The following is a 72,089-nucleotide window of genomic DNA, read 5'->3' on the forward strand; positions in this document are numbered from 1 at the left end:
TTTGGGGAGTGTTTTTTGGAAGGGCCATCCTGCGTGACACTGCAGTGCCACTCCTAGATGGGCCAGGTGTTTGTGTCGGCCACTAGGGTCGCTTAGCTTACTCACACAGCTACCTCATTGCGCCTCTTTTTTTCTTCTTTGCGTCATGTGCTGTTTGGGGAGTGTTTTTTGGAAGGGCCATCCTGCGTGACACTGCAGTGCTACTCCTAGATGGGCCAGGTGTTTGTGTCGGCCACTAGGGTCGCTTAGCTTACTCACACAGCTACCTCATTGCGCCTCTTTTTTTCTTCTTTGCGTCATGTGCTGTTTGGGGAGTGTTTTTTGGAAGGGCCATCCTGCGTGACACTGCAGTGCCACTCCTAGATGGGCCAGGTGTTTGTGTCGGCCACTAGGGTCGCTTAGCTTACTCACACAGCTACCTCATTGCGCCTCTTTTTTTCTTCTTTGCGTCATGTGCTGTTTGGGGAGTGTTTTTTGGAAGGGCCATCCTGCGTGACACTGCAGTGCCACTCCTAGATGGGCCAGGTGTTTGTGTCGGCCACTAGGGTCGCTTAGCTTAGTCATCCAGCGACCTCGGTGCAAATTTTAGGACTAAAAATAATATTGTGAGGTGTGAGGTATTCAGAATAGACTGAAAATGAGTGAAAATTATGGTTTTTGAGGTTAATAATACTTTGGGATCAAAATGACCCCCAAATTCTATGATTTAAGCTGTTTTTTAGTGTTTTTTTAAAAAAACACCCGAATCCAAAACACACCCGAATCCGACAAAAAAAATTCGGTGAGGTTTTGCCAAAACGCGGTCGAACCCAAAACACGGCCGCGGAACCGAACCCAAAACCAAAACACAAAACCCGAAAAATTTCAAGTGCACATCTCTAATTTCCAGTCTATTCTGAACACCTCACACCTCACAATATTATTTTTAGTCCTACAATTTGCACCGAGGTCGCTGGATGGCTAAGCTAAGCGTCACAAGTGGCCGACACAAACACCTGGCCCATCTAGGAGTGGCACTGCAGTGTCAGGCAGGATGGCACTTCCAAAAAATTGTCCACAAACAGCACATGATGCAAAGAAAAAAAGAGGCGCACCAAGGTCGCTGTGTGACTAAGCTAAGCGACACAAGTGGCCGACACAAATACCTGGCCCATCTAGGAGTGGCACTGCAGTGTCAGGCAGGATGGCACTTCAAAAAAACTGTCCCCAAACAGCACATGATGCAAAGAAAAAAGAAGCGCACCAAGGTCGCTGGATGGCTAAGCTAAGTGACACAAGTGGCCGACACAAACACCTGGCCCATCTAGGAGTGGCACTGCAGTGTCAGGCAGGATGGCACTTCAAAAAAATTGTCCCCAAACAGCACATGATGCAAAGAAAAATGAAAGAAAAAAGAGGTGTAAGATGGAATTGTCCTTGGGCCCTCCCACCCACCCTTATGTTGTATAAACAGGACATGCACACTTTAACGAACCCATCATTTCAGCGACAGGGTCTGCCACACGACTGTGACTGAAATGACTGGTTGGTTTGGGCCCCCACCAAAAAAAGAAGCAATCAATCTCTCCTTGCACAAACTGGCTCTACAGAGACAAGATGTCCACCTCATCATCATCCTTCGATTCCTCACCCCTTTCACTGTGTACATCCCCCTCCTCACAGATTATTAATTCGTCCCCACTGGAATCCACCATCTCAGGTCCCCGTGTACTTTGTGGAGGCAATTGCTGCTGGTGAATGTCTCCACGGAGGAATTGATTATAATTCATTTTGATGAACATCATCTTCTCCACATTTTCTGGAAGTAACCTCGTACGCCGATTGCTGACCAGGTGAGCGGCTGCACTAAACACTCTTTCGGAGTACACACTGGAGGGAGGGCAACTTAGGTAGAATAAAGCCAGTTTGTGCAAGGGCCTCCAAATTGCCTCTTTTTCCTGCCAGTATACGTACGGACTGTCTGACGTGCCTACTTGGATGCGGTCACTCATATAATCATCCACCATTCTTTCCATGGTGAGAGAATCATATGCAGTGACAGTAGACGACATGTCAGTAATCATTGGCAGGTCCTTCAGTCCGGACCAGATGTCAGCACTCGCTCCAGACTGCCCTGCATCACCGCCAGCGGGTGGGCTCGGAATTCTTAGCCTTTTCCTCGCACCCCCAGTTGCGGGAGAATGTGAAGGAGGAGATGTTGACGGGTCACGTTCCGCTTGACTTGACAATTTTCTCACCAGCAGGTCTTTGAACCTCTGCAGACTTGTGTCTGCCGGAAAGAGAGATACAACGTAGGTTTTAAATCTAGGATCGAGCACGGTGGCCAAAATGTAGTGCTCTGATTTCAACAGATTGACCACCCGTGAATCCTGGTTAAGCGAATTAAGGGCTCCATCCACAAGTCCCACATGCCTAGCGGAATCGCTCTGTTTTAGCTCCTCCTTCAATGTCTCCAGCTTCTTCTGCAAAAGCCTGATGAGGGGAATGACCTGACTCAGGCTGGCAGTGTCTGAACTGACTTCACGTGTGGCAAGTTCAAAGGGTTGCAGAACCTTGCACAACGTTGAAATCATTCTTCACTGCACTTGAGTCAGGTGCATTCCCCCTCCTTTGCCTATATCGTGGGCAGATGTATAGGCTTGAATGGCCTTTTGCTGCTCCTCCATCCTCTGAAGCATATAGAGGGTTGAATTCCACCTCGTTACCACCTCTTGCTTCAGATGATGGCAGGGCAGGTTCAGGAATGTTTGGTGGTGCTCCAGTCTTCTGTACGTGGTGCCTGAATGCCGAAAGTGGCCCGCAATTCTTCGGGCCACCGACAGCATCTCTTGCACGCCCCTGTCGTTTTTTAAATAATTCTGCACCACCAAATTCAATGTATGTACAAAACATGGGACGTGCTGGAATTTGTCCAGATGTAATGCACGCACAATATTGCTGGCGTTGTCCGATGTCACAAATCCCCAGGAGAGTCCAATTGGGGTAAGCCATTCTGCGATGATCTTCCTCAATTGCCGTAAGAGGTTGTCAGCTGTGTGCCTATTCTGGAAAACGGTGATACAAAGCGTAGCCTGCCTAGGAACGAGTTGGCGTTTGCGAGATGCTGCTACTGGTGCTGCCGCTGCTGTTCTTGCTGCGGGAGGCAATACATCTACCCAGTGGTCTGTCACAGTCATATAGTCCTGAGTCTGCCCTGCTCCACTTGTCCACATGTCCGTGGTTAAGTGGACATTGGGTACAACTGCATTTTTTAGGACACTGGTGAGTCTTTTTCTGAGGTCTGTGTACATTTTCGGTATCGTCTGCCTAGAGAAATGGAACCTAGATGGTATTTGGTACCGGGGACACAGTACCTCAATCAAGTCTATAGTTGCCTCTGAATTAACGATGGATACCGGAACCACGTTTCTCACCGCCCAGGCTGCCAAGGCCTGAGTTATCTGCTTTGCAGCAGGATGACTGCTGTGATATTTCATCTTCCTCGCAAAGGACTGTTGGACAGTCAATTGCTTACTGGAAGTAGTACAAGTGGTCTTCCGACTTCCCCTCTGGGATGACGATCGACTCCCAGCAGCAACAACAGCAGCGCCAGCAGCAGTAGGCATTACACTCAAGGATGCATCGGAGGAATCCCAGGCAGGAGAGGACTCGTCAGACTTGACAGTGACATGGCCTGCAGGACTATTGGCTTTCCTGGGTAAGGAGGAAATTGACACTGAGGGAGTTGGTGGTGTGGTTTGCAGGAGCTTGGTTACAAGAGGAAGGGATTTAGTGGTCAGTGGACTGCTTCCGCTGTCACCCAAAGTTTTTGAACTTGTCACTGACTTATGATGAATGCGCTGCAGGTGACGTATAAGGGAGGATGTTCCGAGGTGGGTAACGTCCTTACCCCTACTTATTACAGCTTGACAAAGGCAACACACGGCTTGACACCTGTTGTCCGCATTTGTGTTGAAATAATTCCACACCGAAGAGCTGATTTTTTTTGTATTTTGACCAGGCATGTCAATGGCCATATTCGTCCCACGAACAACAGGTGTCTCCCCGGGTGCCTGACTTAAACAAACCACCTCACCATACAGAATCCTCCTTGTCAATTTTCTCCCCAGCGCCAGCAACACCCATATCCTCATCCTGGTGTACTTCAACAGTGACATCTTCAATTTGACTATCAGGAACTGGACTGCGGGTGCTCCTTCCAGCACTTGCAGGGGGCGTGCAAATGGTGGAAGGCGCAAGCTCTTCCTGTCCAGTGTTGGGAAGGTCAGGCATCGCAACCGACACAATTGGACTCTCCTTGGGGATTTGTGATTTAGAAGAACGCACAGTTCTTTGCTGTGCTTTCGCCACCTTAAGTCTTTTAATTTTTCTAGCGAGAGGATGAGTGCTTCCATCCTCATGTGAAGCTGAACCACTAGCCATGAACATAGGCCAGGGCCTCAGCCGTTCCTTGCCACTCCGTGTCGTAAATGGCATATTGGCAAGTTTATGCTTCTCCACAGACGATTTTAATTTAGATTTTTGGGTCATTTTACTGAACTTTTGTTTTTTGGATTTTACATGCTCTCTACTATGACATTGGGCATCGGCCTTGGCAGACGACGTTGATGGCATTTCATCGTCTCGACCATGACTAGTGGCAGCAGCTTCAGCATAAGGTGGAAGTGGATCTTGATCTTTCCCTATTTTAACCTCCACATTTTTGTTCTCCATTTTTTAATGTGTGGAATTATATGCCAGTATTAATAGCAATGGCCCACTACTATATTTACTGCGCACAACTGAAATGCACCACAGGTATGGATGGATAGTATACTTGACGACACAGAGGTAGGTACAGCAGTGGCCTACCGTACTGCTATATATAGTATACTGGTGGTCACTGTGTCAGCAAACTGCAAAACTAAAATGCACCACAGGTATAGAATGTAGATGGATAGTATACTTAATGGATGACGACACAGAGGTAGGTACAGCAGTGGCCTACCGTACTGCTATATATAGTATACTGGTGGTCACTGTGTCAGCAAACTGCAAAACTAAAATGCACCACAGGTATAGAATGTAGATGGATAGTATACTTAATGGATGACGACACAGAGGTAGGTACAGCAATGGCCTACCGTACTGCTATATATAGTATACTGGTGATCACTGTGTCAGCAAACTGCAAAACTAAAATGCACCACAGGTATAGAATGTAGATGGATAGTATACTTAATGGATGACGACACAGAGGTAGGTACAGCAGTGGCCTACCGTACTGCTATATATAGTATACTGGTGGTCACTGTGTCAGCAAACTGCAAAGCTAAAATGCACCACAGGTATAGAATGTAGATGGATAGTATACTTAATGGATGACGACACAGAGGTAGGTACAGCAGTGGCCTACCATACTGCTATATATAGTATACTGGTGGTCACTGTGTCAGCAAACTGCAAAACTAAAATGCACCACAGGTATAGAATGTAGATGGATAGTATACTTAATGGATGACGACACAGAGGTAGGTACAGCAGTGGCCTACCGTACTGCTATATATAGTATACTGGTGGTCACTGTGTCAGCAAACTGCAAAACTAAAATGCACCACAGGTATAGAATGTAGATGGATAGTATACTTAATGGATGACGACACAGAGGTAGGTACAGCAGTGGCCTACCGTACTGCTATATATAGTATACTGGTGGTCACTGTGTCAGCAAACTGCAAAACTAAAATGCATCACAGGTATAGATGACGACACAGAGGTAGGTACAGCAGTGCACTCTGCACTGTACTCCTCCTATATAATATTAATTATACTGGTGGTCCCCAGTCCCCACAATAAAGTAGCACACTGAGCACAGATATGGAGTGTTTTTCAGGCAGACAACGTATACTGGTGGTCACTGTCAGCAAAACTCTGCACTGTACTCCTGCTATATAAATAATACAGCTGCTCCCCAGTCCCCACAATTAAGCAGTGTGAGCACTCAGCACAGGTATGGTATGGAGCATTTTTTTCAGGCAGAGAACGGATAAAAACTGGTGGTCACTTATCAGCAAAACTCTGCACTGTACTCCTCCTAACAGCTGCTCCCCAGTCCTCCCCACAATTAAGCAAATAAAGCAATCAACTTCAACAATAAACGGAGAGGAAGCCATCCACGTCCTCTCCCTATCATCCAATGCATGTGTGAAAATGGCGGCGACGCGCGGCTGCTTATATAGAATCCGAATCTCGCGAGAATCCGACAGCGGGATGATGACGTTCGGGCGTGCTTGGGTTAGCCGAGCAAGGCGGGAAGGTTCGAACCTGCCTCGGACCCGTGTAAAAAGGGAGAAGTTCGGGGGGGTTCGGTTTCCGAGAAACCGAACCCGCTCATCACTAGTTATTATTATTATTATTATACAGCAGCAGTGGACATATAGCAGCAGCGTATATCGTCACTGGAATGACTGATGAGACAGGGCACAACCACTGGTCTGATACAGCACAACATAACAATACTGTAAGGGACTTGTGGTTTTTTTTTATTATTATTATACGGCAGCAGTGGACATATAGCAGCAGCGTATATCGTCACTGGAAAGACTGATGAGACAAGACACTACCACTGGCCTGATGCAGCACAACACAACAATACTGTAAGGGACTTGTGGTGGTTATTATTATTATACGGCAGCAGTGGACATATAGCAGCAGTGTATATCGTCACTGGAATAACTGAAGAGACAGGACACTACCACTGGTCTGAGGCAGCACAACACAGCAATACTGTAAGGTACTTGTGGTTTTTTATTATTATTATACAGCAGCGGGACAGTCCCGCTATTCGGACCCTGTCCCGCTGTCCCACCCGCGGGCAGCAGTGTCCCGCGGGTGAGGGGGCAGTTAGGGGAGGCTTTGATCACCCGCTGCTCTGCTCTGCAAAGCAGCCGGTGATCACTGAATACATGCTGTGCGCACGCGCACGGCATGTATTCAGAGCTAGGAGGGGAGCGGAGGCTGCCCAGCTGCTGTGAGAGCGCTGGGCACGCCCCCCCCCAAAAAAAACCCCCAGACCATTTGGCGAGGCCACGCCCACTCAAGCGAGGCCACGCCCACTACAGTCGAGACCACGCCCCCTTTTCAGATCGCCTTTCGCCGCGCAAGAGTCCCGCTATCGACAGGAGAAAAGTTGGGAGGTATGCAACACTGTGACTGGCTGGACTGATGCAGCACAATACACTGACTACACTGGACTGAACAGCACAACACAGCAGCACTTTATACAGCTACACTGGCAGGAGAGGACACCAACACTCTGACTGGCTGGACTAATGCAGCACAATACACTGACTACACTGGACTGGACTGAGCAGCACAACACAGCACAAGACTTGCCACCCCACTTTCCTGCTCCCACACAGACACTGGAGGAAGGAGACATGTCCTCTCACTACACTCTGCGAGACTGGAGTGAAAATGGCCGCAACGCGCGGCTCCTTATATGGAATCCAGATCCCGAGAGAATCCGACAGCAGAATAATGACATTTTGCCGCGTTCGGGTTTCCAAGTCAGGTGTGAAAACCCGAGCCGGGCTCAGAACCGAACTCGGCAGGCAAAGTTTGGTAGGGTATGGTTCTCTGAGAACCGAACCCACTCATCTCTACTCCTACAGTAATTTACATTTTTCAAACACAGACTGTGACATGGCAGTTAGGAACTGATTGGCTGGTACTTTATCACAGTGAAATTATCACTTTTAAAGGTTTTGTACGTCTCACCCACAGATTGAAGTAGAAGTGGAGGATGCAGGCCGAGAGACACAGAATAAAGGGTGGGGGTACAAGCTGAAAGACACAGTGTGAAGAGGAGTAGGGGCACAGGCTGAGAGACACAGAGTGAAGGAGGTGCAGACTGAGAGACACAGAGGGCGGGATGTATTAAAATACATTGCTGCCCCTTTCCGTCCTCTGCAGTGATGCTAATCGCATATGTACTAACATATGCGATTAGTATCGCAATGCGGTGACAGAGGCCCCCCACGATACCTGTCAGATGGTGTGCTGTGGGGTCCGTCTGCAGCCGGAAGCAGAAATGGCTGTGCTGCGGTGGAGAAGGAGCTGGGGGATCGGTGTCTGCTACCTGGACACAGCATTTTACAGCATTTTACCGCATTTTCCCTTTAGTACATCCCACCAACAGAGTGAAGTAGGGGGGCAGGGGCGTATTTACCCATTGGCCAGGATTGCACTCGCCAGGGGCGCCATCCGAGCAGGGGGCGCCGCTCGGCGTTGCCACCCTCGGCCAATAGGTTGAATACCTTAAGCCAGGGGTCTTTAACCGTTGAGCTGATCTCCGTGGCCCTCCACCCGCCCGCCAAGCACTGGTTTATATTTTTACTTTTTCTTTTTTAAAGATCCTCCGGAGCGCTCTGGAGCGCACCAGAACTCAACGCCGCGTTGCGTGACTCCCCGCGCTGCAGCAGCTGCACTGGCTGCTGGGAAGTAGGGTGAGTAGCTGCCAGTGCAGCTGCTGCAGGGCAGAGAGTCACGTGAAGCGGCGCTGAGCTCCGGGTAGCGTGCTCCTCTCAGGCTGAGCCTGATCGTGTGTGGTGAGAGGCTCCACTCATTTCTGCGGCTAGGTAGTATGTTTATATATGCCGGGGGAAGTCACCTTGTCCTACATGAGTGTGGGGACCTGGCGTGGCGGGCGGGCGCATGTGCTGTCTATGGGGGGGGGGGGGGGGGGGGGTTTGATTATAAGTCTGCCTGTGCTGTCTGTATGTAAGTGTGTGTCTGTGTGAGGGGGGGAGGGGGGGAATAATCATGGTGTCTGTGCTGCGTGTGTGTTTGTTACTCATGGTGCCTGTGCTGTCTGTACATATGGGGGGTGGGGGTAGGGGATTAATTATGGTGTCTGTGCTGTCTGTATATGTTTGTGTATGTGGGGGATTTATCATGGTGCCTGTGCGCTGTCTCTCAATGTGGGGGAGGGGGATTAATCATGATGCCTGTGCTGTCTATTTTTTTTTGGGGGGGACCATGGTGTCTGTTCTGTCTGTATATGTGTGTGGGGGGATTAATTATGCTGCCTGCGCTGTCTGTACGTGTGTGTGTGTGTGTGTGTGGGGGGGGGGGATTAGTCATGATGCCTGTGCTGTCTGTACATGTGGGGGGAGGATTAATTATGGTGCCTGTGCTGTCTGTATATGTGGGGGTGGGGATTAATTATGGTGCCCGTGCTGTCTGTATATGTGTGTGAGGGGGAGGGGGGATTAATTATGGTGCCTGTACTGTCTGTATATGTGTGTGAGGGGGAGTGGGGATTAATTTTGGTGCCTGTGCTGTCTGTATATGTGTGTGAGGGGGAGGGGGGATTCATTTTGGTGCCTGTGCTGTCTGTATATGATTGTGTGTGTGTGTGTGTGTGTGTGTGTGTGGTGTGTGTGTGTGTGTGTGTGTGTGTGTGTGTGTGTGTGTGTGGTGGGAATTTATCATGGTGCCTGTGCTGTCTCTCAATGTGGGGGAGGGGGATTAATCCTGATGCCTGTGCTGTCTGTCTATGTTGGGGGGATGATCATGGTGTTTGTGCTGTCTGTATATGTGAGGGGGATGATTATGGTGTCTGTGCTGTCTGCATATGTGGGGGGTGGGTGATTATGATGCCTGTGCTGTCTTTGTGGGGGAGAGGGGAATGATCATGGTGTCTGTATATGTAGGGGAGGCGATGATTATGGTGCCTGTGCTGTCTACTGAGGGCATATGTGCATCTGACACTTCACTACTGTGGGCATATGTGTATCTGGCATTATTGGGGGCATATGTGTATCTGGCACTATTGGGGGCGTATGTGTATCTGGCACTATTAGGGGCATATGTGCATCTGGCACCATTGGAGGCATAAGTGTATCTGGCACTATTGGGGGCATATGTGCATCTGGCACTGCACTACTGGAGGCATATGTGAATCTGGCACTATTGGAGGCATATGTGTATCTGGCACTATTGGTGTCATAGGTGTATCTGGCACTGCACTATTGGGGGTGTATGTGTATATGGCACTGCACTATTGGTGACATGTGTATCTGGGCCCCCCCATATGTGTATCACGCCCCCATTTTTATTGGCCACACCCTTTTTTTGGCGCACACACACACACAGTACCATTAACACATTTTTTTTCTACTTGCACCACTGTAAATATGTATATATAATATGTGGAAGGGCTAACTGCTGTGGAGGGACACAGGCAGCAAAATGCGTTTAGTGGTCCTCGGATTTCACTGAATTTTTTAATGTGGCCCACACTGTCTTAAAGGTTGAAGACCCCTGCCTTAAGCCATAGTGTCTGGCAATACCTGGTGTGCCGAGCTGCCTGTGCATTACCTGGGATGGAGGGCAGAGGCTCGCTTAGCAGGCAGGAGCTGGCACCGGTGTCCGGCACCACAATGCAGTACAGGGAAGAAACTGAAATTAAATTACAATTCCCAGCCAGGCCAGGCACTGCTGATGTCTCCACAGTGTGATAAGGATTACTTTGTAGGCATGATGAGTAAAGGGAACTGCTACTGTGTGGGCATGATGTGTATAAGGGGTACTACTATGTAGCGTAATTTGATTAGGGGGTACTATTGTATAGTAATGCTCCTTTCCCACAAAATCATAACCCTTTTTTGCACATACACCTTCCCTATTTCAAATATGGGGGGCGCCAGTACCATACTTTGCCAGGGGCACCTGGACCCCTAGATACACCCCGGTAGGGGGGCACAGGTTGAGCGACACAGAATTAAAAGGGGCAAGCTGAGAGACACCGATGTAAATGGGGGCAGGCTGAGAGATCCATGGTGTAGCTGAGAAACGCTTCGCTCGCCACGCTTCAGGCTTGGTGGTAAGCAAAGTGAGCCACCAGGTTGCTATTGCTAAAGGAAATAGATGGTGACGTGGATAGCGAAAATGCTCTTTACCCTGTGAGATGCTATTTCTCATGGTTTTTCACTTTCTCTGAAGTTGCCCATGCTATCCAATCAGCATTGAAGTAACATTAGTCATTTGCATACTATAAAATTATACAGAGGAGCTGATTTGTTGCAACAGGCAATTTCTCCACTGGCTCACTTCTCCACACTTTTCACTGCTTCATTTTATAGACCCCTTAGCCACTACCCATGTTTTACCAATGTGCACTGTGCAAATCCCGGAAGTGTGGAGAGCGGCCGGGCAGACACGTGAATCAACCTTGTTCGGTAAACAGGGTGAGCTGGGTTAGCAGAGATGGGGGTGGGACCATCCCATTGAAAAAATAATAATCACTGCCCCGGTGGGCCAATCTGCCCCTGTCTACTATACACAAACCATAAGAGATTAGAGGTATCCTATATGCTAGAAACCATGAATTGGACATTTTCTATACTCTAGTATGTGGTCTGCTGTGCAGTGTGCCATCAAATGTAAAGTTTGCTTTAAACTAGCTACCTCCCACAATTTCATTATGTATTGATGGCACGACTATCTCCTCTAGCCCCCAAGTGCGCTGTCTTGCAGTAATCCTTGACTCCTCCCTCTCCTCCAAACCACACATTCAGCACCTCTCACAAACCTGAATTTTTCCTCTTAAAAATATTTCCCGGATCAGATCCTTTCTCACACGGGATGCTACTAAGACCCTTATCCTCTCACTGGTCATCTTCAGACTAGACCAATGTAATCTCATCCTGACAGGCATCCCTGACAAATGCCTCTCTTAACTCCAATCTGTCCCCAATGCTGCAGCCCAGCTCATCTTCCTCACCAAATGCACTGTGCCCACAGCCCAAATCCTCTCTCCTACAAGCCCTTTACTGGCTTCCCTTCCCTTTCAGAATCCAATTCAAGCTTCTTACACTCGCCTACAAAGCCCTCACCCACTCCTCTCCCATTTACATATCTGACCTTATCTCCCTTTACACTCCCACCCATCCTCTTCGCTCTGCAAATGCTCGTCGCCTCTCCTGCCAACTGATTACTTCCTCCTACCGCCAAGATTTTTCACGTGCTGCTCCCTTTCTCTGGAATTCTCTGCCTCTCCCCCTCAAATTCTTCACCTCTCTACATAACTTCAAACAAGCTCTCAAGACCCACTTCTTCACCAAACCAGCCAAATCTCATCCTAACCCTTTGTGGCCCACGCTCTCTGTCTACCCCATCTGTGTCACCTCGTCTGTCTGTCTCTCCCCTTTAGAATGTAAGCTCTCACGAGCAGGGCCCTCTTCCCTCACGTGCTTATCCTTTTCTTACTTTTATAATCTTCAACAGACACCGTTACTTATTCCAGTGACATCTGCTGATGTAGCTATGTCTATTTACCCTGTACTTGCCCTATATTTTCTAAAACTGCAAGTCACTGTTTTCCTGTTTTAATCATTTGTTTATGTACTCTCTAATAGGGCACTGCGGAGACCTTATGGCGCCATATAAATAAAGGATAATAATAATAATAATAATAATAATAATAATAATAATACTATTATAGTTTCCATTTATGGTGTGATTTGGCTTCGGGTCCCATACTGCACGGTGAAGTCCAGACACTTTACACTGCAGCACAACATCAATTCTTTTCCAGGTTACCTAGGGCTTAGCAATGACTCTAAGAAGAAGAATGAACTCAAGTAACCTCACATCACCATGAGAATACAGATAGGGAGAATTACTCTTTGTAGTGACATCGTATGAGGTCATGGCATTCTATTTTAAAGGCTGCATAATTTAGCTAAGAGATGATAGAGGTATACTTCATTGTTCATCAGTTGCTGGGTTCACTATAGTTTGTGTGTGTGAGAAGACTGAATGAAGCCGTGAATTCCCACAGTTTAAACTGAACATGTTACAAATCTTGCCTGACCTCTTGGCTCGCATGACTTCCCCCATCCATCTTAGAAGGGAATCATTGTTCTTTACAGAATAGCAAGAAGCCAGTTCTACTAACAACAGTGAGGTTCATGATGGCAAAGATCCACAGTGGGAACACCAGACCTCCACAAACCATGCTTGATTTGCATAGAAACCTTATTCTTGCAAGAATTCCTGATTTCCGGGCTCACAGTATAATCCGTCATTCCTGAAGGATTTAAATGTGTGTGCCAATAATGAAATTAACTGAAATGTGACGTTTCTGTGTACAAACAAAGGTTGTTTGTGGAAACTGAACATGTATAAATACATACAGATAGATAGATAGACAGACAGACAGACAGACAGACAGACAGACAGACAGACAGACAGACAGACAGACAGATAGATAGATAGATAGATAGATAGATAGATAGATAGATAGATAGCAGGAAAATTATATAGTGGTGGAACTTGTGAATTATGGGTGGGCTCAGGTGCAAATATAATTTGGGTCCCTCTCCTCCACCGCAAAAAAAAAAAAAGTTTCATTTTTAATTCAGCAGCCTCGAAAAACTCTAAATTCATTCAAATATCCTTGGCAACTAAACAATTTTTTTTTTGTTGGGCTGTGTAATATATTTTTTTCTTAATTTTTGATAGTTTACACTGTCTTAAATCAAATGCATAAAATGTTCAGGAATAAAATGGTAGCTCAATAAGACATAACATTTTAAAACTAGACACTAATGAAGGAAATCCTAAATGTATTTAAACCAGGATGGTGGAGATTTGTACACTATAATCTGCAGTGTTACTGTCTGGGTATCAAATGAAAATAACTACTTATGAGACACATCATATGAAGAGACTGTTATTTTCAAATGAAGAATTCAATAGTTTCCTAGAACCAGGATGGGGGATGTCTTCCTCTCTTGTACTTATTTTAGCGTAAGGCGTTTTTGACAGGTGATCACATATAATCGCAAGAAAATAACTTCAATACAGCCATATCATTTGAAAGAGGGATTCTCTTTCTAATGAGGCACCCCTTAGTTTTTTGGTGACAGTACAGTGGCATAATGGGTGCATTCGAAAAATCCCAGGATCATGATGCCCACACTGTGTTCCCAGAGACCTGTGCATGACGGGTTGGTATCATACGACCGCCGGTCACCATACCGATGGCGGGATCTTGGCATTTAAATGCCCAGTGAGGCATGGGGGGGGGGGGGGGGGGAGCACAATGAAGCCCCTTGCGGGCTTGCTGTGCTCACCACGCTGCGGGCTCACCACAGGTTCTATTCTCACTCTATGGGTGTCGTGGAGTGGGAATAGTCCCTGTTAGTCGGCATGCCGACTGTGGGATTGTGTGGGGGCGGGATGTAGAAGTCCATATTGTGACCGGCGGTCACATAACTACATCCCGTGCATGAATATCGACTATGAAATAGATTCATGGTCTACTCACCTGCACCACAAGAGAGCAGAGTGGGCCTGCATAGAGACTGCACACAGGAGAGAGGGGGCAGTGTAAGAGTAATGGAGAGAGGGCAGTAAAGAGATATTGAGGTAGGGACAGTACGAGACATATAGATGGAGGGGATAGTGAATGAGCAAAGGAGGGAGTGCGCAGTGAGAAAGATATGGAGGGAGCCAGGGCCGGATTAAGCCTTCAGGGGCCCAGGGCACTAAAGACAGTGGGTCCTCCTGGTTATGCCCGCTGTGTGTGTACTCCTCCTCCTGCAACAACAATTCCATGTACCCACATACATAGCTTGATTTAAACCTCATTGGGGTCTTAAGCAAGAAATCTGTTTGGGAACCCCCTCCCTCAACTGCATGCAATTTCACACACACACACACACACACACACACACACACACCCGCACGCACGCACGCACGCACGCACACACACACACACACACACTGCCCCCATAGCTGCACACATAAACACACACTGCCTTACTGACAGACACCCCTTACTGACACAGACACTATCTTACTGACACAGACACACTGACATAGACACACTTACTGACGCACATTACTGACACAGACACCTCTTAATGACACAAACACTGACATACACCCCTTACTGACAGCACTTACTGACAGAAAGCCCTTATGGACACAGACAGCACATTGACAAATACATACTTGTTGACAGACATCCCTTACTGACACAAATAGCTGTTACTGACACACACAACACCAATACACTTACTGACAGATACTACTCACTGACACCACTTATTGGCACACTATCATACATATTTGCTGACAGACATCCCTTACTGACACAGACACAACTTACTTGCCTCCCCCTCGCCTTTCCCAGACTGTTGCAGTAGAATGTTCCAGGAAATACCGCACCCCCACTACTACAGGCTGAAACACACACTACTTCTGTGGTGGCTTGGTGGTCACTACTCCCAAATCCAGACTACCTTGCTTGCTTAACCTTTTGCACTTCTAATCAGCACTGCAATTAGAGGTCTGACTCTGTTCAGTCTCCTCTACCCTTCTAGTCCGACTCGACTCCGCACTGGGTGTCCGTCTCTCCTCAGTGATTGCTGAGAGGAGGCGTGTCCATGCAAACCAGAGAGCTACTGCTGTAGCTCTTAACCCTTCGTGCAGCTGCCAGCTGCTCAGTGCGCAACTGTGTGCAGTCATCAGGGGACAGCTGTGTCAGAGGCAGAGCAGCACAGCTGGGGGGCCCCTTGAGATAGGAGGGCCCGGGGTACTTAACCCCTGTGACCCCCCCTTAATCCGGCTCTGGAGGGAGCAGTAAGAGAGATTCAAAGGGAGGAGAGTAGGAGATGTGGAAGGAAAGGGCAATGAAAGATAATTGGAGGGAGATGGCAGTGAGACAGAAATGGTTGTAGAAGACAATGGGGGTCATTCAGACCTGATCGCGATATTTTTTTTTCTGTACAGGGTAAATACTGCCTGCTTTTGCATGTTGCCCACACGTGTTAGACAGCTTTATTTTTACACTGCAATTTAGATTTCAGGTTGAACACACCCTGCCCAAATCTAACTCACTTTGTACATGTACATCTGCCTTACCTGCAGTGCAACATGGTTTTGCCCATTGCTTGCTTTTTTACTTTACTTACAAACATGAATCAGACCCAAAGTTGCTTAAAGGGCCTAGGGGGTCATTCCGAGTTGACCTCTAGCTGCCATTGTTTGCAGCGTAGCGATCAGGCTAAAAATCGGCATTTCTGCGCATGCATATGGGCCGCCATGCGCACACGCGAAGTACTTTCACACAAAACTATGCAGTTTTACACAAGGTCGAGCGACTCATTTCAATCGCTCTGCTGATCGGTGAGAGATTGACAGGAAGTGGGTGTTTTCGAGAGTGTGCTAAAAAACGCAGGCGTGTCAGGTAAAAACGCAGGCATGCCTGGGGAAATGGGGGAGTGGCTGGCCGAACCTCAGGGTGTGTTAGTGACGTCAAAGCAGGAACTAAACAGACTGAAGTGATCGCAAGGAAGGAGTAGGTCTGCAGCTACTCAGAAATGGCATGAAATTTTTTTCGAGCAGGTCTGCTAACCTTTCGTTCGCACTTCTGCTAAGCTAAGATACACTCCCAGAGGGAGGCGGCTTAGCGTTTGCACTGCTGCTAAAAGCAGCTAGCGAGTGATCAACTCGGAATGAGGGCCCTTTTTCAGATTTGGTTGTTCTTGCTGCTGCTGTTGCTATTTTTTGCCGTAAGCAATTGCGATTATATGCTAATATGGGCAGAATCTAAACTGAGCATAGGGATGCCGACTGCTGTTGCATTAATTTCTTCCAACAGTGTATAATTGCTGATACATCATCGCAAATTGGAACATGTGGCAGAATCTGGGTGCCTCTCATGACACGCAGGCTAAGCTGCTCTCCCGGAACAAAGGGGGTAATTCCAAGTTGATTGCAGCAGGAATTTTGTTAGCAGTTGGGCAAAACCATGGGGGTAATTCCAAGTTGATCGCAGCAGGATTTTTGATAGCAATTGTGTAGCGGAAATATTGATTTTATTTGCTTTATACGTATTTATAAAGTAGTAAGTATTGTATGAATATATATATATATATATATATATATATTATAAGTAGTAAAGTATGTATATTTATTGTAATACAAACATATATATAAGAAAGCAAGGTATGATGTAATGTAATTAGATGAAATTCATGTGTATAGGGATAGGAATAATTGTTATATTTCTACATGTACATACTTGCATGATTTATAACAGAGATAGTATGGGGGGAGAGATTGCCGATCGCGCGCAGGGAGCCGTGTGTATAGACGGCTACCGCGCGCCGGTAAGAAGAGAAGGGAGCTGTGGGGAAGCTATGTGCCAGGGAGAAATTACCGATCACGCGCCGGGAGCCGTGTGCATAGTCGGCTACCGCGCGCCGGCAGACAGAGAGAGCCGGGTGCAAAAAGGGGACCCGCGAGGCTAGTATCAGGGAGCCGGGTGCAAAGGGGGGCCCTCGAGACCAGTACCAGGGAGTGTATATAAGGCGAGCTCAGCCGGCGATGAGCAGAATGCAGATCGCCCTTGTAGTGCTCGCACTTGGTATCTCTAGCGCTGTTGATGAGCTGTAACCGCTGTAAACATTACAGCAGCCGCCGGAGAGAGACCAAGTAGCGGAGCCATACAGGGAGAGCCGCTGGAGATCAGAGCAGGTTTTGAGTGACAGGAAAGGCTGATAAGGTTGCCTACCTGCTCTAAGATCCCCAGGCGGCAGGCTCTATAACGTGCATCGCTGAAATGCCACTGCCTCGCCGCTGCTGTAAACATCTTGGCGGGCAGTAAGAAAAGGCTGAAGGCGGTGACACGGATGAGAGCCCATGTGCCCCAGTAGAAGAAATGACAGGGAGGCGGCGCCTGCAGTGATAAGCCAGTGAGGAGAGCCGGGGGAGCGGTGACCGGCGCAAGCAGCGGCTATCGTCCGGCGCTGGGCTGAGTGAAGAGCCGGGGAAACAGAGACCTGTGCGACCAGCAACCCGCTGTCAGAGCTGTGCAGAGAGGAGAGCCGGGAGAGCGGTGAACGGCGCAAGCAACAGGTACCTGCTTCACATCAGTAGTCACCAAGTCAAGGGAGAAGCTGCACCCTGGAAATCCTCCAGTGCTGACGAAGATAATAGGCTCAGCCAGAAACTGCAGCGACGCTGAACCAAAGGTCAAGCACTCCTCTACTAAGTAAACTATAGCTGAATCCACTGCCCACCAATGAGAGGCTATTGGGGCGGGGCTATCTATCTGAGTGATAGTGAGTGTCAGGAGGCACTTACTGAAGACAACTAAGGTCTGTAAGGCTATTCCTACTGTGCACCTATTCACCATTTACACTACTATATGAACCCAGTACAGTTGTGGCAGCTATAGTGACTATTTATTAATTATTATTCACCTTTTGCGTACTGCCAAGTTCTAATTATTTTCCATTAGGAACTCTAACATACATGCTGTGGTAAATGATATCTCTCAGTACAATATGGAAATAAGCCTATTCAGCTCAAATCTATAACTGGCTAGCACTAGAGACATATAATACTGCTCGGGATGATTTAACTGCTGACAAGCACATGATTTATAATTCATCCAAGTGCATCCAGCTAGTCTAGTCAGAATGGATACAGTTACAATATATGTGGCAGTGTAAATTCAGTGTAGCATCGAATGGATACACATTACAGCAATAGAAACAAAGTATTTATTGTGAAGGAATCTTGTTCTGCTCACAGTTAACTACAGTTAATACATATTGACAAGCCATACAGCAGATAAAAGTCTTTATTATGCCGGATCTGAGGGAGTTTAATGGTTATTAACTAAAGACATCGAGGCAGCTAGTTCTAAGGAAGCCAAGAAAAGACATACATATAGGCTGCCTAGCATAATTATATCTAGTTATATAATATTTTCTGAATATCTTATATTTCTAACCTCCCACAACGCTACTGGACCACCCTGAGCTTATAAGTATTCAGAAAAGCTGCAGGAGAGAATAGAATATTTACTCCAGTAAAATAGAACGCTGCATACTTCGGAGATGGAGATAGTAATTGTATATATTTATATTCACACTGGTAAAGAGACTTCATCTACAGAAGAGCAATAATAAATATTTAAGTATACAATATCATACTTACCATCTGCTAGCTTCACAGTAGAGAGACTCTTCACTGAGGAACACAAAAAGGAAAGCAAGGATATTAGAGACATTGTATTCTAAAGAAAGAACTTATTAAAGTGAAAAGACTGGAAAGACCACTATAAATAACTAAATAACAAGTTTAGGCTTTAGGATACAAAGTAATGGTATTTCACTTTTCTTTACAATGCATTGTAACCATCTATGTAAAATCTAAGCTAGAAAGGAGGATTAATTCATCGACACTTATCCAAAAGGATAAAATACACTCATTGGGCCCCAACTGCGCATTACAAGACTGAGAGTACCCGGGTCACTCAAGTAGAGCATATAATATGTGTCATTGTGTATTACATGCATTGTTGTTTAGATAGAGGGAAATTGTCAATTAGTAATTGTATATGTATGTAATTAGAGTATACCTATATATATATCTTAATATAAAAATATACTTACCATAAAGATATTGTGGTGATTTCTCCGGATCCTAAGGAAAAAGAAAGAAGAACAGGTATTAAATACGCTATTATACTAAGGGGATTTGGGTATTAAATGTGTATAGGTTAATTAGTACACCCTTTTAATTAGCAAGGCTTTCCCAGGCAAGCCAAAATAACAATTAGCTTGGGTGGAGGCACTGGTGATTCATATCTAGAGATAAGATAGGGTTACATTTTGGAGGCACTTAGCCGAGACGAATATTCAGGACACTATAATGGAGAGGATTTCAGAAGGAGAGTTATACACTTGGTGTACACAGAGAGGAATAAGCTTAAAAAAATGTATGGGAGTAGGGGGAAATTTTTCTGAAATTCATGATGATGTGGTATTAGAGACTTTAGACAGATTGTATGGAGTAAGCAAACCTCGGATCATAGATAAATGGAGAGAGGATTCCGGGAGAATTGTTGCTATTTTGATAGAAACAGAAAAAGAGTTAGATGCTAGGTTGATACCCACAATGATTGTAGCTGGGGGAGAAATTGGAAGACTGTGGCGCATTATATGGCCTAAAAGTAGTGAGGAAGAAATAGTTAGTGCTCATATCTCAGCATCTGCTGACAACCCAGAGAGGGTTAATGAGAGCGGCAATACCCAGGGGGATGGTGCCAATATAAATGGAGGGCAGTTTGAGACCATGGTAGACAGAGTGGTCACACAGTTAGAAAGATGGCACTATGAGGGAAGCTACAGGAGATTAAGAATATTTTCAGGAATAGTGCCTGTGCCACTTGGGGAAGAAACATACGAAGCATGGAAAGAAGCTGCTGTTCAGCAAGCTGAGGAGTGGCAATGTCCTGACCAAATAAAAAGGCAAAGGGTAGTAGAGAGTTTGAGGGGACCAGCCATGGGGATTATTCAGGCAGCTAGAAGAAGCAATTCGCAAGCCACACTAGAAACTTATTTTGAAGCTTTGGATTACGCATATGGTACTTTAGAGGATGTGGGAGATTTGACATCGAGATTCCATCATACTTTCCAAGAACCTGGGGAGAAATTTAGTGCTTATTTGATTAGGATAGATAAGCTCTTGTATAAAATAGTTGATAAAGGAGGTATTACTAGAGAGGAAGTGGATGGAAGTAGGATGAAGCAGCTCCTTAAAGGAGCTTTAACTACTGACTTTGTGGCTCAAATGTTAAGATGTTCAGGGATAAGAGAGACCCCTCCCACTTTTAATGATCTGTTAAAAGAGGTAAAGCAAGAGGAAACATTAATTGAAATGAGAGAGAAAACTATAAAAAAAGTAAAAGTGATACAACCTATGGTGGAAGTGAATCCATTTGAAGAAAAAATACTGAAAATGATAGAGGAACAAAATAAAAAACTAGAACAGTTTATGGTTTTACAAACCAACAGTAATTCTAGTCTCTCCTCATCAAGGACAAACAATGATATATCTGTGAGGGGAAGGGGGAGTAATTATAATAATCGAGGCCGAGGATGTTTCAAATGTGGTAGGTCAGGGCATAGGGCCTATGAATGCACTGCTAATACTGGGTGTTTTTCACAAAGAGTTAGTGATAATAATATAGCATTGAATAGCCATAATCTTTCTGGGCAGGGAAACGGACGGGGGAGGACTGTGAGCCCCTCACAGTCCCCCTAGAAGTCAGCTACTGCGCTATGGGGAATTCCTGGTGGAATGGGAAAATTCCAGAAGGTCTGATGGGTCCTACACCAATAGTCTCTGCGTCCATTAATGGGAACAAATGTAAAGTATTACTAGACAGTGGGTCTCAGGTGTCAATTATTTTTGAATCCTGGTATAATGAACACATATCAGATGTGAAGAAACAACCCCTTAATGGATTAATAATTCGGGGTTTAAGTGTAAACAAATATCCTTATTTAGGATATGTACAAGTTACTCTGGAATTTGATAGAGAAATCCCTGGAAAACCATTGCAGGTCCCTTTTATTGCGCTAATTTGTCCTGAGATCCAAGGGGGCAGGAATGAACTTCCTGTAATTATAGGTACTAATACCAAATTGTACAATGAATTATCAAAATGGTGTCAAGATATGCATAAGAAGGAACAGATTACTGAAGCAGGACATGTTTGGGTAATTCAACCGGAAGATAAGCTTGAGGCGGAGAAGGGTCAATTTGAAGTTTGCTTTCAAAATAGCGATATTTTAAAAGAGGACAAAGATTCATTGATAAGGGAATTGGGTATTAGAAGGAAGGCTTTTTCATCTGATGAATGGGATTTAGGAGAGGCAAAAGGAGTAGAACATAGAATAGAACTCACAGATACAAGTCCTTTTCGTGAAAGATCTCGAAGGATAGCTCCTGCGGATTTTGAAGATGTTCGATTACATTTAAAGGGATTATTAGAGAATCAAATTATAATAGAATCCCGTAGTCCATATGCTTCTCCAATTGTAATTGCAAAAAAGAAGAATGGAAAAATTCGTATGTGCGTAGATTACAGGACCCTTAATGCAAGAACTGTCCCAGACCAGTACACAGTTCCTAAAATTGATGAAGCATTAGATTGCTTGCAAGGAAGTGTATGGTTTTCGGTATTAGACCTACGGAATGGATTCTACCAGATCCCCATGCGCCCTGAAGATAGAGATAAAACTGCATTTATTTGCCCATTAGGGTTTTTCGAATTCCTAAAAATGCCCCAGGGAATTAAGGGAGCCCCAGCGACATTCCAGAGGACAATGGATAAAGTAATTGGGGATATGAACTATAGAGAGGTCATTGTCTACTTAGATGACATCATTGTTTTTGGGAGTTCCCTTCAAGAGCATAATACCCGTCTTATTAAAGTTCTAGATAGATTAATTGAAGGGGGATTGAAGTTGCCTATTGACAAATGTCAGTTATGCCGATCCTCAGTGAAATACTTAGGACACATTGTAAATAGAGAGGGAATTGCCACTGACCCTGCGAAGGTTGAGGCTGTAGTAAATTGGCCTAATGCTAGCCATACATCAGACCAACTTTTCTCCAACACTCCAAACTTCCAACCATCCAACTTGTCTGTTCAACTAAAACAGTGCCCCACACATCTCACCAACTTTTTACCAGTGCTCCACACATCTAACCAACTTTTCATCAGACCAACCAACCTTCCAACTTCTGTCCAACTTGTGATGTCACCGAAGTAGGCGGACAGTGCCTGCCTACAGTTCTTCAGTTTTGTTTTGTTTTTTAATTTCAAAACATGCAGAAGTGTCTTTTTTTCAGTGAAACTGGGCTTTTCTTTCACCACCATACATTTATTAGATTTACTTATTTTTATACTGAACTATGGATACCAGCATGGTTGGGCTGCCAAGGCAAATATATATATATATATATATATATATATATATATATATATATATATAAGATGTAGATATTCGGCACTCCCAATGTAGTAAAATGTACAGCTTGCCTGGTGCCCTCTTTTTTGGAGGCACAAGTATTATTTATATGTTTTTAAAAAGATCATTATTATATATATATATATATATATATATATATATATATTTTTTTTTTTAAATGGAATGGGAAAAACCCGAAAAATTTTTGCGTGGGGTCCCCCCTCCAACGCATAACCAGCCTCGGGCTCTTCGAGCCGGTCCTGGTTCTAAAAATCCGGGGGGAAAATGGACAGGGGATCCCCCGTATTTTTAAAACCAGCACCGGGCTCTGCGCCTGGTGCTGGTGCAAAAAATACGGGGGACAAAAAGAGTAGGGGTCCCCCATATTTTTTACACCAGCATCAGGCTCCACTAGCTGGACAGATAATGCCACAGCCGGGGGTCACTTTTATACAGTGCCCTGCGGCCATGGCATTAAATATCCAACTAGTCACCCCTGGCCGGGGTACCCTGGGGGAGTGGGGACCACTTCAATCAAGGGGTCCCCCCCCCCAGCCACCCAAGGGCCAGGGGTGAAGCCCGAGGCTGTCCCCCCCATCCAAAGGCTGCGGATGGGGGGCTGATAGCCTTGAGAAAATTTAAAGAATATTGTTTTTTCCAGTAGTACTACAAGTCCCAGCAAGCCTCCCCCGCAAGCTGGTACTTGGAGAACCACAAGTACCAGCATGCGGGAGAAAAACGGGCCCGCTGGTACCTGCAGTTCTAATGGAAAAAAAATACCCAAAATAAAAACAGGAGACACACACCGTGACAGTAAAACTTTATTTCACACATGTCGACACACACATACTTACCTATGTTGACACGAAGCAGTTGGTCCTCTTCTCCAAGTAGAATCCACGGGTACCTGAAAATAAAAGATAATTATACTCATCTGATCCAGCGTCCTTATACGTAATGCCACCCCTGTAGTAGTAGCATCCTTATACGTAATGTTCCCCCAGTAGTAGTACCGCCCTTATACATAATGCCCCCCCAGTAGTAGTAGCATCCGTACATGTAATGCCCTCCCAGTAATAGTAGCACCGTCCTTATACATAATGCCCCCCAGTAGTAAGAGTCCTTATACATAATGCCCCCCAGTAGTAAGAGTCCTTATACATAATGCCCCCCCAGTAGTAGCGTCCTTATATGTAATGCCCCCCCAGTATTAGTAGCCTCCTTATACATAATGCCCCCCCAGTAGTAGTAGCATCGTTATATGTAATGCCCCCCTGTAGTAGTAGCGTTCTTATACATAATGCCCCCCCAGTAGTAGTAGCATCGTTATATGTAATGCCCTCCCAGTAGTAGTAGCATCGTTATATGTAATGCCCCCCTGTAGTAGTAGCGTTCTTATACATAATGCCCCCCCAGTAGTAGTAGCATCGTTATATGTAATGCCCCCCTGTAGTAGTAGCGTTCTTATACATAATGCCCCCCCAGTAGTAGTAGCATCGTTATATGTAATGCCCCCCTGTAGTAGTAGCGTTCTTATACATAATGCCCCCCCCAGTAGTAGTAGCCTCCTTATACATAATGCCCCCCCAGTAGTAGTAGCATCGTTATATGTAATGCCCCCCTGTAGTAGTAGCGTTCTTATACATAATGCGCCCCCAGTAGTAGTAGCATCCTTATACATAATGCCCCCCCCAGTAGTAGTAGCATCCTTATACATAATGCTCCCCCAGTAGTAGTAGCGTCCTTATACATAATGCCCCCCAGTAGTAGTAGCATCCTTATACATAATGCCCCCCAGTAGTAGTAGCAGTTATATGTAATGCCCCCCTGTAGTAGTAGCGTTCTTATACATAATGCCCCCCCAGTAGTAGTAGCATCGTTATATGTAATGCCCCCCCTGTAGTAGTAGCGTTCTTATACATAATGCCCCCCCAGTAGTAGTAGCATCGTTATATGTAATGCCCCCATGTAGTAGTAGCGTTCTTATACATAATGCCCCCCAGTAGTAGTAGCATTGTTATAGGTAATGCCCCCCCAGTAATAGTAGCGTCCTTATACATAATGCCCCCCCAGCAGTAGTATCGTTATATGTAATGCCCCCCCCCAGCAATAGTAGCGTCCTTATACGTAATGCCCCTCCTATAGTAGTAGCGTCCTTGCATGTAATGGCCCCCCTAGCAGTGGCGTCTATAAAGCGCGCACACACAGACATACCTCACACACACACACAATTCACACATATATACAGACACACACACCCCACCTTGCACACACACACATCTCCACCACACACACACACACACACACACACACACACACACACACACACACACACACACACACACACACACACACACACTTCACATATATACAAACACACACACACACACACACACACACACACACACACATATATACAAACACACACACACACACACACACACACACACACACACACACACACATATATACAAACACACACACACTCACTTCTCTCTCACCCTCCACTTACCAAGTCTGGCTGGCCGTCACTGCAAAGCTGTCTTGTCCCGTGTAGCTCCGCCCCTCTATTCCGTGTAGCTCCGCCCCCTCGTGTTGCCGTAGCTCCACCCCCTTTTCAGACCCCGCACTGCACAGCCCGCTGTCACAGGTGATTGGGGGGGGGAGGGGGGCTTTTCATGCTGCCGGCACAGTAGGCGGACACTAGCAGGCAGTGTCCGCCTACTTATCGTTCAGTTGGGGGGAAAGTTTCCCCTACACCTGAACGATTGGTTGGGAAAATCAAACAGGTTTGATTTTCCCAACTAGTTGGACAGACCGTTTCTGTCCGTTTTTCAGCGTGTGGGAGCAAACGGCTGATAATCATTTGCTCCCACACACTGCCACATTATCTTTCCAACCAGCCAACTAGTTGGCTGGTTGGAAAGATATTGTCCTGATGTATGGCCAGCTTAAGCCTAATAAGTTAAAAGAACTCAGATCTTTTTTAGGTTTTTGCGGGTACTATCGCAGATTCATTCCAAATTATTCTAAGATTTCAAAACCTCTTACGGATTTGACTAAAGGATATCCACCTACTAATAAGGGAAAAGAAACCAAAATAACCCCTAAGTGTTGGTTTAAACCTAATGAACCTTTTGGAAACCGGTGGACTCAGGAATGTGAAATGGCATTCCAGACTTTAAAAACAAAGCTAACTGGGGCTCCAGTTTTAGCTTATGCAAACCCTTCACTTCCATATGTACTTCATATAGATGCTTCACAAGAAGGTATTGGGGGAGTACTGTATCAAAAACATCAAGAAGAGTTGAAGCCTGTGTCTTTTACTAGTAGGGGGTTATCTGTTAGTGAGAGAAATTACGCCACACACAAATTGGAATTTTTAGCTTTAAAATGGTGTGTGGTGGAAAAATTTCATGAATACTTATATGGAGTAACATTTGAGATTCACACAGATAACAACCCTTTAACATACATCCTTACTACTGCAAAATTAGATGCAACAGGACACAGATGGCTTGCAGCTTTAGCTCTGTATAATTTTTCTTTAAGATATAGGCCCGGAGTCAATAATATCGATGCTGACTCATTATCCCGATACCTAATCAAAAGAATTGTGTTGCTATTGATGAATGGATTGAAGTACCTGCTGGTGAAGTGAGGGGGATGTGCCATCATATTCAAATTAAGGAAATGACCTCAGGAGAATCATTAAGTTCATTGGGTGCCACTGAAAAAGTTCTGCCTTTATCATACTGTTGGTTGAGTCATTTAGAATTAGAAGGGTTGCCAAAACTTAGGAAAACCCAGATACAGGCAGATCAGAGGAAAGATCCAGACATTGGACTTATCATATCTGAAATAACAAGAAATAAAAGTAATAAAAACTGGGACCCTGTAATATCTAATGCTTCTGAGGAAGTGCGGTTATTAGAGAGACAAAGGAAACATTTAATGATAATTAATGGATTGTTATATCGGGTAATTGAAAGGAGTAAAAAAAAAAATATATACCAAATAGTATTGCTAAAGATATATCGATCTATGGTAATGAAAGCATTACATGATGACCATGGCCATTTAGGAAATGATAAGACCTTAAGTTTAATATATGATAGGTTTTATTGGCCTGGCATGAGGAAAGAGGTAGAAGCCTATTGCCAAAATTGTGGGAATTGTATAGTACGGAAGACTGTAAGTAGCCAATCTGCCCCATTAGTAAATTTCAGGAGTAATGGTCCTATGGACCTAGTCTGTATGGATTTTTTAACATTAGAAGTAGAACCCGGAAAGAAATGCCACATATTAATAATTACAGATCACTTTACAAGATACGCCCAAGCATACGTTACACCAAATCAGAAAGCTCATACTGTAGCCAATACTCTATGGGACAAATATTTTGTTCATTATGGTCTGCCTAACCGATTACATTCTGATCAAGGGAGAGAGTTTGAGAGTAAGTTGATTAAGGAACTCTGTATGATTTGTGGGATCACTAAATCACGAACAACCCCTTATCATCCTCAGGGAAATCCTCAGCCTGAAAGGTTTAACAGAACCTTGTTGAATATGTTAGGGACTCTAAACCCATTTGATAAGAACCATTGGAAAAGGCATATTGATCGTTTAATACATGCTTATAACTGCACACGAAATGAGCCTACATGGTATTCTCCATATGCTCTGATGTTTGGGCGGGAGGCTAGACTTCCCATAGACGTGTGTATGGGGATATCTTATAGTGACAAACCTGCTTTCTCCTTCATCCACTAGGGGCCACTGGAGTGTAGTTACAATGGGGAGATAGTAGGTGGTATTGGTAGCTGGCACTTTAAAAATTCTCACACTGTGGCTAGCTCCTCCCCTACTATCTCCCCTCCAAGCCAGTCTTAGTTAAGTGCCCGAGGTAGCTGGTTCACTTGGGTTTAGCTGAAGAATTTTCTTCTTTTTTCTTTATTATTTTACCCCACCACAGAAGATTCCGGCTGGACGCCGCTGCGTGCGGCGTGTGTCGGGGCCGATCCACCAAGAACACAGTGGTGAGTGAAGTATACTTTATTTGTGGTGGCTATGTATGTTTTTAGAGCAATGCATTATTGTTGTACAACCCACTCCAGAAGGGCTCTCTGGGGCTGTAATGTACTTTATTGTATCCTTACCTGTCCTCCTCATGGAGAAACAGACAGGATGATTGGGGGAGGCTGAGTATGTGTTTATACAACCCTGACTGAAAAACGTGTGTGTGTCATTCTGATAACCCTCTGCTCCCCCAGCTCCCCGCACCCCCCGCACAGATCCCCACTCAGCGCGACTCACAGAGCCGGCACAGGGATCCCGCTCGAGCGCAAAGCAATGTTTAAATTTGGCGCCTTGTACGGAGGGGGCGGAGCTAAGTCCCGCTCTGTAGAGCGAGCTCAGCGCTCCCTGCTCCCAGGCGGCGACTCGCGCTCTGTTCAGCGCAACACTCCCCGGCGGCGGCTAGCAGATACAGGGCTCTACTAGCGCTGTATAGCGGGCTCAGCGCTCCCCGGCGGTGACTCGCAGGCCCAGCGGAGGGTACAGCTCGCTTCCCGCTTAGTTTTGCAATAAGGCGCCATAGCCGGGGGGCGGAGCTAACTCCTGCTCTGTACAGCGGGCTCAGCATTCTCCGCTCCCCGGCCACTGTTATAGTGTAATAGGCATTTATGTGAGTTTAATGCACATGGTGCTGAGGAGACTGTGATATAGTCAGAGTGGCTCAGCACTAATCCAGTTATCCACTATATAGATTTTATCGCATAGCCCAGAGGAGTTTCACTCTGGCGGCCATTTCCTCCCTGCACAGACCTGGCTTCATATTTGCAGTGTCTCCTATAGCCCAGTGGGCTAATCTTGCATACTCAGAGACAAATACAAATAAAGTCCCAGGTATATTAACAGTTAACCCGCTTTACTCTGCGGGCTCCCAGGTCTCCCCGTCGCTAGGCAACAGCTCTGGGATTTGTAACTTTTCGATACTTCAGGCTGCTGAAATATAGATACATTCCTCCTGCAGTAGACTCCTCTACCCAGCATTTTCCTACTTGCAAATCAGGGAACCTGCTCTATTACAGTAGCTGGGACTCAGCTCAATAATAATTAAAAGGATCTACTGTGCAGTATTTATTTACCTACGGTGTGTGTGTGTATATATACATATATAGTTATGTTTGTGCATGTATATATATAGATATATATATATTTAAGTGCGTGTAGGTATGTATATAGATAAATCCATAAAATACCAGATATAGGGGATAAAAGCCTACGGCCACACCACCCTGAACACGCCCGATCTCGTCTGATCTCGGAAACTAAGCAGGGTCAGGCCCGGTTAGTACTTGGATGGGAGACCGCCTGGGAATACCAGGTGCTGTAGGCTACTTCCGCAATGTTTTCTAATAACAACATCTTGCACATAACATTTTCCCCCATCTTTCTCACAGGCTGGTCACCATTTTGAAAAGCCAGCGGAACCTCAGAGAAACATCTGGTGCACCTTAATTAGCGGTACACTAAATACAGGGCGGGGTGTTGCCTTCCCTTTATTATTCCTTGTTGTCACTAGTTACTAATGCTATTTGTAATTGTGGAATGCGTGTAAGGCATCAGACAAATAGCGCTGCGGCTCAGTACGCTAGTAGCGGGTATCTGAACAGGGGTTTGAATCCAAACAAAACTTTAAGGAGAACTCCTATAGCCTAGGGCTAAGACTCCTGTCCCACAGCGCAGCGTTGCTGGTTCAGGTCTCCGCTGCTCCAGAAAGTTTATTTTAATCGTATCGGTCACTACACATTATAGTGCAGACCTTACGTAGGGCTCTGTTTATTTAACCCACCTTTTCTCCTTTCGTTTGTCTCTCCTGGGATAGTCGAAGAATTCCCTCTTAGGTGTGAAGTATGCGGCGGAGCCATCTGCTTCGCCCTCCACGCACCTGCACACCCCTGTTTGATCAATGATGCAGGTAATGTCACTATTAACCAGACAATAGCTCATCAGGTAAGCCCTTGGACTTTGGTTTCCAAGGTCACAGGATCAAATCACAGCGGGACCAAACACACCTTTCCAAAAAGAAACTTTGCTAACATTCCATGCATTACTGATGTCTGTTTTCTGTGGATCTGAACCAGTGTCTCAGAATATACAGGTACATAATACAGCAGTTCATCTGATACTGCAGGTAAAGGAGGAGGACACGTCAAGTCCATCAGGGTTCCACGCCATTGACGAAAATGACAGCGACTGGTTCAGTTTCGGATGAGCTGGGCAGGCTCCGGTAGGCGGCCGACAGACACCCGAATACACAATATCAGGTATCAAACAAGGTTTGTTTTCCTATCTTTTCCCCGCAGATGGCAGGAGATGGTATCAGAACCTCTCTAGGGTATACACCTCGGTGTATCGCCGGTCCATCAAGCCGCCGTTTTCCTGAGGCAACCTTGCTCAGGGATCCATCGACATATGCGGCAGCATAGTTCTACCGTATCCGGAGCAGGTAGGTTGGGGAACAATTGTCCTCTAGGTTACAGGATGCTTCGCATCAGGATCAATTGATACTTTGATACAGGTCAGAATCACGATTCTGCTTTATGTTCCTTGGAGGTCTCCATGTCTACAGACTCGGACCCTGCATCTTCGCTTGGGCTGTCTTAACCCGACGACCTCTGGGGCTGCGACAGTGACAAGTAAACATGAAATCCTACGGGGCAGATGGTTCTGGGGAAGGAACTTTCTGCAGGATTTCTTGAACCAATGGAGGTAGGTCCACTTTGATTTCTCCTACTACTGCCCCAGCTCCAAGACAGACCTTTACTGGTCTTCCCTTTAGATTTTTTCGTGCCCTTTCAGGTTTTTGACTCCACACGGGTGATATCTTCGTTGCCAGGGGTTCTCAGGGTAAAAAGGCTGAAGCAGAGGTTCAACATCCTCAGTCCAGTCTGATTTTATGTCATCCTATACACCCATTACACCTGCAGGGTCCCAGGGTAGGCGCAGGTCGATGGGAAAAGGCTTGGGCGGTTACAACCGTCTCAGGAGTCCCTCGGCATGGGTCGGCTGATTTACGATGACAAGAGAGTCATACTGCAGGCTGCGCTCCATAGGTTTCTAACCGCAAAGGGTGTTGATCCCTGTTTTACACATCATTTGAATTAGGACAGTTCTCAGGCCTTTGTTTTCTTTTCACGTTCCGAAGCCAAGTGGCTCGGACAGGCCTATTCTGGCCTTACAATCCTTTTAGTCTGTGATTGCTAGTTTAAACAAGAAAGGGAGTTTTACGTGTCCCTTGTCTTCAGAGATGCCTGTTTACTGATTTCCGTTGGACAGGCTTTTCTCAGATTCCCCCTTAACAGGATTCTCATTTTCACTGTAAGTCCTTTACTCTTCTCTCTTCCGCTCCCACAGAGTTTAGGAAGATAACAGAATAACTCTTTTTCAAGGGCAGTGGGTGACGTTGGTTCCCTAATGGGACAATTTACTGCTACTATCCCACTCTGTACATTAGGTGGCTTCTGAATATCCGGAGGATCCACGAGCTTCTGATTCGACACAGATCCAATTTATGCTCCGCATAGACGTTTCTCAACACGGTCCGTCAGAGGTTTTTTCATTCCTCGGCACCAGAGACTCTATTTCTTCAGTCAAGTTGCGACGTAATGAGTGGTCGCCTCCATTCCTCTCGGAACGGGGGACAACAATCTTGTTTCCAGATCAAGCCACCAGGTCAGACTCCTGGGTGAGGGAACATGCCCCGGAGTTTTGTCAGCTGGTCCGCTGTGGGCGGAGATTTCGGATCGACCTCAGGGCGTTCTGACTGACTCTTTAACCCTTTATTACTCTCTAGCCGTGGAGGCCCTCAGGGCTCCGGGGAGTTTTCTGGTTATTCTATCCTGCCTCCTTTTCTATTTCTACTTCATGTTCAGTAACACAGGAGGGGATTATGCGTGCTAGTCCTCTCGGTGGCGCTGGTTGGGCCACGCATGACTTGAAGATACAGATACGCCTGTTGTCAGTAGAGGAGCCTTGGCTCCTACCTCGACTGGACTGTCTACTTCAACAGGCTCCTTTTTTTTTTCTCCTTGTTCAATTTTACACTGGTTTCGGTTACCCGTGTGACTGTTCACGAGACCTCAGAAGGGAGGAGTTCCCTAGTTCGGTTAGGCCTACTGGGCTCCGATTTCAGAAGTCTATTACCTCTTCTCGCTTTTGCCACTTTGGGAAAACTTTATGGAACATAATGAAGATAAAAGGGGGTTTTTCCCCCTTCTTCCAGTTACCATTCATCTTTGGTTTCTCTGGGAGGTTTTTTGCTCCGCTGCGCTTCAAACCACACTGACCGGAATTTTAGGTCTCTGCCTTTTTCGCTTTTCTTCCAAATGAGATTAGCCTAGCGGCCGTAAGTTCGGCCTCTTGTTCAGGGAGTACTCTATTGGCAACTCCCCGGGCTCGGCTTCGGCCTCAGCGGTCGTTTCTTCCAGAGGGGAGGTCCATTTTTCATATAAATCTGACACTAGTGGTTTTCAATCCTCTCTGAATGTTGTCAGGGCTCGTCAACTCTCTCTACAGAGGTCTCAGGCTATTCGATGAAGTGTTTTTTCTTCTTTGCTCTGGACGATGCTCCCGTACTAAATAGCCGGGGCCCCAGCATATGCTGGACAGTTGGATACATCTGATCATCAGACAGTCTTCTTGGCGGTTACTAGGGAACCTCCGTTTTCCAATTCAGCGCGCTTTACGCGCATTGTAAGACCTTCGTGGGCAGCCGCCCGCGGGGTCTCCATGAATATTTTGTCGGGCGGCTACTTGGTCAAACCGACATTCGTTTTGTCAAATTCTACAAGTTTGACACTTTTACGGCCTCTGCATCACTGTTTGGCCGAGCAGTTTTTACAGGACTCTCAGCGCTTTCCCACCCGTTTTTTGGGAGCTCTGGGACGTCCCCATTGTAACTACACTCCAGTGGCCCCTAGTGGATGAAGGAGAAATCAGGATTTTGGTACTTACCGATAAATCCCTTTCTCCGATTCCACAGGGGCCACTGGACGCCCGCCCAGCGCTGTTTCTCCTGATTTTTGTTTGATTAACGATTGCAGATCACCATATGACTGCTTGTTGGGTTCAGGCTAGCCTGGTTTTTTGTCAGGTTCTGTTCCAGGTTTAGTTTGTGTTCGCCTGGTTTACAGGGCGTCGTTAACCTCCTCTACCTTACGGTTTGTTTATTACAGCTCTCCTCGGGCACAGTTTAACGTAGACTGGCTTGGAGGGGAGATAGTAGGGGAGGAGCTAGCCACAGTGTGAGAATTTTTAAAGTGCCAGCTACCAATACCACCTACTATCTCCCCATTGTAACTACACTCCAGTGGCCCCTGTGGAATCGGAGAAAGGGATTTATCGGTAAGTACCAAAATCCTGATATTTCTCATTTTAAATATATTAAGAAACTAAGAGAAGAGTTAAAAGAGGCATATGACTTAGCTAATGAAACTACTACCAAACTAGAAATAAAAAATAAAAGTCATTATGACAGGAAAGTACGAGATCAGGTCTTGGCTCCTGGGGATAGAGTATTATTAAAACAACTTGGGACCCCTAGAAAATTTAAAATAAGTAACAGATGGAGAGAAGATCCCTTCGTAATAATAGAAAAGTTTCCTGGGTTACCTGTATATAAAATTAGGCCAGAAAATGGAGATGAAATTGTATTAACTTTCCACAGACAGCACTTACTCCCAATCGGACGTGAAGTTCGTTTAGACAATCATAGGAATGACGTTGAGCCAAGTTTTGATATAGGGGTTATGGAGAATGGAACTAAGCAAAGTAATGAGATTGACGATATGGAAAATTTAGAGGATGAATTTACAGGGCAAGGATGTTACTTTAAGGATGAGAGTGTTGACTTACAGGGATTCGTTCAAGAGGGGAGTACCGATGGTCCCATTGGATTCTTTTCTGATGAAAACCCAGAGGGTAATATTGCCCAGTTTCACTCAGAAAATAGTAATAATACAAGTGAGCTGGAGGAAAATGTGCCCGAAAGATCAGATTGTAGATCTACAGTATATACTGAGAATGAGAACATGGGGGAACAGGCTATAGAAAGACCAAGGAGGATATGTCAACCCCCATACATTCTTACTTATGATGAACTAGGGGTACCTAGCATTGTACCTAGGGTAGTACACCCTAATATAATAAATATATGGCCTTATTATAATACCTATTACTATTACTAAATAGAGTTAATAAGTTAAAAGTGGTGATCTGTTGTTATTACCAATATACAATTGATCACCAGGGGGAGAATGTAGCAGAAATATTGATTTTATTTGCTTTATATGTATTTATAAAGTAGTAAGTATTGTATGAATATATATATATATATATATATATATTATAAGTAGTAAAGTATGTATATTTATTGTAATACAAACATATATATAAGAAAGCAAGGTATGATGTAATGTAATTAGATGAAATTCATGTGTATAGGGATAGGAATAATTGTTATATTTCTACATGTACATACTTGCATGATTTATAACAGAGATAGTATGGGGGGAGAGATTGCCGATCGCGCGCAGGGAGCCATGTGTATAGACGGCTACCGCGCGCCGGTAAGAAGAGAAGGGAGCTGTGGGGAAGCTATGTGCCAGGGAGAAATTACCGATCACGCGCCGGGAGCCGTGTGCATAGTCGGCTACCGCGCGCCGGCAGACAGAGAGAGCCGGGTGCAAAAAGGGGACCCGCGAGGCTAGTATCAGGGAGCCGGGTGCAAAGGGGGGCCCTCGAGACCAGTACCAGGGAGTGTATATAAGGCGAGCTCAGCCGGCGATGAGCAGAATGCAGATCGCCCTTGTAGTGCTCGCACTTGGTATCTCTAGCGCTGTTGATGAGCTGTAACCGCTGTAAACATTACAGCAGCCGCCGGAGAGAGACCAAGTAGCGGAGCCATACAGGGAGAGCCGCTGGAGATCAGAGCAGGTTTTGAGTGACAGGAAAGGCTGATAAGGTTTCCTACCTGCTCTAAGATCCCCAGGCGGCAGGCTCTATAACGTGCATCGCTGAAATGCCACTGCCTCGCCGCTGCTGTAAACATCTTGGCGGGCAGTAAGAAAAGGCTGAAGGCGGTGACACGGATGAGAGCCCATGTGCCCCAGTAGAAGAAATGACAGGGAGGCGGCGCCTGCAGTGATAAGCCAGTGAGGAGAGCCGGGGGAGCGGTGACCGGCGCAAGCAGCGGCTATCGTCCGGCGCTGGGCTGAGTGAAGAGCCGGGGAAACAGAGACCTGTGCGACCAGCAACCCGCTGTCAGAGCTGTGCAGAGAGGAGAGCCGGGAGAGCGGTGAACGGCGCAAGCAACAGGTACCTGCTTCACATCAGTAGTCACCAAGTCAAGGGAGAAGCTGCACCCTGGAAATCCTCCAGTGCTGACGAAGATAATAGGCTCAGCCAGAAACTGCAGCGACGCTGAACCAAAGGTCAAGCACTCCTCTACTAAGTAAACTATAGCTGAATCCACTGCCCACCAATGAGAGGCTATTGGGGCGGGGCTATCTATCTGAGTGATAGTGAGTGTCAGGAGGCACTTACTGAAGACAACTAAGGTCTGTAAGGCTATTCCTACTGTGCACCTATTCACCATTTACACTACTATATGAACCCAGTACAGTTGTGGCAGCTATAGTGACTATTTATTAATTATTATTCACCTTTTGCGTACTGCCAAGTTCTAATTATTTTCCATTAGGAACTCTAACATACATGCTGTGGGAAATGATATCTCTCAGTACAATATGGAAATAAGCCTATTCAGCTCAAATCTATAACTGGCTAGCACTAGAGACATATAATACTGCTCGGGATGATTTAACTGCTGACAAGCACATGATTTATAATTCATCCAAGTGCATCCAGCTAGTCTAGTCAGAATGGATACAGTTACAATATATGTGGCAGTGTAAATTCAGTGTAGCATCGAATGGATACACATTACAGCAATAGAAACAAAGTATTTATTGTGAAGAATGGAATCTTGTTCTGCTCACAGTTAACTACAGTTAATACATATTGACAAGCCATACAGCAGATAAAAGTCTTTATTATGCCGGATCTGAGGGAGTTTAATGGTTATTAACTAAAGACATCGAGGCAGCTAGTTCTAAGGAAGCCAAGAAAAGACATACATGTAGGCTGCCTAGCATAATTATATCTAGTTATATAATATTTTCTGAATATCTTATATTTCTAACCTCCCACAACGCTACTGGACCACCCTGAGCTTATAAGTATTCAGAAAAGCTGCAGGAGAGAATAGAATATTTACTCCAGTAAAATAGAACGCTGCATACTTCGGAGATGGAGATAGTAATTGTATATATTTATATTCACACTGGTAAAGAGACTTCATCTACAGAAGAGCAATAATAAATATTTAAGTATACAATATCATACTTACCATCTGCTAGCTTCACAGTAGAGAGACTCTTCACTGAGGAACACAAAAAGGAAAGCAAGGATATTAGAGACATTGTATTCTAAAGAAAGAACTTATTAAAGTGAAAAGACTGGAAAGACCACTATAAATAACTAAATAACAAGTTTAGGCTTCAGGATACAAAGTAATGGTATTTCACTTTTCTTTACAATGCATTGTAACCATCTATGTAAAATCTAAGCTAGAAAGGAGGATTAATTCATCGACACTTATCCAAAAGGATAAAATACACTCATTGGGCCCCAACTGCGCATTACAAGACTGAGAGTACCCGGGTCACTCAAGTAGAGCATATAATATGTGTCATTGTGTATTACATGCATTGTTGTTTAGATAGAGGGAAATTGTCAATTAGTAATTGTATATGTATGTAATTAGAGTATACCTATATATATATCTTAATATAAAAATATACTTACCATAAAGATATTGTGGTGATTTCTCCGGATCCTAAGGAAAAAGAAAGAAGAACAGGTATTAAATACGCTATTATACTAAGGGGATTTGGGTATTAAATGTGTATAGGTTAATTAGTACACCCTTTTAATTAGCAAGGCTTTCCCAGGCAAGCCAAAATAACAATTAGCTTGGGTGGAGGTACTGGTGATTCATATCTAGAGATAAGATAGGGTTACAATTGGGCAAAACCATGTGCACTGCAGGGGAGGCAGATATAACATGTGCAGAAAGAGTTAGATTTGGGTGGGTTATTTTATTTCTGTGCAGGGTAAATACTGGCTGCTTTATTTTTACACTGCAAATTAGATTGCAGATTGAACACACCTTACCCAAATCTAACTCTCTCTGCACATGTTATATCTGCCTCCCCTGCAGTGCACATGGGGGGTCATTCCGAGTTGTTCGCTCATTGCTGATTTTCGCTATACTGCGATTAGTCGCTTACTGCGCATGCGCAAGGTTCGCAGAGCGCGTGCGCTTAGTTATTTGACACAAAAGTTAGGTATTTTACTCACGGCATAACGAAGCTTTTTCATCTCTGTGCTGATCGTAGTGTGATTGACAGGATGTGGGTGTTTCTGGGCGGAAACTGGCCGTTTTATGGGAGTGTGCGGAAAAACGCAGGCGTTCGAGTTGCAAAACGCAGGAGTGGCTGGAGAAACGGGGGAGTGGCTGGGCGAACGCTGGGTGTGTTTGCGACGCCAAACCAGGAACGAAAAGGACTGAGCTGGTCGTAATGGCTGAGTAAGTCTGGAGCTACTCTGAAACTGCGGGGTAATCGTTACGAGAAAATTAGCGAAGCTTTCGTTAGCAATTCTGCTACGCTAAGATACACTCCCAGTAAGCGGCGGCTTAGCGTGTGCAATGCGAACAACTCGGAATCACCCCCATGGTTTTGCCCAACTGCTAACAAAATTCCTGCTGCGATCAACTTGGAATTACCTCCAAAGAGAGCTCTCCAGTAGCAAGTAAGATCACAACTGCTAATTTATGCATGCCCAGAAAAGTCAGTCTGAATGGCCATGACAAGCCTGCATTTACCTGACCGCTCCCTGTTAACACCCCCAAACGTTGAAGATTTCGATATCAGAAAGGCTAAAATCTCAACAACTGACAAACCTACTACACTACAGTCATGCAGCATTCAAGCATTCACACCACCTCAGTTATCACACAGGTAAAGCCATTCAAAATGGTATAAAATAATAAAAAATGGTTTTATTCACATATTGGTCCTCATTCCGAGTTGTTCGCTCGCAAGCTGCTTTTAGCAGCATTGCACACGCTAAGCCGCCGCCTACTGGGAGTGAATCTTAGCTTATCAAAATTGCGAACGAAAGATTCGCAATATTGCGAAAAGACTTCTCTGTGCAGTTTCTGAGTAGCTCGAGACTTACTCTTCCAGTACGATCAGTTCAGTGCATGTCGTTCCTGGTTTGACGTCACAAACACACCCAGCGCTCACCCAGACACTCCTCCGTTTCTCCAGCCACTCCCGCGTTTTTCCCAGAAACTGTAGCGTTTTTTCACACACTCCCATAAAACGGCCAGTTTCCGCCCAGAAACACCCACTTCCTGTCAATCACACTACGATCTCCAGAACGAAGAAAAAAACCTCGTAATGCCGTGAGTAAAATACCAATCTTCATAGCAAATTTACTTGGCGCAGTCGCAGTGCGAACATTGCGCATGCGCAATTAGCGGAAAATCGCTGCGATGAGAAGAAAATTACCGAGCGAACAACTCGGAATGAGGGCCATTGTATTTAGTGAAAAGGCAAGTGATCCAAGTTCAGTCATGTAACTGTTTTAGGTGTGACATCAAATTGAAAATAAAAGAACATGTACTCTCACGTCCAATTCTTTCACTACAGTATGTGACACAGGGGCAGATGTACTAAGAGTCGTTATGGGGGAAAAGTGGTATCAGCACACGTTACGTGCACTGATACTGCTTCTCCCCCATGAATTACAGAGGAGGTGCTTGTTCAGTGATACGGGCACTCCTGTCCATATCAGCGATGCCATCTAAAAGATAGCACGCTGATATCTAGGACAAAATCCAGGGCAATGTATGAAAGGTCAGCAGCTATAATACATCACCCATACAGTTTCAACTGCACCAATAACAATAACAAAAAATGTGTTAATATTTCATGGATGACAATGCACACATACACAAACAAACAGAAAAGAAAAGTAAGTTTCTGATATGTCTTTTTGCATATATAACTAAGCACATTGGATTGTTGGTCTACAGTATGTGAGAGGCATCTGCAGAACCAAACTTCTGGTTCTAGTGCAAAGAGCATATCAACCAGCAGAGCCTTAACTAGACATTATGGTGCCCTGTGCCAGAAAGAGCATTGGTGCCTCACCCCTATAGTTTAAATAGGGACAGCACGCGTGATGTATAAATGGCATGGTCTTGTGGAGAAAGGGCTTGGTCACACAACAGTACCTCTAATTAAAATTACACTGCACAGTAGTGCCCTTTACTCACGTTACAATGCATAGTAGTGTCCCTTATTCACATTGTGCCACACAGTAGTACCCCTTATACATGTTACACCACACATTAGAGCCCCATATTCACATTACACTACACAGTAGTACCCCTTATACCTATTATCCCACACAGTACTTGTCCTTATACATTAGTATTGCCCCTTACACTTTATGCCCACACAATAATAGTGCCCCTTACATGTTATGCCCACACAGTAGTAGTGCCCCTTACATGTTATGTGCACACAATGTAAGTTCCCCTTACACGTTATGCCCAAGTAGTAGTGCCACTTACACATGGTTCCCACAGTAATAGTGCCCCTTACACATTATGCCCACACAGTGGTAGTGACCCATACACGTGATTCCCACAGTAGTATTGCCCCTTACATGTTATGCCCACACAATAGTAGTGCCCCTTACAAGTTATGCCCACACAGCAGTAGCCCCCCTTCCACATTATATTCAAACAGTAGTAGCTCCACATAATGTTATGCCACAGTAGTAGTGCCCCTTACACATTAGGCCCACATGGTTTTTGTGCCCCATAAACATTATGCCCACAGTAATAGTGCCCTTTATACATTCCCACACAGTGGTAGTGCCCCTTACATATGATGCCCACAGCAGTAGGGCCCATTACACAGAGAATAAACAACACAAAATATTATAGAGTGCATTTACACAATAAATACTACAAAGTTATAGCTTAGGACACAATACTATTTACTGTCCATCCAGTATATCTTCAACAACACAGTCTATAGTTGTTGCTATGCTCCAACACAATAGAAATGAAATACTCAGTGAGTGTGGAGGTAGTGTAATGTGATTGGCACTTATCCTCTGAACCAATAAGATATAAAATGGTAAAATGCAGATTTCATTATAAATAAATTAAGAACAAATAAGGATATATTGTAGACAATAATATAGACAATAATAGAGATGGCACTCTTTCATTAGCATAAAGTCTATGACATAGGCTGGAGAAAAATCAAAATCCTTCCAAGGATGATGTATTGGAGCCGCAAGTGTAAATGTGCAGAGTAACTGGGTTCTCCCTGCACATGGCTCCAAAGACTGGACTGAAAGGTTTCCCAGGATAGTCTGCGGTATTCTTCTTTATAGTAATCACAGGTGAAGCCATCCAACACGTTTCGAGTCACAGCAGGTCTCTTCTTTAAGGCTTGATATTCACCTGTGGGCAGACGGATCCTTTTATTGCCCAGAGGAGATTCATAGTGATTACCATTTCCTGTTTTAATTTTTATTACATATACAGTTTATGTGCTCTTTTTTATTTAGGAAAATGATCCCACATATTTGTGAGTGGCAAACGTATGTGAGCCTTTGCTTTCAGTATCTGGTATAACTCCCTTGTGCAGCAATAACTGCATGTAAACGTTTCCAGTAATTGTTGATTAGTCCTGAACATCGGCTTGGAGGAATTTTACCCCTTTCTTCCATACAAAACAGCTTCAACTCTGTTATATTGGTGTGTTTCCTCTCATGAACTGCTCGCTTCAAGTCCTTCCACAACATTTCAATTGGATTAAGGTCAGGACTTTTTTTGTTCTTTAGCAATTCTTTGGTCGAACGACTTGTGTGCTTTGGGTCGTTGTCTTGCTGCATAACCCAAATTCTAATGAGATGCAGCTCATGGACAGATGTCCTGATATTTTCCTTTAGAATATTCTGGTATAAATCAGAATTCATTGTCCCATCAATGATGGCAAGTCGTCCCAGGCCAGATGCAGCAAAACAGGCCCAAGCCATGATACCACCACTACCGTATTTTACAGATGGTATTAGGTTTTTATGCTGGAATGCAGTGTTCTCCTTTTCCAAGCATAATGCTTCTAATTTAAACCAAAAAGCTCTGTTTTGGACTCATCTGTCCACAGAACATTGTGGCAAAAGGCTTCTTCGGGTGATCTTTAGCAAACTGCAGATGGGCAGCAATGTTCTTTTTAGAGAGAAGCATTTTTCTCCATGCAATCCTGCCATGCACACCATTGTTGTTGGTGGTGGACTCATAAGTATTAACATTCGCTAATGTGAGAAAAGGCCTTCAGTTGCTTAGAGGTTACCTTGGGTTCCTTTGTGCCATTGCGATCTATTAGATGCCTTGCTCTTAGAGTGATCTTTGTTAGTTGACCACTCCTGGGGAGGGTAATAATGGTCTGGAATTTTTTCCATTTATACAGAATCTGTCTGACTGTTGATTGGTGGAGTCCAAACGCAAACTCTTTAGGGATGGATTTGTAATCTATTCCAGTCTGAAGAGCATCAACAACTCTTCTTCTGAGGTCCTCAGAAATCTCCTTTGTTCAAGGCATGATACACTTCAACAAATGTGTTGTGAACATCAGACTTTGGTAGATCTCTGTTCTTTTAAAAAGACAGGTTGTCCACTCACATCTGATAGACTGATAATACCTGTTTCACTTTCAAAATATCTGCTAAGCCTAAAGGTTCACATACTTTTGCCACTCACAGATATATGATATTGGATCATTTTCCTAAAAAAAATTAAAAATTAAAAATAGCAAGTCTCATTTGTTTGATTTGGTTCTTTTTAGTTACTTTTAGGACTGATGTAGTTTTAGGCTAAATTTCAGTAGAAATATAGGAAATTCTGAAGGTTTCACAAACTTTCAAGCTCCATTGTATAAATCTAACCTGTATTTTTTACTTGCTATTGGTGGTGCTTGGTGTACAGTAAATTCCAGCTCAGGTAGAGAACCCCTATAATGTGAGCAAGATTCCTTGCAAATCAATATGCGTTGGTGGGGAGACATATAGTATTAACCACATTTTTCCTGCAAGTGCCTTTTGTTGAGTAGAAGGAATTAATGTACCTGGGTTTAACATTTATTATCACTGCAGTTTGTATACATGCTGACACGACAGGTTATTCTGGTATGAGTTTAAATAATCTGTTTGTGAATGTGATGTGTGATACTAGACAAAAAAATAAGAATGTTGTAGCTGGCTGTTCTGGCTCATATCACTCTTCCTTTATCTACAGTCATCCATCCTTCTATGATAAATTGAAGGCAGAACAAATGCCACAGGGATGGTTTCTTGATATGTATACCTTTTGTTTAACTTCCATTCTAATATTACACACAGATATGTCTGTTAATAATTTTTTCCCAGTTCTCTTTTATTTCCAAGTGAGTCTGGCTATGGCTGTTGCTCCTGGCTTATGACTCCATTCTTGTTTCCACAGACTTCTACCAAGCATTTGTATAATGAGATACACAAATCCACTAGATCTGTGATAGAATGGGCTATTATAAAGTAGGTTTAGGTGTCTTGAACAATCTGGTGTGGTATTGTTATATAGTCTAGATAGAGTGTCTGATACTATGCCCTGCTGATATCTATTGCATAATCCGGCACCAAGATTATGGAATAATCAGTGACAGCAAAGAAAGTGGGAGGTAGGCCAGGCATTCTGTAATAAATGACTTTTTCACCTGTAAGTATAGAGTACTTCACACCATGAGGGATGCTGAAGAAAACCATAGTTGTCAAACAGTTTTGTATGTAAAAATAATATCACAGTTTTACGCATGTGACTACACATTGCCTTTAACTAATGTGTCATATGTATAGGTATTGTACACATAATTGTTTTAAATCAGTGGTTTCCAACCGCGGTCCTCAAGTACCCCTCATGTTTTCCAGGTCTCCTCACAGGATTGCAAGTGAAATCATTTGCTCCATCTGCGGGTTTTTTTAAATGTGTCAGTAAGTAATGAACACACCTGTTCAACTGCTAGGTAACCTGAAAAACATGAACTTTTTGGGGTACTTGAGGACCGAGGTTAGGAACCACTGTTCTAAATCATTGTTCATAATGTTATAGTACAGGTTGAGTATAACTTATCCAAAATCACGCATTTTTGGTTCTCCTCCTGAGATAATAATTAGAGATGAGCGGGTTCGGTTCGTCGAGATCCGAACCCCCCTGAACTTCACATATTTTACACGGGTCCGAGGCAGCCTCGTATCTTCCCGCCTTGCTCGGTTAACCCAAACGCGGCCGAACGTCATCATCCCGCTGTTGGATTCTCACGAGATTCGTATTCCATATAAACAGCCGCGCGTCGCCGCCATTTTCACTTGTGCATTGGAGATTGAAGAGGACGTGGCTACATTCTCTTCCTGAAAAGCTCCATATCTATGCTCAGTGTGCTGAAAATATCTGTGCTCAGTGTGCTGAAAATATCTGTGCTCAGTGTGCTGCATTGTGGGGACCATCAGTATATAATAGTTGCACAGTACAGTAGGCCATTGCTGTATCTTGCAGCTCCGTGTCAGACTCAGTTCTAGACAGTATCCTGATCAGTGCTCAATATATGCTGCATTGTTGTGTGACCAGTATACTATATAGTAGTACAGTGCAGCATTTTGGTGACCACCAGTATAGTACAGTACAGTAGGCCATTGCTGTATCTTGCAGCTCCGTGTCACTGCAAGTATACATATCTGTGCTGCATTGTTGTGAGCAGTATATATAGTAGTACAGTGCAGCATTTTGGTGACCAACAGTATATAGTTGTACAGTACAGTAGGCCATTGCTGTATCTTGCAGCTCCGTGTCACTTCAAGTATCCATATCTGTGCTGCATTGTTGTGAGAAGTATATATAGTAGTACAGTGCAGCATTTTGGTGACCAACAGTATATAGTTGTACAGTACAGTAGGCCATTGCTGTATCTTGCAGCTCTGTGTCACTGCAAGTATCCATATCTGTGCTGCATTGTTGTGAGCAGTATATATAGTAGTACAGTGCAGCATTTTGGTGACCAACAGTATATAGTTGTACAGTACAGTAGGCCATTGCTATATCTTGCAGCTCCGTTTCACTTCAAGTATCCATATCTGTGCTGCATTGTTGTGAGCAGTATATATAGTAGTACAGTGCAGCATTTTGGTGACCAACAGTATATAGTTGTACAGTAGGCCATTGCTGTATCTTGCAGCTCCGTGTCACTGCAAGTATCCATATCTGTGCTGCATTGTTGTGAGCAGTATATATAGTAGTACAGTGCAGCATTTTGGTGACCAACAGTATATAGTTGTACAGTACAGTAGGCCATTGCTGTATCTTGTAGCTCCGTGTCACTTCAAGTATCCATATCTGTGCTGCATTGTTGTGAGCAGTATATAGTAGTACAGTGCAGCATTGTGGTGACCAGTATACTACAGTACAATAGTCCAGTGCTGTTCTCGCTGCTCAGTGTCAGTTCTCTGTAGTATCATCAGTGTTCAGTAAAATCAGTGCTCAGTATAATCAGTGATTGATCAGTATAATCAGTTCTCAGTATAATCAGTGAGCTGTTAGACGTGCGCCTGTTTTCCTCCATTAGTGCATTGGGATTTAGTCAATTGATGAAGTTATTGTGTCCCTGGTACAAAATCCCATCTAGATTCCACTTCACTAGGCAGGCGATAGCGAGATGTTACCAATAAATATCAGTGAATTATAATTAATTATTAATTACAGTGATCTTGCCAAATGATTCCAGTGATTTTGTCATTTTCGGCCAGTAATTTGGACCAATAATACTATTGATTAGAACAAATAATTCCTGTGATTTTGTCATTTTCTTCCAGTGATTTGGACCAATAATACCATTGATTAGAACGAATAATTCCTGTGATTTTGTCATTTTCTTCCAGTGATTTGGACCAATAATACCATTGATTAGAACAAATAATTCCTGTGATTTTGTCATTTTCTTCCAGTGATTTGGACCAATAATACCATTGATTAGAACGAATAATTCTTGTGATTTTGTCATTTTCTTCCAGTGATTTGGACCAATAATACCATTGATTAGAATGAATAATTCCTGTGATATTGAGGTGTTTGTGTCGCTTAGCTTAGCCGTCCAGCGACCACAGTGCACCTCTTTTTCTCTTTTCTTTGCATCATGTGCTCTTTGGGGACTATTTTTTTAAGTGCCATCCTGTCTGACACTTCCGTATATGTCCAGTGGTACTGCCATTTGATATGATTCCCGACATTACTGCCATATAATTCCAGTGATTTTGTCATTTTCTTCCAGTGATTTGGACCAATAATACCATTGATTAGAACGAATAATTCCAGTGATTTTGTCATTTTCTTCCAGTGATTTGGACCAATAATACCATTGATTAGAACGAATAATTCCTGGGATATTGAGGTATTTGTGTCTCTTAGCTTAGCCATCCAGCGACCACAGTGCACCTCTTTTTCTCTATTCTTTGCATCATGTGCTGTTTGGGGAGTATTTTTTTAAGTGCCATCCTGTCTGACACTTCCGTATATGTCCAGTGTTACTGTCATTTGATATAATTCCCGACATTACTGCCATATAATTCCAGTGATTTTGTCATTTTCTTCCAGTGATTTGGACCAATAATACCATTGATTAGAACAAATAATTCCTGTGATTTTGCCATTTTCTTCCAGTGATTTGGACCAATAAGACCATTGATTAGAACGAATAATTCCTGTGATTCTGTCATTTTCTTCCAGTGATTTGGACCAATAATACCATTGATTTAGAACAGGGATGGGGAACCTTCAGCCCTCCAGCTGTTGTTGAACTACACATACCAGCATGCCTTGCTACAGTTTTGCTATTTGGCCATGCTAAAACTGTTGCAGGGCATGCTGGGATGCGTAGTTCAACAACAGCTGGAGGGCCGAAGGTTCCCCATCCCTGATTTAGAACGAATAATTCCTGTGATATTGAGGTGTTTGTGTCGCTTAGCTTAGCCGTCCAGCGACCACAGTGCACCTCTTTTCTCTTTTCTTTGCATCATGTGCTGTTTGGGGCCAATTTTTTTAAGTGCCATCCTGTCTGACACTGCAGTGCCACTCCTAGATGGGCCAGGTGTTTGTGCCGCCCTCTTGGGTCGCTTAGCTTAGTCATCCAGCGACCTTGGTGCAAATTTTAGGACTAAAAATAGTATTGTGAGGTGTGAGGTGTTCAGAATAGACTGGAAATGAGTGGAAATTATGGTTATTGAGGTTAATAATACTATGGGATCAAAATTACCCCCAAATTCTATGATTTAAGTTGTTTTTGAGGGTTTTTAAAAAAAAAAAACACCCGAATCCAAAACACACCCGAATCCGACAAATTTTTTTAAGGGAGGTTTTGCCAAAACGCGTCCGAATCCAAAACACGGCCGCGGAACCGAATCCAAAACCAAAACACAAAACCCCGAAAAATTTCCGGTGCACATCTCTAATAATAATACATATATATGTATATTATATTATATATCTATATAATATATTTATATGTACACATAATATATATGTCATTATCTCAGTAGAGGAATGCGTTCACATACACAGCTACCCAAAAGCCTATAGTAAAGTCAATAAAAAATATATTTTTTTATAATTAACTTTGGTCATGATTTTACACAAAATAATAATAAAAAAAACTTGGCAATTTGAGGGAAAAGTTGCAATTGTTTACTTGCATTTTAAAATCAAATTTGATAACCATTTTTATTTTTGTTTATAAACAGAACCTCATAATTTGACTGTACAGGAGCTGGAGTGGATGTAGCATCATTGACCAGTATAGCTGTATTGGTTTTCTGATGACTATGCACATTGTTGAAGGCCAATGAAAATCATGCCTGGGACCCACAGTAGCTATACCAGGATATACTTTATTAGGAAGAACAGCATGGAAGAACTGGAGGAGAGGTAACAATTTATGTGAAAAAAGCATAAATACAATAAATAAAATACATAAATACATTAATAAAAAGTATTGAATAAAAAACTGTGGCCCTTTGGGTGACCATAGAAACAGGGGAGAAGGCAATTCTGATTCTTTGTATTGGGGTAATCTAAAGACCACCAGGTCAGGAAGAAGAAGTGGAAGAATTTCATCTGTCAGCTATGAATTTTAGGTAATCCTCCCATTCCCATAGAACTTAAGTAACAATAGGCCATTGGTAGTGTTTTACCTCTCCTGACCAAGGCATTGATAGACTCATGACATGGAGGAACAAAGTCCCTTCTGGTATGGCATACATTTTGTACATCAGGAATATTGTGGTACAAATATTCTGTAATAGTGACAAAAACCTAGAAGAGACTGTAATTCCTTTACAGTGGATGGTCGTTGCCACTGATTAATCTGTACTTTACTGATGACTGGCAGAATTTGTGTTTGTCTAGTGATAACTTTAAATCCTTGTTCCATCAATCTAATACTTTAAGTAACCACTGATTATGTTCCTGTAAAGTATTTCCAAATAAAATGATGTCATTTATGTAACCTAATATTCATGGTAGGTCATATTTCCTAACACCAGTTCCATTGTGTATTGGTAAGTAAGTAATACTCATTTTATACCCTGTAGCATTTTTAAGAATTCGTAGAATCCTACAGGACAAACAAAGGTATTTATTTCTGTGTTATCAGGATACATAGGAATCTTGTAGTATCACATTTTAAATCTAACACAGAGAATCATTTGCTCCCTTGTAAGCAATCCAAAGATTCATCAATCTTGGAAACTGTATACTGATTTGGAACAGTCCTTTATTCCAGTATTTGGTAATTGTTACACATTTTATGTCTCCATTGTTCTTTCTCACCACCACTATTGGAGAAGCAAATCATCTCTTGGGGGTAAATTTACTAAGAATCCTATCTCACCTGTTTGTATGAGATTAAAAATGGGTGGGATCGATTGAACATGGGAGCATTTTTGTAAATGAAATATGGAAATTTACTATGCTCCCGTGTTTTGGGGGATTTTGTTTTCCGATGGTGTATGCAATCAAATTTTGCAAGTATGTTTCAGGCAATAATCACCAAACACTCCCAAAAATAGGTGCACAATAATGTCACAGTGCAGCACCTGGTTCACTGTCACTGTGAAGAAGCCGACACTTTGGTTTCACACCCTGGAAGGGTAAGACCTGGCTGCGGTCCGTACCCCCTGCACACCCTGTGTCGCTTCTGTATATTCCTACCTCATTGAAAAGATATTCATGAAAATAAGAGTACTATATATATTTGTAGTCAGCAATTCATACCACATGCATACCACAATTATTTTATATTTCTTACATGTGTAAACTGGTTAGGATTATTATTATTTTAATTAAAAACTGCATGGAAATTTTTTAAAACATTGGATGATTTTAGCTTTATGAACATTCTTAAAACTGGACTCAAGCAATTATTTTCATCTAAAGTGACAGTGAACAAAGTCTATTATTAATTAAGTACTAATTAAATGACCTGAAGTTACCCTGAGTGGAGAGGAAGAGTTTGCACATAAAAGACCTACACATTTTAAACTCGGCTTCCCTGAGAAACATCCAACCAAAGCTACTCCTTTACATTTCATGCTTCATTGATGCTTTGTGTAGTGGGAATGCTTTTCTGCCTTTGCTGTCTTTGTAAGGACAGCTTGGGCTAAGATGTGATTTACGTGTAAGCTGATTGTTGTTCCATGCGTGGATAGAACATGACCAGTTTGGCTTCAGCCAGTCGCTGTGAGCCATGGCCATTACATCACCATCAGACCATGGCTTAGCCAGACACTACCAAACAGCCTTCTTCTTGTTAACTTTCAAAAGCAGTAAGAATGCCTGGGAAAAGAATACAGCAACAGCTTTTCACCAGGAACTGCTATTCATTCTAGATCTGTCATAATAAAATAAATAATAAAAAGACAATCATTAACACTGCAAGGAAAATACGACACAATCTCCATGTCTAGTATTTACCCAACTCATATGCTGTAGTGGTGTACAGTATGTAACTGTTATGGCACTCCTCCACATAGAAAGTGCCTTCTTTAAACTTTCATCTTTCCCTGTCAATCACAATGAAGAATTGCATTTGTGCCATCAAAGCAGAGCTAAATGTTCCAGGGGACTGATTAACGTTTGTGGCTGCATCTGCCAAATGCCATGGAACAGCTTTAGTTACTTGGCTTCTTGCAAATAAAATCAATATGGACAACTATATCTATATAGTATGTTTCAATTCAATTATTGCTAATAATATAGAAATATAGTAATTCCATCAAAGGAAAAATATAATCCACTTGATTAAATAGTGTCTCTTCAATTAAGCATCAAGGACGTCACTCTAAGTAAAGGCCCCCATCCACTAGTCCGATTTGGACAGTTTTCTTCAGATTTCGACGCATCTGACCGTCAAATCTGAAGAAAAATGTCACATCGGATGGCTCTTCCGATCCGATGCGCACTCCCGTGTCAGATTTGTCTGAACTACAAATCTCTGAGGCTGCCCCAACTATTTATCGGAATCTGAAGAAATCAGGTGCACATCGGATTGTTTTTTTTTCTTCAGATGTATCTGATCAGATTCATCTGAAGCGTCACTTGACTGGCATCTCCCTGGCCACTCCCACCCACCAAGAGGGGGAACAGCGGCAGCAGCAGCATCAGATCAATCGCATGTAGCATGTGTGCATCAGATATATCTGATGCGATCTGACACATGATAGATCGCATCAGATACATCTGAAGTGAATGTAGTGAAAATTAAGCCCAGGGTCAGATCCGATTCCCGGGAAGCTCCCGGGAGAGCTCAAGAGAAATCTGATGAGATCTGCAGTTCAGACAAGTCTGAGTAGTGGATGGCCACCTTTAGAGTACACAAAGCAAGTGTCCTGCACATGCTGTCATGGCAATGCAAAAATATTTGTGTCTTTCTTTGGAAGTGCTGATGGTTCTAAGCAGAAAAATTGGGAACAAGACAATTCAGCATTTTGAAAACAGATTGACATGATATTATGGGTCTGCTGCAGATTTCAACCTACTAACATTTCTTATGTGAATACCAGTGCTGCAAGTGAGCGGGTATAGTGTACCCTTAAGAATTTAGCCGTGGGTACACCGTACCCATGCCGCCGGGCCGCCGCTCCCTCCCTCCCCTGCTGCTGCTCCTCACCGCTGCTACCTTCAATTCGGCGCCGGCCCATGATCACGGATTGGCGCCTAATTGAAGGTAGACACTGAGGGGCAGGAGAGGCGCACGCTGCGCTCTCCTCCCCTCTCACACAGGAAGCAGCAGCGAGGTAAGCAGCAGGGGATGGGGGCAGGGGTGCATGTGTACCTGGCAATGGGGGCATATCTGGCACTGCGGGCACATATGTATCTGGCACTTGGGGCATATCTGGCACTGGGGGCATCTTTGTATTTGGCACTGGGGACATATCTGGCACTGGGTGCATCTTTGTATCTGGCACTGGGGGCATATCTGGCACTGTGGGGACATGTGCATCTGTCACTGGGGGGGCAATGTATATCTGACACAGTGGGGGCATTTGTGTATCTGGCACTGTGGGGCAATGTGTATCTGGCACTGTGAGGCAATGTGTATCTGGCACTCTGGGGGCATTTGTATATCTGGCACTGTGGGGCAATGTGTATCTGGCACTGTGAGGCAATGTATATCTGGCACTCTGGGGGCATTTGTGTATCTGGCTCTCTGGGGCAATGTGCCTCTGGCACTGTGAGGCAATGTATATCTGTCACTGTGAGGCAATGTATATCTGGCACTCTGGGGGCATTTGTGTATCTGGCACTGTGGGGCAATGTATATCTGGCACTGTGGGGCAACATGCATCTGGCACTGTTGGGGTCATATGTGTATCTGCCCCCCCATATGTGTATCACGCTCCCATTTGCATTGGCCACTCCCCATGTGGCATTTGGCCACAACCATTTTTTTTGGGCACGCGCGCGCCTTCGACGCGCGCACACAGTACCTGTAAGACATTTTTTATGTTTGCACCACTGGTGAATACACACTGCTTGCTTAGAAACTAAGCACATACAAAATGCAAATCGGGCAAATTTTGATGGCATTTACACTTGTCACCAGGCAGAATGATGATGTTCTTATGAAGACAAAGATCAAGACGGATGTACACTATCATATGTGTCCCATGCAAACCAGCAAAGGGTGGAACTCCCAGAGGCAAACGAGAAGCCTGTCTCCAGGCTCCAAGTCCAAATGGGGCACCAGTATGTAGAGCAGCACCTGTGTGGTTCACACCGGGATCCAAGTGTGGCTGCTGCTCTTCCAGTGGAGCTCTGCGGTGCACCCACTGCTGCTGCAGAGTTACTTGACTCGAACTCAGTAACCCTGCTAAAACTGTAATAGGGGACAGGACATCTCCTGCCTGGTACCGCTCAGCCTGCGCTGCATCAAGCAACAGTGCACTGATTGCTGTTGCTGGACTGTGAGATGGGACCCATAGGTGAATGCTGATTCTGCATGCTGCTGATGGCTGAATCTCGTGAGTCTGACCCTGACCCATCGGCCGTTGTCACTAGAGATGAGTGGGTCCGGTTCTCTAAGAACCGGACCCACGTGAACATAGGGGATCTGAGGCAATCCAAGCCACTGCTCGAATCAACCTGCCTGCCCCAGTTACCAAATTGAGGCAAAACCTTGAGATCCCACTGTTGGATCTTGAGGTTTTGCCTCTGTGGCCAGTCCCATTGAATTCAATGGGCTGACTGCTAATTCGCTGAGAGAGCCGCATCCCAGCATTCACAGCGGCGGAGAACAGCCTATGGTGAAGCAAAGGGACAGCAGCAGCAGCACCTCCACCAATTACACAGTGCTGCTGCGGCTCCCTCCTCCACCTCCCTCCTCCACCTCCCTCCTCCTCCTTCTCCCCTGCCCGGGATCTCTGCAGAAGCTGCACCGAGGAGCCTGAGCCAGCGGAGAGAGTAAGTATAATTCTTTCTTTCTTTCTTTCTTTCTTTCTTTCTTTCTTTCTTTCTTTCTTTCTTTCTTTCTTTCTTGTCTGCCTTAATGTGTAAAAAGGGGGGCGCTGTCTGCCGTAATGTGTAAAAAGGGGGCGCTGTCTGCCGTAATGTGTAAAAAAGGGGACGCTGTCTGTCTTAATGTGTAAAAAGGGCACACTGTCTGCCGTTATGTGTAAAAAGGGCACGCTGTCTGCCGTAATGTGTAAAAAAGGGCACGCTATCTGCCGTAATGTGTAAAAAAGGGTATGCTGTCTGCCATAATGTGTAAAAAGGGGACACTGTCTGCTGTAATGTGTAAAAAGGGGAATCTGTCTGCCATAAGGTGCAAAAGGGGCTCTACCTGGTGTAGTGGTGCTACTGTGTGGCATAATTTGAATAATGGAAACTACTGTGCACCGTTATATGAATTGTTATTATTTTGTGGCAACACCCCTTCCCCACAAAGCCATGCCCCTATAGTTTTTGCGCGCGCCTACGGCGCGCACTGCCCCTATTGTGCATGTAGGGGTGGGGCTCTGATGCCGTTTCTTGCACACAGTGCTAAAATGTCTAGTTTGGCACTATTGTTAGGTATCCATTTCTCTGGCCCTGAGCAGGTCCCCCTCACCAGATCCTCTCCAAGGGTGAGGGGGTGGACTTGGATGGGATGAGGGGGGGCAAAGCATTTTGTCGCACCTTGGCCCACCACTGGGTTCAGGGTTTTTTCATTGCTGTTTGTTATTAACTACTGCTACCTTGAAGCAATTATATTCTACAAACGATTCTTAGTAAATTTCTGTGTTGGATTGTTTTCTACTGAAAGTACTTGCAAGTTGGTTTGATAGGTGATTGCTAATACAGTACTAATTTTCAAAACATTTTTAAATAGAAATACAGTAACTCTCATTGTGTTTGTGCTGCTTACTTTAGACAGCCAGTCTTTGGTCTATGTTGTTGAACAATATTGTAAGATGTGAGGTTGTCAAAATTAACTGGAAACTGTGTCGGACTGGGGCATGAAGGGCCCACCGGGGGAATGCAGTGAAAGGGGCCCATACTTAGGGGTGTGGCCAGCCTACAAAGGGGGTTTTACCAGCCTCCACAGAGGCTTGAAATACACAATAGTCTTGTGCAGTGTAATGCAACATATCTACTATGTATAATACAAGTGCACAGTCTGGATCCTGATCCCTAGAGAATGGAGCGGGCCCTCAGGCAGTGGGGCCCACCGGTGGATTCCCCTGTACCCCTGTGGGCCAGCCCGAGCCTGACTGGAAATTCATGTTATTGATGTTAATAATACTGTAGAAACAAATATCATGTGATTTTAGCTGTTTTTATGATTTTGTGAGAAAAATTAGAGATGTGCGGTGGTCACTTTTCGTGTTTTGTGTTTTGGTTTTGGTTCTAATTCCACTTTCGTGTTTTGGTTTTGGCTTGGTTTTGCCAAAACCACCCTTTCGTGTTTTGGTTTTGGATCTGGATGATTATTTAAAAAAACATAAAAACAGCTAAAATCACAGAATTTGGGAGTAATTTTGCTCCAATGGTATTATTAAACTCAATAACATTCATTTCTCTTACGTCCTAGAGGATGCTGGGGACTCCGTAAGGATCATGGGGTATAGACGGGCTCCGCAGGAGACATGGGCACCTAAAATAACTTTTCCTATGGGTGTGTACTGGCTCCTCCCTCTATGCCCCTCCTCCAGACCTAAGTTATATTCTGTGCCCAGAGGAGAAGGGTACACTGCAGAGAGCTCTCCTGAGTTTTCTGTGGAAAAATAATTTTGTTAGGTTTTTTATTTTCAGGGAGTCCTGTTGGCAACAGGCTCCCTGCATCGTGGGACTGAGGTGAGAGAAGCAGACCTATTTAACTGATAGGCTCTGCTTCTTAGGCTACTGGACACCATTAGCTCCAGAGGGAGTTGGAACACAGGTCTCACCCTGGGGTTCGTCCCGGAGCCGCGACGCCGTCCTCCTCACAGATGCCGGAAGATAGAAGCCGGGTGAGTATGAGAAACAAGAAGACATCTCAGGCGGCAGAAGACTTCAGATCTTCATGAGGTAAGGCGCGCAGCGGTAAGCTGCGCGCCATTGCTCCCATACACAACACACAGACAGCACTGATGGGTGCAGGGCGTAGGGGGGAGGGGGCGCCCTGGGCAGCAATAAACCTCGTTTTTGTGCAATAAGGTGCCATTAGGCTGCGGAGGCAGCAAATAAATGATCCCCCGCCATTTTTGTGAAAATTGAAGAGGGACCGAAGCCCGCCGCTGGGGGGGGGGGGGGGGGCGGAGCTAGATCCCTCAGCACTAACCAGCGCCATTTTCTCCACAGAGCTGCATGAGAAACGCTGGCTCCCCAGACTCTCCCCTGCTGAACGCTTCGGAGGTTGGAAAAAAGAAAGGAGGGGGCACATTGGCGCGCAGTGAGTGGGAAATTGGATATATATATATAAAATATAAAAGCGCTATCTGGTTTTTCCAGTGTCATTTGGGCGCTGGGTGTGTGCTGGCAACTCTCTCTCTGTCTCTCCAAAGGGCCTGGTTGGGGTTTTGTCCCCTTATAGGTATATCCCTGTGTGTGTGGGGGGTCGGTACGTGCGTGTCGACATGTCTGAAGCGGAAGGCTTCTCCAAGGAGGAGGTAGAGCAGATGAGTGGTGAGTCTCCGTCGGTAGTGCCGACTCAGGAATGGATGGACATGTGGCATATGTTGAATGCAAGTGTGACATCTTTACATAAGAGGCTAGATAAGGCTGAATTCGGGGAGGCGTCAGGGGGTCAATCCTCGGATTGGACCGACTCACAGGGCCCGTCGGGGTCTCAAAAGCGTCCCTTGGCAAAAATTGTGGACACAACTACTGATACGGACTCTGATTCCAGTGTCGACTATGATGAAGCTAAATTGCACCCTAAGGTGACAAAGAGCATTCAGTGGGGTAAATTTACTAAGAATCGTATTTTCCCGTTTGAGGTCAAAGTTCAATCACGAATGACATCGAAAGTGTAAATATGCAACATTTTGAATTGATTACGACTAATTTACTAAGCTGCCGTATTCTGCATTTTCGGTTTTTCCGATGTCGATGTCATTCGTTTTTTTAGGCAGTGTTTTACGTGAGTGACTTGTAAAACACTGCCAACTTTAATACAATGAATCTCGGCCGGATCTGAGAGATCCGTGCAGGGCTTCATTGTGCACCTTGTTAAAAAAAAAAAAAAATGTTTAAACTTAAAAAAAAAATCGCGTGGGGTCCCACCTCCTAAACCAAACCAGCCTCGGGCTCTTTGAGCCGGCCCTGGTTGCAAAAATATGGGAAAAAAATTGACAGGGGTTCCCCCATATTTAAGCAACCAGCACCGGGCTCTGCGCCTGGTCCTGGTTCCAAAAATACGGGGGGACAAAAAGCGTAGGGGTCCCCCGTATTTTTGAAACCAGCACCGGGCTCCACTAGCTGGACAGATAATGCCACAGCCGGGGGTCACTTTTATACAGTGCCTTGCAGCCGTGGCATCAAATATCCAACTAGTCACCCCTGGCCGGGGTACCCTGGGGGAGTGGGGACCCCTTCAATCAAGGGGTACCCCCCCAGCCACCCAAGGGCCAGGGGTGAAGCCCGAGGCTGTCCCCCCCATCCAATGGGCTGCGGATGGGGGGCTGATAGCCTTTGTTGAAAGTAATGAATATTGTTTTTAGTAGCAGTACTACAAGTCCCATCAAGCCTCCCCCGCAAGCTGGTACTTGGAGAACCACAAGTACCAGCATGCGGCGGAAAACCGGGCCTGCTGGTACCTGTAGTACTACTACTAAAAAAATACCCAAATAAAGACAATACACACACACCTTGAAAGTATAACTTTAATACATACATACACACCACCATATACACATACTTACCTTATGTTCACACGAGGGTCGGTCCTCTTCTCCAGTAGAATCCATGGTGTACCTGTTGAAAAAATCCTACTCACCAAATCCAGTGTAGAGGGCTCCTCGGATAATCCATTTGTAATCCACGTACTTGTAAAAATAAAAAAACGGGACACCCGACCACGAACTGAAAGGGGACCCATATTTTCACATGGGACCCCTTTCCCCGAATGCCAGAAACCCTTCTGACTGATGTCTAAGTGGGTTTCTTCAGCCAATCAGGGAGCGCCACGTTGTGGCACCCTCCTGATTGGCTGTGTGCTCCTGTACTGTCTGGCAGGCGGCACACGGCAGTGTTACAATGTAGCGCCTATGCGCTCCATTGTAACCAATGGTGGGAACTTTCAGGTCAGCGGTGAGGTAACTTTCGGTCAACCGCTGACCTGAAAGTTCCCACCATTGGTTACAATGGAGCGCATAGGCCTAAAAGTTGCACCGAGGTTGCTGTATGACTAAGCTAAGCGACACAAGTGTGCGGCACAAACACCTGGCCCATCTAGGCATGGCACTGCAGTTGCAGACAAGATGGCACTATTCAAAAACTAGTCCACAAACAGCACATGATGCAAAGAAGAAAAAGAGGTGCAATGAGGTAGCTGGATGGCCAAGCTAAATGACAAAAATGTGCAGCACAAACACCTGGCCCATCTAGGAGTACCACTGCAGTTACAGACAGGATGGCACAAAAAAACAAGTCCCCAAACAGCACATGATGCAAAGAAGAAAAAGAGGTGCAATGAGGCAGCTGGATGGCCAAGCTAAATGACACAAGTGTGCGGCACAAACACCTGGCCCATCTAGGAGTGTCACTGCAGTAACAGACAGGATGGCACAAAAAAAACTAGTCCCCAAACATCACATGATGCAAAAAAGAAAAAGAGGTGCAAGATGGAATTGTCCTTGGGCCCTCCCACCCACCCTTATGTTGTATAAACAGGACATGCACACTTTAACAAACCAATCATTTCAGCGACAGGGTCTGCCACACGACTGTGGCTGAAATGACTGGTTTGTTTGGGCCCCCACCAAAAAAGAAGCAATCAATCTCTCCTTGCACAAACTGGCTCTACAGAGGCAAGATGTCGACCTCATCATCATCCTCCGGTCCTCACCCCTTTCACTGTGTACATCCTCCTCACAGACTATTAATTCGTCCCCACTGGAATCCACCATCACAGGTCCCTGTGTACTTTCTGGAGGCAATTGCTGTTAAAGGTCTTCCCGGAGGAATTTATAATTCATTTTGATGAACATCATCTTCTCCACATTTTGTGGAAGTAACCTGATATGCCAATCGCTGACAAGGTTACCGGCTGCACTAAACACTCTTTCGGAGTACACACTGGAGGGGGGTGGGGTGGCAACTTAGGTAAAATAAAGCCAGTTTGTGCAAGGGCCTCCAAATTGCCGCTTTTTCCTGCCAGTATACATACGGGCTGTCTGACATGCCTACTTAGATGCTTTCACACATATAATCCTCCACCATTCTTTCAATGGTGACAGAATCATATGCAGTGACAGTAGACGACATGTCGGTAATCGTTGGCAGGTCCTTCAGTCCGGACCAGGTGTCAGCCTTCGCTCCTGACTGCCCTGCATCACCGCCAGAGGGTGGGCTCGGAAATCTTATCCTTTTCCTTGCAGCCCCAGTGGCGGAAGAACTTGAAGGAGGAGCTGTTGATGGGTCACGTTCCGCTTGAGTTGACAATTTACTAACCAGAAGGTCTTTTCACCTCTGCACACTTGTGTCTGCTGGAAAGAGAGATACAACGTAGGCTTTAAACCTAGGATCGAGCACGGTAGTCAAAATGTAGTTCTCTGATTTCAACAGATTGACAACCCTTGAATACTGGCAAAGCGAATGAAGGGCTCCATCCACAAGTCCCACATACTTTGCGGAATCGCTCCGTCTTAGCTCCTCCTTCAATTTATCCAGCTGATTCTGCAAAAGCCTGTTGAGGGGAATGACCTGACTCAAGCTGGCAGTGTCTGAACTGACTTCACGTGTGGCAAGTTCAAAGGGTTGGAGAACTTTGCACAAGACGGAAATCATTCTCCAGTGCACTTGAGTCAGGTGCATTACCACTACTTTGCCTATATCATAGGTGGATGTATAGGCTTGAATGGACTATTGCTGCTCCTCCATCCTCTGAAGCATATAGAGTGTTGAATTCCACCTCGTTACCACCTCTTGCTTCAGTTGATGGCGGGGCAGGTTCAGGAGTGTTTGCTGGCGCTCCAGTCTTCGGCATGCAGTGGCAGAATACCAAAAGTGGCCCGCATTTTTTCGGGCCACCGACAACATCTCCTGCACACCCCTCTCATTGTTCAAAAAATTCTGCACCACCAAATTAATTTTTTGTGCAAAACATGAAACATGCTGGAATTTGCCCTTATGTAATGCACACACAATATTGGTGGCATTGTCCGATATCACAAATCCCCAGGAGAGTCCAATTGGGGTAAGCCATTCTGCGATGATTTTCCTCAGTTTCCGTAAGAGGTTGTTAGCTGTGTGCCTCTTATGGAAAGCGGTGATACATAGCGTAGCCTGCCTAGGAACGAGTTGGCGTTTGCGAGATGCTGCTACTGGTGCCACTGCTGTTGTTGCTGCAGGAGGCCATACATCTACCCAGTGGACTGTTACAGTCATATAGTCCTTAGTCTGCCCTGTTCCACTTGTCCACATGTCCGTGGTTAAGTGGACACTGGATACAACCGCATTTTGTAGGACACTGGTGACTTTTTCTGATGTCTGTGTACATTCTCGGTATCGCCTGCCTATAGAAGTGGAACCTAGATGGGATTTGATAGCGAGGACACAATACCTCAAACTGCTTCATCTTCCCCACAAAGGACTGTTGGACAGTCAATTGCTTGCTGGAAGTAGTAAAAGTGGTCTTCCGACTTCCCCTCTGAGATGACGATCGACTCCCAGCTGCAACAACAGCAGCGGCAGCAACAGCAGGCGTACCACTCAAGGATCCTATGGAGGAATCCCGGTTAAGAGAGGACTCCTCAGTCTTGACAGTGACATGGCCTGCAGGACTACGGATGTTCCTGACTGAGGAGGAAGTTGACGTTGAGGGTGGTGTGGCTTGCAGGAGCTTGGGTACAGGAAGAAGAATGGATTTAGGTGTCAGTGGACTGCTTACGCTCTTACCCAAAGTTTCACAACTTGACACTGACTTCTGATGAATGTTCAACAGGTGACGTATAAGGGAGGATGTTCCTAGGTGGTTAACATCCTTACCCCTACTTATTACAGATTGACAGAGGCAACAGATGGCTTGACACTTGTTGTCCGGATTTGTGGAGAAATAATTCCACACCAAAGAGGTGGCTTTTTTGGTAGTGTGCCCAGGCATCACAATGGGCTTCTTCATCCCAAGGACAACAGGTGTCTACCCTGGTGCCTCACTTAAACAACCCACATCACCATCAGAATCCTCATCGTCAACTTCCTCATCCTCATCAACATATCCTCATCCTGGTATACTTCAACAGGGACATCTTCAATTTGAACATCAGGAACTAGACTGTGGGTGCTCCTTCCAGCACTTGCAGGGGGCGTGCAAATGGTGGAAGGAGCCAACTCTACTTGTCCATTGTTGGGAAGGTCAGGCATCGCAACCGCCGACACACTTGGACTCTCCTTGGGGATTTGTGATACCATCTCAGAACACACAGTTCTTTTCTGTGTTCTTTCCAGCTTAATTCTTCTAATTTTTCTAGCTGGAGGATGAGGGCTTCCATCGTCATGTGAAGCTGAACCGCTAGCCATGAACATAGGCCAGAGCCTCAGCCGTTCCTTGCCACTCCGTGTCGTAAATGGCATATTGGCAAGTTTCCGTTATTTTTTGGTTCTTTTTACTGAATTTTGGATTTTACATGCCCTCTACTATCACATTGGGCATCGGCCTTGGCAGACGACGTTGATGGCATTTCATCGTCTATGTCATGGCTAGTGGCAGCAGCTTCAGCACTATCAGGAAGTGGTTCTTCTTGATCTTTCCCTATTTTATCCTCAAAATTTTTGTTCTCCATTATTTTTTGGGAGTTTTATGAGACAATGGGGGTCATTCCGAGTTGTTCGCTCTGTATTTTTTTCTCGCAACGGAGCGATTAGTCGCTAATGCGCATGCGCAATGTCCGCAGTGCGACTGCGCCAAGTAAATTTGCTATGCAGTTAGGTTTTTTACTCACGGCATTATGAGGTTTTTTCTTCGTTCTGGTGATCGTAATGTGATTGACAGGAAGTGGGTGTTTCTGGGCGGAAACTGGCCGTTTTATGGGTGTGTGTAAAAAAACGCTACCATTTCTGGGAAAAACGCGGGAGTGGCTGGAGAAACGGAGGAGTGTCTGGGCGAACGCTGGGTGTGTTTGTGACGTCAAACCAGGAACGAAACTGACTGAACTGATCGCAGATGCCGAGTAAGTCTGGAGCTACTCAGAAACTGCTAAGAAGTGTCTATTCGCAATTCTGCTAATCTTTCGTTCGCAATTTTGATAAGCTAAGATTCACTCCCAGTAGGCGGCGGCTTAGCGTGTGCAAAGCTGCTAAAAGCAGCTTGCGAGCGAACAACTCGGAATGACCCCCAATATGCGGCACTGGAATGACTGATGGACAGGACACTACCACTGGTCTAATGCAGCACAACAGGTTGTTGTTATAATTATTATACTGCAGCAGTGGACATATAGCAGCAGCGTATATCGTCACTGGAATAACTGATGAGACAGGACACTACCACTGGTCTGGTACAGCACAACAGGTTGTTGTTATAATTATTATACAACAGCAGTGGACATATAGCAGCAGCGTATATCGTCACTGGAATTACTGATGAGACAGGACACTACCACTGGTCTAATGCAGCACAACACCTTTGATAAAGCTGCCAGACGCCAGCGAAACGCGTAAGGGAACCAGCCCTGACCCAGACACCCTAAAGCCACCTTCAGGATACCATTGCAGTTATCACCATCTTGGATATTCTTCAATCTATGGACGTGGAAAAGTAACAGAGGGAAAACCACCAAACATCTGCGTAGGATCGGAGACAGCCTCTGGACCTTCGCTAGGTGGGATACCCGGCAAATCCACTTAATACTGGTAATTATACCACAAGATTGGACTGATCTGCATATTTAAAACTAAGGATCCTGTTGATATTGTGACCGGTCACAGGGACATTACTGATCTCAAGTGGTGTGCACATTTACTGTCGGTGGTCAGAGACTGGCTATAGAGGCTCTATTTTTCATGGCTCACAATTATGAAAGTTTTATATATATTTGTTGAATAATAATAAAACGTATGTGATTTATTTTAAGGAAACACCTGATTTTTAGATTCTTTATTAGCACTGTTTTTATGTTTCATATGTTGTATTTCCAGTTTATGAGAGATTGACTGTCTCACACTTTAACAGCAGCTTAGAGAACCAGCACAATCATGGCGCCAGAACTTGTATCAAGCAATTGATACAAATATATTCTTTTTTTGTAATGCAGCACAACAGGTTGTTGTTATAATTATTATGCTGCAGCAGTTGACACATCGCAGCAGCGTATATCGTCACTGGAATGACTGATGAGACAGTACACTACCACTGGTCTGCACAACACAGCACCACTTTATACAGCTACACTGGATATATGGCAGCAGAGAACACCAACACTGTGACTGGCTGGACTGATGCAGCACAATACACTGACTACACTGGACTGGTCTGCACAACACAGCACCACTTTATACAACTACACTGGATATATGGCAGCAGAGAACACCAACACTGTGACTGGCTGGACTGATGCAGCACAATACACTGACTACACTGGACTGGACAGAACAAAACAGCACAAGACTATCCACCCCACTTTCCCGCCCCCACACAGACACTGAACACTGAGGACACATCCTCTCAATACACTCTCCAAGACTGGAGTGAAAATGGGCGCAATGCGCGGCTCCTTATATGGAATCCAAATCCCGCGAGAATCCGACAGCGGGATGATGACGTTTTGCCCCGATTGGGTTTCCGAGTCAGGCAGGAAAACCCGAGCAGGGTGCAGAGCATGAAGTTCGGTACGGTTCGGTTCTCTGAGAACCGAACCCGCTCATCTCTAGAGAAAATATAGATCCAAAACTAAAACCAAAACACGCAAGGGTGGTTTTGGCAAAACCAAATAAAAATCTAAAACACGAAGAAGATACAGATCCAAAATCAAAACATGGGGGTCAGTTAACATCTCTAGTTTCCACATAGCATATCTGGAGCCCTGGCTAATTCACTGCAGGCTTCGGTCACTGTAGAGCAGGTAAGAGTTCTATTTATATAATTCTGTAAGTCATGTGTATATATATATATTAGTGATGTGCACCGGAAATTTTTCGGGTTTTGTGTTTTGGTTTTGGATTCGTTCCGCGGCCGTGTTTTGGATTCGGACGCGTTTTGGCAAAACCTCCCTGAAAATTTTTTGTCGGTTTCGGGTGTGTTTTGGATTAGGGTTTTTTTTTACAAAAAACCTCAGAAACAGCTTAAATCATAGAATTTGGGGGTCATTTTGATCCCATAGTATTATTAACCTCAATAACCATAATTTCCACTCATTTTCAGTCTATTCTGAACACCTCACACCTCACAATATTATTTTTAGGCCTAAAATTTTCACCGAGGTCGCTGGATGACTAAGCTAAGCGACCCATGTGGCCGACACAAACACCTGGCCCATCTAGGAGTGGCACTGCAGTGTCAGACAGGATAGCACTTCAAAAAAATAGTCCCCAAACAGCACATAATGCAAAGAAAAAAAGAGGTGCAATGAGGTAGCTGTGTGACTAAGCTAAGCGACCCAAGTGGCCGACACAAACACCTGGCCCATCTAGGAGTGGCACTGCAGTGTCAGACAGGATGGCAGATTTAAAAAATAGTCCCCAAACACCACATGATGCAAAGAAAAAGAGGTGCACCAAGGTCGCTGGATGGCTAAGCTAAGCGACACAAGTGGCCGACACAAACACCTGGCCCATCTAGGAGTGGCACTGCAGTGTCAGACAGGATGGCAGATTTAAAAAATAGTCCCCAAACAGTACATGATGCAAAGAAAAAAAGAGGTGCACCAAGGTCGCTGGATGGCTAAGCTAAGCGACACAAGTGGCCGACACAAACACCTGGCCCATTTAGGAGTGGCACTGCAGTGTCAGGCAGGATGGCACTTCAAAAAAATAGTCCCCAAACAGCACATAATGCAAAGAAAAAAAGAGGTGCAATGAGGTAGCTGTGTGACTAAGCTAAGCGACCCAAGTGGCCGACACAAACACCTGGCCCATCTAGGAGTGGCACTGCAGTGTCAGACAGGATGGCAGATTTAAAAAATAGTCCCCAAACACCACATGATGCAAAGAAAAAGAGGTGCACCAAGGTCGCTGGATGGCTAAGCTAAGCGACACAAGTGGCCGACACAAACACCTGGCCCATTTAGGAGTGGCACTGCAGTGTCAGGCAGGATGGCACTTCAAAAAAATAGTCCCCAAACAGCACATAATGCAAAGAAAAAAAGAGGTGCAATGAGGTAGCTGTGTGACTAAGCTAAGCGACCCAAGTGGCCGACACAAACACCTGGCCCATCTAGGAGTGGCACTGCAGTGTCAGACAGGATGGCAGATTTAAAAAATAGTCCCCAAACACCACATGATGCAAAGAAAAAGAGGTGCACCAAGGTCGCTGGATGGCTAAGCTAAGCGACACAAGTGGCCGACACAAACACCTGGCCCATCTAGGAGTGGCACTGCAGTGTCAGACAGGATGGCAGATTTAAAAAATAGTCCCCAAACACCACATGATGCAAAGAAAAAGAGGTGCTTCAAGGTCGCTGGATGGCTAAGCTAAGCGACACAAGTGGCCGACACAAACACCTGGCCCATCTAGGAGTGGCACTGCAGTGTCAGAAAGGATGGCAGATTTAAAAAATAGTCCCCAAACAGCACATGATGCAAAGAAAAAAAGAGGTGCACCAAGGTCGCTGGATGGCTAAGCTAAGCGACACAAGTGGCCGACACAAACACCTGGCCCATTTAGGAGTGGCACTGCAGTGTCAGGCAGGATGGCACTTCAAAAAAATAGTCCCCAAACAGCACATAATGCAAAGAAAAAAAGAGGTGCAATGAGGTAGCTGTGTGACTAAGCTAAGCGACCCAAGTGGCCGACACAAACACCTGGCCCATCTAGGAGTGGCACTGCAGTGTCAGACAGGATGGCAGATTTAAAAAATAGTCCCCAAACACCACATGATGCAAAGAAAAAGAGGTGCACCAAGGTCGCTGGATGGCTAAGCTAAGCGACACAAGTGGCCGACACAAACACCTGGCCCATCTAGGAGTGGCACTGCAGTGTCAGACAGGATGGCAGATTTAAAAAACTGTCCCCAAACAGCACATGATGCAAAGAAAAAAAGAGGTGCACCAAGGTCGCTGGATGGCTAAGCTAAGCGACACAAGTGGCCGACACAAACACCTGGCCCATTTAGGAGTGGCACTGCAGTGTCAGGCAGGATGGCACTTCAAAAAAATAGTCCCCAAACAGCACATGATGCAAAGAAAAATTTAAATAAAAAAGAGGTGCAAGATGGAATTGTCCTTGGGCCCTCCCACCCACCCTTATGTTGTATAAACAGGACATGCACACTTTAACAAACCCATCATTTCAGCGACAGGGTCTGCCACACGACTGTGACTGAAATGACTGGTTTGTTTGGGCACCCACCAAAAAAGAAGCAATCAATCTCTCCTTGCACAAACTGGCTCTACAGAGGCAAGATGTCCACCTCCTCCTCATCGTCCAATTCCTCACCCCTTTCACTGTGTACATCCCCCTCCTCACAGATTATTAATTCGTCCCCACTGGAATCCACCATCTCAGGTCCCTGTGTACTTTCTGGAGGCAATTGCTGCTGGTGAATGTCTCCACGGAGGAATTGATTATAATTCATTTTGATGAACATCATCTTCTCCACATTTTCTGGAAGTAAACTCGTACGCCAATTGCTGACAAGGTGAGCGGCGGCACTAAACACTCTTTCGGAGTACACACTGGAGAGGGGGGCAATTTAGGTAAAATAAAGCCAGTTTGTGCAAGGGCCTCCAAATTGCCTCTTTTTCCTGCCAGTATATGTACGGACTGTCTGACGTGCCTACTTGGATGCGGTCACTCATATAATCCTCCACCATTCTTTTAATGGTGACAGAATCATATGCAGTGACAGTAGACGACATGTCAGTAATCGTTGCCAGGTCCTTCAGTCCGGACCAGATGTCAGCACTCGCTCCAGACTGCCCTGCATCACCGCCAGAGGGTGGGCTCGGAATTCTTAGCCTTTTCCTCGCAGCCCCAAGTGCGGGAGAATGTGAAGGAGGAGCAGTTGACGGGTCACGTTCCGCTTGACTTGACAATTTTCTCACCAGCAGGTCTTTGAACCTCTGCAGACTTGTGTCTGCCGGAAAGAGAGATACAACGTAGATTTTAAATCTAGGATCGAGCACGGTGGCCAAAATGTAGTGCTCTGATTTCAACAGATTGACCACTTGTGAATCCTGGTTAAGCGAATTAAGGGCTCCATCCACCAGTCCCACATGCCTAGCGGAATTGCTCTGTTTTAGCTCCTCCTTCAATGTCTCCAGCTTCTTCTGCAAAAGCCTGATGAGGGGAATGACCTGACTCAGGCTGGAAGTGTCTGAACTGACTTCACGTGTGGCAAGTTCAAAGGGTTGCAGAACCTTGCACAACGTTGAAATCATTCTCCACTTGAGTCAGGTGCATTCCCCCTCCTTTGCCTATATCGTAGGCAGATGTACAGGCTTGAATGGCCTTTTGCTGCTCCTCCATCCTCTGAAGCATATAGAGGGTGAATTCCACCTCGTTACCACCTCTTGCTTCAGATGATGGCAGGGCAGGTTCAGGACTGTTTGCTGGTGCTCCAGTCTTCGGCACGCGGTGGCTGAATGCCGAAAGTGGCCCGCAATTCTTCGGGCCACCGACAGGATCTCTTGCACGCCCCTGTCGTTTTTTAAATAATTCTGCACCACCAAATTCAATGTATGTGCAAAACATGGGACGTGCTGGAATTTGCCCAGATGTAATGCACGCACAATATTGATGGCATTGTCCGATGTCACAAATCCCCAGTAGAGTCCAATTGGGGTAAGCCATTCTGCGATGATGTTCCTCAGTTTCCATAAGAGGTTGTCAGCTGTGTGCCTCTTATGGAAAGCGGTGATACAAAGCGTAGCCTGCCTAGGAACGAGTTGGCTTTTGCGAGATGCTACTACTGGTGCTTCCGCTGCTGTACTTGTTGCGGGAGGCAATACATCTACCCAGTGGACTTTCACAGTCATATAGTCCTGAGTCTGCCCTGCTCCACTTGTCCACATGTCCGTTGTTAAGTGGACATTGGGTACAACTGCATTTTTTAGGACACTGGTGACTCTTTTTCTGACGTCTGTGTACATTTTCTGTATCACCTGCCTAGAGAAATGGAACCTAGATGGTATTTGGTACCGGGGACACAGTACCTCAATCAAGTCTCTAGTTCCCTATGAATTAACGATGGATACCGGAACCACGTTTCTCACCACTCAGGCTGCCAAGGCCTGAGTTATCCGCTTTGCAGCAGGATGACTGCTGTGATATTTCATCTTCCTCGCAAAGGACTGTTGGACAGTCAATTGCTTACTGGAAGTAGTACAAGTGTTCTTCCGACTTCCCCTCTGGGATGACGATCGACTCCCAGCAGCAACAACAGCAGCACCAGCAGCAGTAGGTGTTACACTGAAGGATGCATCGGAGGAATCCCAGGCAGGAGAGGACTCGTCAGACTTGACAGTGACATGGCCTGCAGGACTATTGGCTTTCCTGTCTAAGGAGGAAATTGACACTGAGGGAGTTGGTGGTGTGGTTTGCAGGAGCTTGGTTACAAGAGGAAGGGATTTAGTTGTCAGTGGACTGCTTCCGCTGTCATCCAAAGTTTTTGAACTTGTCACTGACTTCTGATGAATGCGGTGCAGGTGACGTATAAGGGAGGATGTTCCTAGGTGGTTAACGTCCTTACCCCTACTTATTACAGCTTGACAAAGGCAACACACGGCTTGACACCAGTAGTCCGCATTTCTGTTGAAATAATTCCATACCGAAGAGGTGATTTTTTTGTATTTTGACCAGGCATGTCAATGGCCATATTCGTCCCACGGACAACAGGTGTCTCCTCGGGTGCCTGACTTAAACAAACCACCTCACCATCAGAATCCTTCTTGTCAATTTCCTCCCCAGCGCCAGCAACACCCATATCCTCATCCTGGTGTACTTCAACAGTGACATCTTCAATTTGAGTATCAGGAACTGGACTGCGGGTGCTCCTTCCAGCACTTGCAGGGGGCATGCAAATAGTGGAAGGAGCAACCTCTTCCCGTCCAGTGTTGGGAAGGTCAGGCATCGCAACCGACACAATTGGACTCTCCTTGGGGATTTGTGATTTAGAAGAACGCACAGTTCTTTGCTGTGCTTTTGCCATTTTAACTATTTTAAGTTTTCTAGCAGGAGGATGAGTGCTTCCATCCTCAGGTGAAGCTGAACCACTAGCCTTGAACATAGGCCAGGGCCTCAGCCGTTCCTTGCCACTCCGTGTCGCAAATGGCACATTGGAAAGTTTACGCTTCTCCTCAGACGATTTTGATTTAGATTTTTGGGTCATTTTACGGAGCTTTATTTTTTGGGATTTTGCATGCTCTCTACTATGACATTGGGCATCGGCCTTGGCAGACGACATTGATGGCATTTCATCATCTCGGCCATGACTAGTGGCAGCAGCTTCAGCACGAGGTGGAAGTGGATCTTGATCTTTCCCTATTTTACCCTCCACATTTTTGTTCTCCATTTTTTAATGTGTGGAATTATATGCCAGTAATATATCAATAGCAATGGCCTACTACTATATATACTGCGCACAACTGAAATGCACCACAGGTATGGATGGATAGTATACTTGACGACACAGAGGTAGGTAGAGCAGTGGCCTACTGTGCCGTACTGCTATATATTATATACTGGTGGACAGCAAACTGTGCAAAACTGAAATGCACCACAGGTATGGATGGATAGTATACTTGACGACACAGAGGTAGGTAGAGCAGTGGCCTACTGTACCGTACTGCTATATATTATATACGGGTGGACAGCAAACTGTGCAAAACTGAAATGCACCACAGGTATGGATGGATAGTATACTTGACGACACAGAGGTAGGTAGAGCAGTGGCCTACTGTACCGTACTGCTATATAGTATATACTGGTGGTCAGAAAACTGTGCAAAACTGAAATGCACCACAGGTATGGATGGATAGTATACTTGATGACACAGAGGTAGGTAGAGCAGTGGCCACTGTACCGTACTGCTATATATTATATACTGGTGGTCAGCAAACTGTGCAAAACTGAAATGCACCACAGGTATGGATGGATAGTATACTTGACGACACAGAGGTAGGTAGAGCAGTGGCCTTCTGTACCGTACTGCTATATAGTATATACTGGTGGTCAGCAAACTGTGCAAAACTGAAATGCAACACAGGTATGGATGGATAGTATACTTGACGACACAGAGGTAGGTAGAGCAGTGGCCTACTGTACCGTACTGCTATATAGTATATACTGGTGGTCAGCAAACTGTGCAAAACTGAAATGCACCACAGGTATGGATGGATAGTATACTTGACGACACAGAGGTAGGTAGAGCAGTGGCCTACTGTACCGTACTGCTATATATTATATACTGGTGGTCAGCAAACTGTGCAAAACTGAAATGCACCACAGGTATGGATGGATAGTATACTTGACGACACAGAGGTAGGTAGAGCAGTGGCCTTCTGTACCGTACTGCTATATAGTATATACTGGTGGTCAGCAAACTGTGCAAAACTGAAATGCAACACAGGTATGGATGGATAGTATACTTGACGACACAGAGGTAGGTAGAGCAGTGGACTACTGTACCGTCCTGCTATATATATAGTTATTCTGGTGGTCAGCAAAATTCTGCACTGTCCTCCTACTATATACTACAATGCAGCACAGATATGGAGCGTTTTTCAGGCAGAGAACGAATAATACTGATGGTCACTGGTCAGCAAAACTCTGCACTGTCCTCCTACTATATAAAACTGCTGGTCCCCAGTCCCCACAATAAAGCAATTAGCACACTGAGCACATATATTTGCAGCACACTGAGCACAGTCAGATATGGGGCGTTTTTCAGGTAGAGAACGTAGATATTTGCACTTGCAGCACACTGAGCACAGATATTTGCAGCACACTGAGCACAGATATTTGCAGCATTATTTGCAGCCCACTGAACATAGAAACTGAGTGGACGCCAGCCACGTCCTCTCACGATCATTTCCAATGCACGAGTAAAAAAAGGCGGCGACGCGCGGCTCCTTATATAGAATACGAATCTCGCGAGAATCCGACTGCGGGATGATGACGTTCGGGCGCGCTCGGGTTAACTGAGCAAGGCAAGAGGATCCGAGTTGCTCGGACCCGTGAAAAAAAAGGTGAAGTTCGGGCGTCACCGGAAGTGAACTCACGTCCGCGTCACACGGCTGGTCAAGCTGGGCGGGGGGCCGGGGCGTTGGACCGTAATAAAGGCTGTACGTTTACCTTATCAGTCTGTTGAGTGCCTCTGCTTGCATGGATATATATATATATATATATATATATATATTTACTTCATTTAAAATTCATAATATGAAAGCTCATACCATTATTAGATTAATTCATTAGAAATGAATTATAACTATAAATATGTAAATATAATATGGGGTTATAAATTAATAAATGGTATATGTACAAAAAGGTGTATCTAGTACTGTGTATATAAAATTGAAATGCATCTATTTATGTATATATTATAATGAAGTAGCATGTATAGTAGTGTAGGTGATATGTATAATTATAAATGAATATAGCGAGAGAAATATGGTTGTGGAGTTTAAACATTACTGGGATGGTGAGGAGCATGGTGGTTTGCCTGAGGCATTTCCTATGACACTGAAATGGGCAGGGGGAGTGCGGAGAAGTATTGTCTTTGCTGCTGCTGTTGTTGTAACAGAGGACCCACGAGCCGGTAATAAGAGGGCCGTGTGCATAGGAGAGGACCCGCGAGCCGGTAATAAGAGGGCTGTGCGCAGAGTGGTGTCCCCGTGCCGGTAGAACAGGGAGCCGTGTGCAAGGAAGAGGGTTCACGTGCCGGGAGCTGGTGGGAGAGTATAAAAGGCCGCTCTCACCGGCAGAGATCAGACTGGAGTTCCCTTAGCTAGTGTGCGCATTTGGTACCCCAGCGCCGCTTAAAGGGCTATAAGCTGTAAACATACAGCGGCGGCAGGGTCCAAATAGCGCTACCCAGGCTGAGCATCACCTGACGTGCAATTGCAGGGCAAACCCGCGCCGCTAAAGACCTGTGAGCTGTAAACATACAGCAGCACCTGGGTCCCGGCAGTGCTACTCAGGATTTGGCAGTACCTTATGGCTGAGGTGGAGCCGCCGCTGGGTGGAGATGGCAGAGCGAGGGGCCCCTAGGGAGAGCGGAGGCTTTGATGTCAGCGGGCGGCTGTCAGAATAGAGCAGCAGTGAGCGACGCAGAGGGCAGGCAGCTCAGTCATCGCCCAATCAACAGGTCAAGCTGATCAGTGACGTAGGGGGCGGCCAGTGCCATCCAGTGAACAGACTGAAGGAGGAGTCGGGGGAGTTGATCGTTGGTCATGTAAGTGAATGACACCACCCACTACACAGCATAAGAACAGCTGTTCATGTAAACACAGCATTAATAAGCAAGTGGGACAGAGACAAGAGATTACAACTTGGTGTCATTTAATGAACTGCACCAAAAAGGAATATGAAATCCAGGGAATAGCACCACAAATCTAACCTGGCAATGAAAGTGGGAAGGATTGCTATTACCCTCACAATTATTATATTGATAGACTGGATTAATTCATAAACTCACATAGGGTCCAGAAAGGGTTAGCCGCCCAGGAGATTAAAGATATGTCAATAATACTATAAGTATATTAAGTACTGTATTGTGGCATTTTTGAGATACGCTATCCAGTAAGAGGGAAAGGATTAACTGTTCAATACTGTACTTGTATATATGGGCGAACCTGCCTTATTTATTTAGCATTCTGTGACATTATACTGTACTTTATTGACCATCATTACTTGAGCATCTAATAGACAAACAGAAGGAACATATATATATATATTAGTGGATGCTCGTCACAGAAATGGAGATTCTGATTATATACATATATATACACAAAGGAGATGAAATTGCTTATACAGTGGAATAAGACTGTAAACATTATAGTGTAACGTTTCTAGTTATTATAATCCCTCAGAGACTGCATGTAGAGTTATTAAGGGAAAGAGACACTGATGCAATAAGTTATCGAGGGAAAATTATTCAAGGCAAGAAATTAGTCTATACTAAAGAGAAAATTGTTAAGTTAACTATCTGGATGTTAAGAGATCTGAAATTATTTGAGTGAAGCCACCAGAGAAGTTACACTGTGTCTTTGTACTTCAAGACATAGGGCAGTTTGCTACATGCAGCTTACTGGATACAAAGTAAAAGTAATATCTTTCTCAGAGCAGAGAAGTGTAATATATTTTGGACTACACAAGTTACCAGGATAAAGGATTACAATGTACACATATAAGCTAGTGATGTGCACCGGACATTTTTCGGGTTTTGTGTTTTGGTTTTGGATTCGGTTCCGCGGCCGTGTTTTGGATTCGGACGCGTTTTGGCAAAACCTCACCGAAATTTTTTTGTTGGATTCGGGTGTGTTTTGGATTCGGGTGTTTTTTTTCAAAAAACCCTAAAAAACAGCTTAAATCATAGAATTTGGGGGTCATTTTGATCCCATAGTATTATTAACCTCAACAACCATAATTTCCACTCATTTCCAGTCTATTCTGAACACCTCACACCGCA

At 44.9% G+C, this 72,089-nt stretch overlaps 1 non-coding gene across 1 annotated transcript; it reads left to right on the forward strand.

Moving 5' to 3' along the window:
- The first annotated feature begins 29,116 nt into the window (after positions 1-29,116).
- Positions 29,117-29,235, forward strand: LOC134913716 (5S ribosomal RNA). The gene has a single exon (XR_010177366.1). It is a non-coding gene; the product is annotated as a 5S ribosomal RNA (ribosomal RNA).
- Positions 29,236-72,089: the final 42,854 nt, after the last annotated feature.

This window comes from Pseudophryne corroboree, chromosome 4, assembly GCF_028390025.1.
Source record: "Pseudophryne corroboree isolate aPseCor3 chromosome 4, aPseCor3.hap2, whole genome shotgun sequence".
Taxonomy (NCBI): domain Eukaryota; kingdom Metazoa; phylum Chordata; class Amphibia; order Anura; family Myobatrachidae; genus Pseudophryne; species Pseudophryne corroboree.